Source organism: Ammospiza caudacuta, chromosome 24 (assembly GCF_027887145.1).
Source record: "Ammospiza caudacuta isolate bAmmCau1 chromosome 24, bAmmCau1.pri, whole genome shotgun sequence".
In the NCBI taxonomy this organism is placed as follows: domain Eukaryota; kingdom Metazoa; phylum Chordata; class Aves; order Passeriformes; family Passerellidae; genus Ammospiza; species Ammospiza caudacuta.
In genome coordinates, this window is record NC_080616.1 from 2,259,722 (window position 1) to 2,322,417 (window position 62,696).

At 58.7% G+C, this 62,696-nt stretch overlaps 4 protein-coding genes across 5 annotated transcripts; all 4 read right to left on the minus strand.

Moving 5' to 3' along the window:
* Positions 1-3,436: 3,436 nt before the first annotated feature.
* Positions 3,437-14,130, minus strand: LAD1 (ladinin 1). Of its 2 annotated transcripts, none has more exons than XM_058819515.1 (10): positions 13,839-14,130; positions 10,402-10,542; positions 8,742-9,219; positions 8,177-8,308; positions 7,448-7,497; positions 6,672-6,744; positions 6,161-6,292; positions 5,793-5,882; positions 4,697-4,774; positions 3,437-4,386 (listed from the first exon to the last, which is right to left on the minus strand). In XM_058819515.1, exons 1-10 carry the CDS (start codon positions 13,874-13,876, stop codon positions 4,378-4,380), a joined length of 1,221 nt encoding a protein of 406 aa, XP_058675498.1. In that variant the 5' UTR covers positions 13,877-14,130; the 3' UTR covers positions 3,437-4,377. The 2 variants fall into 2 exon arrangements, with proteins under 2 accessions (XP_058675498.1, XP_058675497.1); XM_058819514.1 differs by having other exon boundaries at positions 8,177-8,311.
* A 7,213-nt stretch (positions 14,131-21,343) lies between these two features.
* Positions 21,344-24,386, minus strand: TNNI1 (troponin I1, slow skeletal type). Its single transcript, XM_058819486.1, has 5 exons — positions 24,259-24,386; positions 24,087-24,176; positions 23,446-23,622; positions 22,031-22,141; positions 21,344-21,579 (listed from the first exon to the last, which is right to left on the minus strand). The coding sequence occupies exons 1-4, from the start codon at positions 24,382-24,384 to the stop codon at positions 22,034-22,036; spliced, it is 501 nt and encodes a 166-aa protein (XP_058675469.1). The 5' UTR covers positions 24,385-24,386; the 3' UTR covers positions 21,344-21,579; positions 22,031-22,033.
* Positions 24,387-37,128: 12,742 nt separating this feature from the next.
* Positions 37,129-38,364, minus strand: PHLDA3 (pleckstrin homology like domain family A member 3). Its single transcript, XM_058819566.1, has 2 exons — positions 38,013-38,364; positions 37,129-37,686 (listed from the first exon to the last, which is right to left on the minus strand). The coding sequence occupies exons 1-2, from the start codon at positions 38,362-38,364 to the stop codon at positions 37,565-37,567; spliced, it is 474 nt and encodes a 157-aa protein (XP_058675549.1). The 3' UTR covers positions 37,129-37,564.
* A 5,311-nt stretch (positions 38,365-43,675) lies between these two features.
* CSRP1 (cysteine and glycine rich protein 1) lies at positions 43,676-59,552 on the minus strand. The gene is made up of 6 exons (XM_058819383.1): positions 59,414-59,552; positions 52,375-52,487; positions 47,554-47,722; positions 46,436-46,562; positions 44,560-44,653; positions 43,676-44,071 (listed from the first exon to the last, which is right to left on the minus strand). Exons 2-6 carry the CDS (start codon positions 52,484-52,486, stop codon positions 43,995-43,997), a joined length of 579 nt encoding a protein of 192 aa, XP_058675366.1. The 5' UTR covers position 52,487; positions 59,414-59,552; the 3' UTR covers positions 43,676-43,994.
* Positions 59,553-62,696: the final 3,144 nt, after the last annotated feature.

A 62,696-nucleotide genomic window follows, 5' to 3' on the forward strand; every position in this document is an offset into this window, starting at 1 on the left:
CAGCCAGGCTGTGACAGCGTTATCTCAGCAGAGATAAGGTGCCTGCCCTCCCCATCCCGGGATCACAGCATGCCCCAAACAGGAGGCAGGAGGTTGGACACCACCTCTGTGAGACTGATAACTCTGTCAGGAGCATGTCCAGGGCACTCAGCCCCCTGGCCCAGCCCTCTCAGGGGCTATGTTTGCTCAGGGCACAGGAAAATCACCCCATTGCAGTGTTCGGCTTGTTTTGCTTCCTGACTATTCTTAGCCCAGGGATGACCCCTTCTCTCAGATTTCCAGCCCTGCACCAGGCACAGCACAAGCCCTCAGCAAAGCCTCCCAGCCCAGCCCTCCAAGTGCAGAACTGCTGGGAAAGGGGCAGCCTGGCCTCAGCAGGTGCATTTTCCCCCTGTTAGCTAAAAGGAATAATTAACAGCCTGGTTTAGTAACTTAGCCCTCATTTTAGGGCTAAAACATCTGCAGAAACAGCTTTTCATCCTCCTAGCACATCTGTCTCCCTCCCAGCTGTGCTCAGGAGGACTTTGCTCATTATCTCACCTTATCTGACCTTCACCCAGCACTGCACTGGGAGATCTGCACCCACCAGCCCCATCCCTGGACATCCTGGAGCAGCCCAGAGCCCCATCCAGAGCCCAGCCCAGCCCAGCCCAAGCCCAGTCCTGTTCCCTGCTCATGCCAACCCTCAGCAGGGCTGAGATGCCACAGGACGATGCAAGGCAGCTCAGAAATAACTTCCATGTGCTGAAGCACCTGTTCCCAGAGCAGCAAGACTTCCCTGCTGCTGCTACCCAGAGTCTGGGAGCAACTGCTCCTGTTTGCATCTGTCAGGCATTCATTACCCGGGATGGGGAGGCCAGGCCTCAGGAGTGCTTATTCAGGATGCTGGAGCCAGGGCTGGAATGCTCAGGCATGGCAAAGGGGCATTCCAGGAGGGGAACCTTGGCATACCCACGGCTCCAGAGGGTCTCTAATCTCACTGTTCCTCACAAGGAGCTTTTTGGAGACAAATAAAGGCAGAACTCAGCCCCCTCTGCCTCGGGGTCACTGCTCCTGCCACCACTGTTCCCCTTCCTGGGTTGGGTCTGGGGCTTGGCTCCAGCACCATCCCCAGGATCCCTGCTTCCCACCAACAGCAAGTCCCACTTTTCCCCCAGGCTCAGCATGGTCCTGATGCCCCAAGTTTGGCCAAATCTGAGCTCCACACAATCATTTCATGGCATGGGAGAAGAGGGTTCCCAGTCCCCAAGCCTCTTCCTACATCCTCACTGCCCTCCTCCCTCAGACACCGTTAGATCCCACAGAGCTGAGGGAACAGCAACCAGTCTGCCACTGTTAAGAGGATACACAAAAGAGAAAGTGGCTCAAGGAAGTATTTATGCATCCTCTGCACAGAAACACATAAACCTTTTCATTAAAGCTTGGAAATCTTGATTTGGTAGAATTAGGAGAACCCAGCAGATATTACAGAGATGAAGAGGAAACATTGCACTGGCTAGAAAAAAATCTCCCAGAATTTGCTGTGTATTAAACAATCCAGATATTCCTCACACTCCTTGAAATCCCCCTATCCTTTAACTCAGGGCTGGCTGCTCACAGCTCTGGGGCTCAGTTAATCCTCCACAGTTCTGAGTCTCTGCTTTCCTCCAGGCTGCCCAGACATGGAGCTCTCCTTTCCCAAGAATGGGTCATGTCCCTGCTCCAGGTCTGCTTGGCAGGGTCAGACCAGGCACAGCAGCATCCCATCCCATCCCTTCCCTTCCCTTCCCATCCCATCCCTTCCCTTCCCTTCCCATCCCATCCCTTCCCTTCCCTTCCCTTCCCATCCCTTCCCTTCCCTTCCCATCCCATCCCATCCCATCCCATCCCATCCCATCCCATCCCATCCCATCCCATCCCATCTCATCCCACCCCACCCCACCCCATCCCACCCCTGGGCTGCCACAGAGCCAGGGCCAGGCTGCCCATGGGCATCCCATCCCTGCTGTCACTGCAGACAAGGGAATGGGATTCGGGAGATTTCCCAGGGCAGCCAAAATCCCTCTGAGCCACCTGGGCACCCACCAGGGTGGTCCAAAAGAGAAACGGCAAACACAACCCACGGGAGAGGCTGCAGATGCTTTATGCATGGGAATGCCTGCATGGCATAAAACACCGGGGAGAGCGGCTGGGGCACCCCGAGCCTGGAGCCCGACCCGGAGCCGAGACCAGAGGCGAGACCGGAGCCGATCCCTGCGGAGGGGCAGCTGGGGATGCCCCGATCCGGGAGCCCATCCCAGAGCCCATTCCAGAGTCATCCTGGAGCCCATCCCTGAGCCCATCCCGGAGCCGATTCCCCCGAGGGGCGGCTGGGGACACTCCGATCCCAGAGCCCATCCCGAGCCCATCCCAGAGCCCATCCCGGGGCCCATCCCGGAGCCGATCCTGGACCCCATCCCGGACCAGATCCCCCGAGGGGCAGCCGGTGATGCCCCGAGCCCGGAGCCCATCCCGAGCCCATCCCGGAGCCCATCCCGGATCCCATCCTGGACCCCACCTCGGGGCCCATCCTGAGCCCATCCCGGACCCCATCCCGGACCCCATCCCGAGCCCATCCCAGAGCCATCCAGGATCCCATCCCGGGCCGATCCCGAGCCCATCCCGGGCCGATCCTGAGCCCATTCCGGACCCCATCCTGGATCCCATCCCGGAGCCCATCCCGGGCCGATCCTGAGCCCATCCCGGACCCCATCCTGGGGCCGATCCCCCGCGGGCCGGGCGCCGCCCCAGCCGTACCTGGGCGCCGGAGCTGCGGGAGTGCGGGGAGCCGCGGGGTCTGGGCAAGGCTCTTTGGGCCAGGAGGCTTTAAGGGGCTGCAGCGCCCACCCCGGGGCGGGCAGCGCCGCAGGAATGTGCCCGGCGCCCAGCGAGGAATGCAACACTTGTGAGCTGCTATTTCGGCAGCCGCGGCCCTGGCCCCCTCCGCCGCTCCCCCTTCCCCCCCAGGAGCCCATATAAGCCCAAGCTATTGTGTGGCCTCAGAGATTTGCTATTTTAAACCCTCCGGAGCGAGATACGTGAGTGCCCGAGGGGCTGACACAAGCCAGCCCAGCTGTCACCGCGGCCGGGACGCTGATAAGGCAGCGCTGTCACCAGCACAGGAGCAGCCCCTGCCCGCAGCTCCGGCCCGGCTCCCGCAGCCCTGCTCCCACCGCGGGATGCTGCAATGACAAGGGAAGAGTCTGCTTTTAACCCCCAGGACACATTGGATTCGGGGTTTTCCTTATTTTCCCCTTGTCGGGAGAAGGGAAGGGAACAGTTTCCAGTCCCAGACCAGCAGTAGGTGACCAGGAATGTTTTAGAAAGAGCAACTTTTATTAGAAAACAAAAAAAAGCAGAGTCCTTTCCCAAGCCTAACAAGCAGGATCAGCTCCAGGGGCAGCAGCAGATTCCCACACTGAATTTGTCACCACAGTGGTTGTTCAAGGCACAACCCAAACGCAAAGAATGGCCCCAATCAGAGAATTTGAGTCCTTTGCCCATGGCACCCTAAAGCCACCCTAAAGGCTGTGAGAGAGCATCCCCCATCCCTGCTGGGTGGGCTCAGCAGCCACGGGAATGCAGGATCAGGGGCTGCACAGCATAGGGCTCAGGAGGAAAGGCAAGAGGGAAATGGGGCCCAGCCCGGGGCACTCAGCTCCATGAAATCCCCCAACAGGGCTGTGGCCATGGCCAGGGCCAGCTCAGCTCCCCTGGGTCACTGGATGAAGGGTCAGTGCCTGCAGGGGCAGGGGATGGCAGGGACAAGGACAAGTCTCTGGTTCAGCTGTGTGTGGAGGGAAACACCAGGGCCAAGTCCCCCCTCATTCCATGGGACATCTCTGAGCACTCGTGTGGCTTCATGAGCCTCTGGTTGTGCCCCTGTGGCAGGGACAGCCTGGCAGGGTGACAGTGCCTGCCCCAGGCAGCAGGGACAGACGTGGTCCATGGATGTGCAGCAGGAGCTCCCTCAGGCAGGCAGGTTCTGACATCCTCCAGCTGCCAGGGAGCCCTGTGGGGATCCCTTGGCCAGGGCAGCTCTGGGGCATAGGCAGAGATCAGGAACAGAAGAGCAAAATGAGCTGGGCAAACAAGGCAGGAGTTTGCCTTCAGCATCTGTGGGGAGCCTGCAGGCCTGGACAGACCCACAGACAGGCAGTGATGGGGACTGGGGGCACAGGGAGACTCTTCCAGGCTTCTTCCTTCCCATCCCACAAGCAGAGGACCCCATGCCCTGGGCTGCACCCACACATGGCACAGGGGACTCGTGGCAGTGGCTGCTGGACGGTTGGGTAGGGCTGGGCTTTGATCTTTGGAGCAAACCAGTTTTTCCCAGATGGTCTGATAGCACAGCTGGTGTTACTGCAACTGCAAAACAAAGTGGGAACCACTGAGGCTGTGCCTGAGACTGCAACCCCCCCAGAGCAGCTGCTTTAACCAGGACGGTGGCTGAGCCCAGCAGGGGATGGGGCAGGCAGGGATCCCCTAAACCCCATGACAGCCCCTTCCCTTCTCCTCCCAGACCAGAGTCCTCCTCTCCCTCACAGATGCCTCCAGTTGTCCCCTACTGCTGACTTCCCAAAGTCACAGGGTCCTGATTCCCCCACGTCACCTCTCCCTGTATATCCTGCCTCTGCCTCAGATGATGCACCAGGTTCCAGAGCAGCTCCAAAATTACCTTGGTGTCTCCAGAGGTGTCTCCAGGCTGCTTTATCCAGACATCTCGCTTTGCCAGGCTGTTGATTCTCCGGATTTCCTGCAAACAGAAGAGTCAGAAGTATCAGGAGAAGTTTTCCCCAAGCATCATGTGCAGCATTGCCTTGGTGTGACTGTACCCAGACCTTGAAGCACACAGTGTCTAGGTGAAACCAGCCAGCTTTGGGATCCTTCCTGCACCTGGGAGACCCTCAGAGCCAAGGGCAGCTCCAGCCACAGAAGTGGAGCAGGTGCTTTTGAAGGAGAACTGACCAAGGAGCTGCAGGCCTTCCCCAGGAGTCACCCCAGGAGCAAACCCTTTGCTGGCACAGACACGTCTGGGCAGTGCTGATCTCCCAGCCCAGCCTGGACTCACCTTCCCTGGCTGCAGGGCTGGGCTGGAGCTGCCCCTCCTGGGCTGCCAGCAGGGGCCAAAGCCCTCCCTGCTGTGAGCAGTGAGCCCTGCCCAGGAGCTGCTGAGCCCCTCCTTTCCAGGAACACCAAACAACCAAAGGCTCTCTTGTCCCTCCCCTGCACGTGGCCAAGTGGTGACCTCTGAGTCCCCTTGGCTGAGCACTTGGCACCCACAGCCACGAGACCCCCTCATTTTAGGGGGCTGGTTTCAAGTGGGGGTGCAGATGACTCCAGACCCCTCAAGCCCCTCAGAGCTGCAGGGCTGAGCACACAGCTCCTGTCCCACTGGCCCCAGGCAGAGCTGTTCATCCAGACAGAGGAGATGGATGGCAGAGATGGGATCATGCTGGGGGCAGGGTCAGGTACCCCTGCATGTCCTGGGACATGCACCCAGCTGGCGCCTCTCCCTCCTCAAGGGCTGGAATCAGCTGTCCTGGGAATTCTGGGCTCACAGTCAGGATGCAGCAGCAAGGAGAGCCCTGATATCTCATTGTGGTGTTCCTGCAGCTCTGACACCTCCAAACCTGGCTAAACTGCTCCCAAACCCTTTAATAGGTTCAGCCAAGGGATCATCCACCCTTCAACACCACCCCAAGTCACAGCACCATGTCCTGTGAGCCTGCCTGCTCCCAGGGCTCTCACTTGAGGCTGACACAAGCTGCTACCTTGCCGTTCTCCTCCTTGGCAGGCTCCTGAGCTCGGCTGATCCACAGATTAATGCGGGATGTCACCGACCCTGGGATCTTGAGGCTGTCCTGTGGCACAGAGAGGGACACCGGGGTTACAGCAGCGGCTCTGCCTGCACGAATGTAACCCGGCCCGGTCCGCAGGGCCCAGCCCACACACTGGCTCCATCCCAGCTCCCCAAATTCCAGAGCTCGGCAAGAACCCACACAGCGCCGGGGCAGCCCTGGCACCGGCTCTCCCATCCCTGCCGCAGCCTGCCAGGCCAAGCCTGGATCGGGAGAGGGGAAATTCGCCCCAGAGCGGTGCCCACCCCGCACAGAGCGCTCCGGGCCCGCTCCGGCCTCACCTTCCTGGGAGCCGCCGGCTCGGCCTTGCCCGGAGCGCTGCGCTCGAAGAAGTTGCGCTTGCTCGCCACCCCCTCCGAGGAGAGCAGGCGGCTCTTCTGGGCCGGCATGGAGGATTTCACCCCCTCCGAGCGCTGCGAGAGACAGAGAGGGGCGTCAGCGGGGCTGTGCTGCATGCCGCGATGAAAAGGAAAAGTCCAGCTTCTGGCTCATACCCTGAGCCCTTGGGGTCCGGTCCCCCCTGCCCATCACTGCTCCCCTCAGCGGACCACAGCACCCCCAGAGCCTCTCCACAGGACCTCTCCTCCCTGCAGGGCCATGCAGCATCCCCGGACCCCTGCAAGGGTCCCTGCTCCTAAAACCCTGAAGCCAATCCCTTTTCCTGCCTTTCCACCTCCTTCACCCCCATCAGCTCTGTACTTGGTGCAGCTCAGGCCCCCCCTCCCCACTCGGCTCCAGGCCACCCCTCTCTGTCCCCCACTCCCTCCTGGCTCTGCTGAGGGCCCTCAGTACCTGCACAGCCGAGTTGTACTTTTCCAGCTTCTCCCCAATGGTGCTGTTGCTGCCTGGGATCCTCAGACTCGCACTGGGGAACAAGAGGGAAGAGTTGAAACAGGCCCCCCCCAGGATGTCCTGGGATCAGCCCATGGTCCTGGGGCAGCAGGAGAAGGCCCCATCCCACCCAGCACTCCTGTATCTCTGCCAGGTGCACCAGACAACCCAGTCCTGCTGGTGACTGAGCTCTCTGGGTGTCACTGCCTTTCTAGGGCCATACTCAACACCAAAACAGCTCAGAGCTCCTCAGCCTGCCCTGGGTTCAGCCCTGCCAGCCCTGAATGCATCACCCCCAATGTCAGTGTGGCTCTGCATACACCTGCCCCTGATCTGGTCACCAAAGCCAGGTCAGGCTGTCATGGAGCTGCTTTGATGTCCCCATGGATGGGACCTGTGCACACAAGCACCAACATGGAGCTCCATGACCCCAGAGAAGTGGGGGCTTGCTGGGGGATATTGGAGCAACCTGGGACAGTGGAGGATGTCCCTGCCCATGGCAGGGGCTGGAGTGAGATCTGCAGGGTCCCTTGGAGCCCAAACCATTCTGTGGTTCCAGGATCTCATTCAGATGCAAGCTGCACTTGGACATTGTTCTGTCCCCTGCCACTCCACAGGGCTGGGGACCAATGTCCAGCAGATCTGAGCCAGGCCCCAGCACCTTCTCCTGCCTTGGAAAACAGAGCATGGCCATTCCTGCCCAGCAGGACCAAAGCAACACGACGAGAGGTGCTGACCTCCTTGTGAGAGGGCTTTGGCTCTCTTCTTTCTGCTTCTTGGAGATGATCTGGAAGAGACAAGGAGAGGAGATCCTGCAGTGAACTTTGCTTATCCAAGATAAGCATGGGAGACACTATCTCACTGATCTCCCCCAGGAAAACTCCATTTGCACCCACACTAGAGCTTATCTCATATCAAAGCTCCCCAGACCATAGACACTTTATGGTGATAACCGTTTTATTTCCAGTCAAGCCTCATGGAAGTCAATCAAGTGTAGCCAGTCAGCCCTGACTCACAGCAGGGATGATCTTGACAGGTCTAGGCTTTCCCAGTCTCTCCAATCACTTCATTCCAGAGATCTCTTTTGAAATGAAATATATTCTCAGACTGTAACATGGATGCTATTTTTATCCTGTGCTTTCACATAAGACTGGAAAGGCTGGAAAGGGGATGGCAATTCCTGTGGCTCTGGAAATTCTGAGGACAATGAGTTCCCGGTTTTCTCATCACTTCCCATAAGTTTTCTGGCCAGCAAAAGGTGGATGAACTGGACAGGCTCATCCTCGTGGAGAAGGAAAACAGGGGGAAGAGGGAAGCAGGACTGCAGCGCCCAGACCAAGGGGAAGTTTTGAGCACACTTCTGGAAACAGGTTCTGCCCACATACTCCAGGGGCCACAGCAATCCTTCCTTCCCCCCATCCTCCTCCGGTCACTGGAATCCTTTCCCCACCTGCTTCAGCTCTTACCCTGAAGGAGACGGTTCTGGGGCTGGCCCTTCGGATGGAGGTGACGTGGGTTGGAGAAGGCTCTGGCTTTTCTTCAGCTTCATCTTGGGGAGGGGACAGCTGGATTACCTGCTTTGAGGGGTTCCTGAATGGCTGCTGAGGAAAAAGGAGACCTCAGATGCATCCCTGCAGAGCCTGCAGGGAGGACTGAGGTGCAGGAGTGGGACAGTCAGGGCAGGAACTGGGTTGGAGGCCAGAGTTTGAGAACAAAATCCTCCAAACCTTTCCTGTCTCCGTTGGACATACAGAGTCCCCAACAGCCCTTCAGTGTCCCCATGATGGCAATCAGCAGGACTTGCTGGAGAAGGTGATCAGGACAGCACAGACCAGGGAGGGGAAGGAGGTGGTGGGACCCTGTTCACCACCTCGTGCTTTGCAGCTCTCCAAAAATCCTTCCTCAAAATCCATCAGGTCCCATTTCTCTCCTGGTACTTTTGGGCTGTGTCTTTCTCTGGCTCTCCCAGCAGCCAGGAGAGGTGAGAACCTCTCCCCACCGAGGCCTGGTGCCCCATCCATTCCTGCTTACCTGCTGCTCTGGAGATGAGGTCACCGCTGAGGTTTTCTCTTCTGCGCTGCGGTTCCCCACCCTGGTGAGGATCTTCACCTCCCGGAGCCGGCAGCTCCCCACCTCTGGTGGCTCCTTTGCCTCCTTCCTCTTCTCCCCCCGAGCAGCCTGCACTCCCTGGTCTGTGTCCTGGAGCCGTGCCCTCAGCATCACCTTCCTCTCGGGGGCTGGCTCCGGGTTCCTGTCCCGGGCCGGGTCCCCCCTGCCCCCGGGCGCCTCCTCTGCAGCGCGGCCGCTCTGCTGCCTCCCGCGGGGCTGTGCCTCTGTCTGCGGGCAGCTCTCTGCCGCCCCCGCCTCCTTCTGCTCCTTCTCCTGTCGCAGCTTTTCGGACACGGCTGGGAGGCACCTCGTCCTTCTCCCCTCCTGTGTCTTCAGCACCTCTGAGAGCTTTCGCTCCTCCCCGTCCTCCGGGGACTGCGGCTTCACCAGGGACGAAGGTCTAAGGACAGGGACAACATGGGATGACAACCTCTGCACCTGGGCCTAGAGGGGTGCATTTCATGCTGCAAGTGAGGCAAAAGGCTCTGGAGAGGACATAAAAATCCCACAAACATCCTGGAGTCCTCCCTGCAGACCAGGCTTGCAGCCACTCTCATCCCCATCACCCCAGCTCGGCTGTCTGAGAAAAAGTTTGCATTAAAATTCTTTTTTATCCTTTCTGTCATAGAGATGAAGCATTTCTGCAGCCTCATTCCAGGACACCAGGACCCACCAATCCTGTGCCAAGGAGATCCAGGCTCAGGGCAGTGTGCTGGGTCTGCTGCTGGATAAGAAGTGTGGCTGTGACTCTTCACTGGACTAGGAAAAATCCCACCAACTTAAAGTGGGAAGTGTTGGCTGGAAGCCAATCTGCTCTGGCAGGTCCACCCACAGTGACAAGCTGTTTCCCTTCCTTCCCCCAGGCAAACAGGCACAAGGCCTGGGAAGGGGCAGGAGGACACCTGGCAGGCTGTGTCTGCACACTCCCAGCACTGGGGAGGAGAAGGGATAACATCTGCCCTCCTCCTGAATTGCAATCACCACATGGCCAGCCTGTGTCAGCACCTTGTCCTTCCCACCTGGTTCATTTTAGCCATTCCCCATATCCAGCCCAAGTGTCCCAACTGCATCCTGTGAAACACAGGAACACCTCTGGAGTGGGAGTGTCACTGTGGACACAAACCACATAAACACTGGACACTCCCAGGACCAATTTAGAGAGTAGGTCAGGTTGTGTAAGGGCAGCCTGGTCCCAGAGTACCTCCAAACCCCAGCTCCCTGCAGCCAGGGACTTTGGCAGCACCAGTGGAAAGCCCTTGGCTCAGATCCCCACTTCAGCAAAGGAGCCACAGCGTCACTGTGAGGTCCAGAGGGGCAGCACAGCCAGCCAGGCTCTGCCTGCTCTGCTGCCCTGCACAGCTGGGCACCCCTCACCTGCTGCAGATCCCCCTGCAGCCCCACCCTGAGCCTGGCCATGGCACCAGCCCTTCCCCAGTCCCTGTGCCATGGGGAGCCCACCTGAGGTGTCCCCCTTGTGCCCCCCTTGTGCCCATCCCTCCTCCCCAGGGCTGTGAGCTCTGCCCACAGCTCAGCCAGGGCCCAGGGTCAGGAGCCAGGCCAGTGCCAGCAGGGCCCCACAGACCTGCTGGAGGCTGGGCTGGTGTCCTTGGCAGGGCTGGCAGGTTCCTCCTCTGTGGAGGTGGATGACAGCAGGTTCCGGTGCCTTCGGCGGCGCTCTCTTTGCTGCTCTTCCTCATCCTCCAGGGTCCTCTGCCTGGCCAGGCTGTTTGGGAGGAAACACAAAGACATGGGGGGGCTGCATCCTGCATGGGCACCCTGAAGCTCTGGTGCCAGACAAGAAAGGAACCGCTACACCCTGGGCAAGGCCAAGGGCTGGCAGAAGTCACCTTGCTGGAGGAGAGCAGGGCCAGCACGAGCCAAGCACCCCAAAGGGCTCTCACTCCACCCAGCTGATGCAGGCCCTTCCCAAAACAAGCACTTGTATTCCCAGCTCCCATTTTCTCCTGCTGGAGGGAGCACTCATTTCAAAGGAGTCCCTACATTAAGCAAACCTTGCAGGGGAAGGATATTGAACCTGTAGCTCAGCCAGACCAGGACCCTTGAGCTACCACACAGACCTCAACCACACAAACTGGAAGGGTAACTACTATGGCACAAGATTTTAGGCCAAAACCAAGATGTGGTGATGGCAATTTAATTTTTATAGAGCAAAAAGCCTCAGATGAAAAGTCTCAGAGGCTGAAGGCAACTGCTAAGAGGCTCTGCCTGGGGATGGGGCTGGCAGGGCTCCACTCCCCTGCATGTGCCTGGACTGGGAATTGTTTATAATCACAGACTGAGACCAAAAGATGAGATTTGGAATCATCTTTGAGCATTTTATTTTGCACAATGTGGGTTGGGTTTTATTAGTTTTGGTTTTTGTTTTGTTTTAATAAAATGCCACTCGGAATAAAAAGTTGTCCAGAAAACACCAGCTCTGCCGTCCATTCTCTGTGCCAAAGCTGCCCACCCTCTGTGCTGGTGCATGAAATGTGCTGGAAAATATTTTTATTGGCTGATGGAGCTTTTCAGAGCCTGGTTCTCCCCCAGCACGAGCCCTCAATCGGCCACAAACAGTGCAGGGCACCCAGGGGAGCCTCCCTGCCCAGGTCCGTGCCAGGAGCTCAGCCCAGCTCAGCCTTTGCCACCAATTTGACTTTTAGTGAAAGTCAGAGGGGCAGGGCCGCATTGCGAGCGGGGACTCGCGGCTGGTTCTGAGTTACTCAGTAATCCCAGTCGGTCATAAATTAATCCGCTTTACCCCCCGCGAGTGCTCTGTGCGGCTTCTGCTCCTCCTGCCGGGGCGGGCGGGAGCGCCGGGGCAGCGGAGCGCGGAGGGGGCGAGGGCAGGGCTGGGGACAGGGCTGGGGACAGGGGCAGGACAGGGCTGGGGACAGGGCTGGGGACAGGGCTGGGGACAGGGACAGGGCAGGGCTGGGACAGGGCTGGGGACAGGACAGGGCTGGGGACAGGGCTGTGCCGGGCTGGGGACAGGGCTGGGGACAGGGCTGGGGACAGGGGCAGGACAGGGCAGGGCTGGGGACAGGGCTGGGGACAGGGACAGGGCAGGGCTGCGACAGGGCAGTGTGGGCTGGGGACAGGGCTGGGGACAGGGCTGTGCCGGGCTGGGGACAGGGCTGCCCTGCCCTGCCCTTCCCTCCACTGGCCCCGCAGCCGAACAGCCCCAGCAGCAATCGGACCCAGGCTGGGGAGCTCCGGGCGGGCTCTGATGCCTGCTCAGCACCGGGATGGACGGGGCTGGAGAAGGCTGGGACAGCCAGGGAGCATCCCCTGGATGGGACAGCCCAGGGAGCAGCCCCGGCTGGGACAGCCCGGCCGTGCTCGCACAGCCCCGGCGCTCCCGGGCACATCCCAGCCCGCACATCCCAGCCGCAGATTCCCGGGGAGGGGACACAGATCCTGGTGCTCTGCACTCCTGTCCCTCAAGCAGTGACCTCACGGAGCATTAATGCTGAGCTAAATCCTCACAACAACCAGGAACTTCTTTGATTTTACACAGCCTCCTTCCAAGTGAAAATGGGATTTTCCTGCCTTGAATTACCGTAGCTCCTTCTGAGGCAGCACAAAACCTGGCACTATCCACAGGCAGCTCCTCGTTATTTTAATTAAGTGATCCACCCATCAGGCTATGGATTCACTCTGCCAATCTTTCTCTCCTCTTTTCAAAGATGGATTTATTTTTTGCTGTCTTACCTTTTTTAGCTGAAAGAGATGAGTAAAAAACTTTGGCAAGCGTCCCTGCCTTGTCCTCTCCTGCCCTGTCAATAATTAGTGCAGAGGTTTCTGACATTTCTGCTGTTTCAGTGCTGCCTCATCTCAGGAGAGCTCAGGAAATGCCTCCTGGGCTTGGGAAGCACACGGGATGCAGGACCCAGCTGGGCTGGGGTTGGGGCAGGTCTGGCTCAGGGGAGATGGACCAGGACAGGGCTGGAGGGGCCTCTGGGTCTGTTCCACCCACACCACAGGCAGCTGAGAGCTGGTGGCCTCTGAGCAGAGGGGTCTCAACTAAGATAAGGAAGTTTTTCACAGTGAGAGTGAGCAGGCCCTGGCACCCAGGGCACTCACAGCAGCTGTGGCTGCCCCTGGATCCCTGGCAGTGCCCAAGGCCAGGCTGGACAGGGCTTGGAGCAGCCTGGGACAGTGGAAGGTGTCCCTGCCATGGCAGGGGTGGGACTGGATGAGCTTTAAGGTCCTTCCCACCCAAACCAGTCTGGGATTCTGTGGACTCCCCTTCTTACACCTGGTACTGAGGTTTGCAATTAAGTCTCAGAGCCATAGCATCCATTTGGGCCGGGGTTCCTGCTCTGATGGTGGCACAGCATGGCTCTGTTTGAGTTTCCATCCCCAGCCTAGGCTGCCCTGGGGTCTGCAGGGGGTCAGGGCTGATCCCACCTCGCCCCAGCCTCGTGTGAGAGCCTGACCCAGCCCAGGGTGCCCAGGAGCCTCCCCTGCTCTGGAGCACTCTTTGGGGAGCCGAGGGAGCTGGCAGTGCTGCGGGGATTGCTCAGGGATTGCTCAGGGGTTGCTCAGGGATTGCTCAGGGGTTGCTCAGTGCCGCTGAATCAGGGCTGGCTCAGCACAGGAGGGGCTGCAGACTCCGCAGGCAGAGCAGGACTCACACCCGGGGGCTGCATGGGCATGGAGGGAGGCAAACACCTCCAGGCAGCTCAGAGCAAGGCTGGAGGCACAGCCCAGATGGTCTGTTCCCCAAAGAAAGGCAAACCAGACCCAAAATGTATCCAGCATGGCACGAGAACACTTATCCAGGTAATTCTCCTGTGCCTGGCCCAGCTTCCCCAGGCAGCAGAAACAAAAACGCCTCTGATCTTGCCCAGCCACAAGGAACTCCAGCAGCGCCGAGCTCTCCGTGGGGCTGGCATTCACCTCTGCAAACAGCAAACACCCCCAGGGCAGCTGCCCCCTCCTCCCATCCTCCCCAAGCCCCTTGGCCACTCTCACCCCTCCTTAAAGGGTTAAGCACTGATCCCCAGCACTCACCTGGAGAGATCGGACCAGTTCCTCCTGCTGAAGGACATCGCTGCTGGCCGGGAGTTCAGAGAGGCCCCAGAAGCTGAGCGGGCATCCAGGCCCAGGGAGCCGGGGCTCGGCGCTGCCCGGAGACTCTGCTCTGAGGAGGGAGGGACGGAGGGAGGGAGGAACTCCCTGCAAGGTTATTTCCCTGTGCACCTTCACCCTGCCTGCCTGCTCCCACCAGCCGCATCACATGGTTCCTTATCTACCTGGCACAGGCAGGGCTGTGATTTGTGTGCTAGCGGCCAGGGCCGCCCTGCCCAGCAGTGCCCTCCTCGCTGCAGGCCCGGGACCCGCGGCTCGGGCCATGCACGGCTCCCGGCTTTCGGAGACAACTCCCTGCACAGAACCTGTTCTACCAGCCGCGATCCGCCCGTCAACAACCGCTGCAGCCCGCGGAGGAGGCGAATTACCCGGGCCGAGTGGGAGGAGGTTGGCTCCGGGGATCCAAAACAGTCATTAAAACACCTCCGGCTGGGCGCAGTGCGGCCTTAACAGAGCTTGGGAGGGTCCCCTGCTCCTTCCAACCTTTCTGGATTCTCAAATGGAGCTGTCAAGGTCTTCTCGTTCTTGGGCTTTGCTGCAGCAGTGAGCACTCAGTCTCAGAGGGGCCTGGGGCATGGGGGGATCCAGTTTTCGTGTGCTGGAGCCCTGTGCCAGAGAGCACCTGTGTGCCCAGGTTCATCCCTCACCCAGACCCAGCCCATCCATCCCATCCCTCTCTGGCTGTGCCCTGAGACCCCTACCCTTACACAGGGAAGCCCTTCCTGACAAGGGCAGGTGTGGAGCCATGGGGTCACTGCCTTTGGTGGGATTGTCTTAGGGGAGAATGGGGGGCCCAGGCACAGCAGAGCCAGGTCCCAGCCCGGATTTTCCCACAGCATGGCCTCGACCCCACTGCTCGGGCTGCCAGGCACTATTCCCTGCAGGAAATGTCATCCAGGACCCCTCGAGTACAAGCTCTGCTCTCAGTGAGATCCATCCCTGCACCAGCCCGAGGAACTGGTTGTGAGGCTGGGCTGGCCCTGCATGCCTCCAGCCCACAGGGGTGTGCCATGACCTGAGCAATGATTTTAATCAAAGGCTCCTGATTAAAATCCCATTTCTAGGAGATAGCCCTGTCAAATGAGCCGCCCGCTCCAAGCAGGGCTCACTCTCTGCTCTTCTTTCTTCTCGCAGTAATCGCTCGTCTTTCAAGTGTTTTCATATATACAGAGAATTCAGTTAGTTGTGGCATAAGGAAAAAAATTACTTAAATAACCTTGCAATCATCCTGCTAATTGCTGACAGACTATATATAGCAGTCCAGCATCAGCAGCTCCTCTAGAGCAATAAAAACTCTGTGATTAATGCACGGTGAGCACAGTGCTCACAAAACTCATTGCTAAAGGATAGCACTGGAGCACAGGACTTAGCGGGGTTTTCCAAAGGATTAGACTGAACGTGGCAGTGAAAGAACACCCCTAGCTAGGATCTACACAGCAAAGGAATATAAAACCTCCCAGTCTGCAATTCCTCTGGTTATTAAGTTGAAGAAATTCTAGATGGGCATTTAGTGCCTGGGGATTAGTCAGAGGATGAGCCTGGCTAACACTCGCCCCCTCACTGACACTTGCCCCTTCCTGGGGCTTTATTTGCAGCTCAGAAACCTTTGGAGCTGAACAGAGTTTCCTCTTTATTCAAGATTCCTCAGAGGCTTTCTCCTCCATGGGTTTGCCCCATTTCCCTCAAACCCATGAAAACGGTTAGAGGATAAAATCTCCTTCAGCAAGAAGTTCCCAAGGTCCAGATTTCCAGTGCTGGGAATCTGGAAATTCCCCAGATTCCCCAGTGCTGGGAATCTCCTCCTGTATCTTGGATGGGTCCTGCTGGGCTGTACAGCAGCACAGAGCATTGACCTCTCATGTCTGGAGATCTTTGCTGCCATGGAGCTCCTGTTGTCCCTGATGTTCCTCACGTCCTTTCATCTCCACCATAACCCCAAAATTTCACTGCCAAGGAGGTAAAGCCGAGGTCCAGAGTTCCTCATCTCATAGATGAAGTTGTGTTGGATTTTTCCCCTGTGTGTCACTTCATACCCCTCTAAACCTCCATCACCATTTTATCCCCAAACTCCAAGTGCTGCCAGATCTTTCTGAATGTCTGCATCACCAGTCTTCCCCTCTGCTGTGACAAAATCCCAGGAATTATCAGCAGTCTGTTATCTCACTACTGTTTCCTCTCTGCTGGTTGATTATTTAGCTCTGTTTGGACTTTCCCTCTGAGCTGTGCTTGACCTAAAGGTCTTTGCTTCTGGAATCCCAGGGAAATGCTTGTGTCCCAGGTCACCCTTATCCATAGGCTCATTGATGCCTTCAGCAAACAGCAGTCGCTTTGTCAGACCGGATTTCCCTCAGCAAAGTTATTTAGGCCACCCTGAGCTCATCCTCAAAGCACAGCCCAAGCTGCAGGTCCCAGAGCTGAGGGTGATGAAATCAGGCAGAGGGATGAGTCTGTGAGGGAAGGGATGCCTGGAGAACCAATGTGGTGTTTATCCAGACCCACTCCATTCTCCAGGCTGTCCCATCTGCTGTTCCAGACCCACAGCCCCCAGGGGAAGGCTCTGTGCTCGTGGCCCAGGGAGCAGAGCTGCAGGATGTGCCCCGAGCCTTCTCCCCTGCTCTGCCCAGGGGAGCTGCACCTGCCCGAGGAGGAGCCCAGAGCTTCCCCTGGTGTGATCAGCAGAGCTCATTAATACCCTCTAAGGAGCTAGACCAGTTTCAGCAGGGCTGTTTTTCCCTTGGGAACAGTGTCCTGTGTCTCATCACAGAGCAGAGCCTGTTTCTTTGGCTACAGGGTGGTGGAGAGCTCCCAGTTTGCACAACTGTGTGTAATTATGGCATTCCTCAGCTTCTCTGGGGCCCAGCTCTGAACCCTGCACCTCCGTCCCTTGTGCTGTGCTGGTCCCTCAGCCTCAACCATGGCTCAGCTCCTCTCTCTCTCCTGAGGCTCATCCCTGCTGCTCTGCCGTGGTGGAGCTGCATTTTCTTCCCAGGCTTCCCTCCTGAGCTGGGGCATGGGGCTCCATGGCCAGGCAAAGGGGTTTTCACTCCTGCTGGGCTCCATCCACCACAGCTCCCAGAGGTCCCACCAGCATTCAAAAGCTCGGGGAGGAGCTGGAGGTCTCCCTCCATCCCTGGGATGGTGCAAGGCTCTCCCTCCCCCTGAGATGTGTTCAGCTTTTGGAGAGATGTGTGTGATGATGCAGAGAGAGCACTGTGAAGGGTCTGGAATTGGTGCTTGCTCAGAAACCAAACCATGGCCTTTTCTAGGACAGGAAATATTCCTAGGAAAGGAAATATCTATTGCCCGAACTGCCTGGCACCAGCTACCAGAGGGCTTATTTTCCTTTAGAATTTAGCTTTTTATTTAAAAAAGACAAATCTTGCTTCAGAAATTCCACCATGGTGCCTTATTGTCCTTCAGGTTCCCTTTCTGCAGATTGGCTCCTCATCAGATGCCATCCCTGTGACACTCCAGATCTAACCATGGCAAACGAGGGGCATCCCCCAGAAGTGCCATCAGTGCAAACTCTCAGGTGCTGCACAGAACAGGCTCAGTGCCAGCAGCTCTGTGACAGCTGCACCCTCCCAGCACAGGCAGTGACAGAATCCCAGGGTGCCTGGGCTGCAAGGGACCTCTGGGATTCAGGCAGGGTCACCTGGAGCAGGGACCCAGGGGTATATCCAGCTGGGTTTGGGATGGCTCCAGAGAGAGACACTCCAGACCCTCCTTGGGCAGCTTTCCAGGGCTCTGCACCCTCCAAGGAGTGAAGTTCTTCCTCATGCTGAGGTTGAATTTCTTGTTGGGGTTTGTGGCCATTGCCCCTTGCTTGTGCTGTCCCTGGGCACCCCTGAGTTGGTTGTGATTCCTGAGGAGCCCCTGAGCAGTGAGGGACAGGGCTCAGGCCCAGCAAGGGCAGCTGGACAAGAGGGATGTGCCCTTCTCCCCCTGTGCCCTGCTCCTCCCTGGAGCTGCAGCACATGGGGGGCTCCAGGAGGGAAAAATCCCTTCCTGGTTTCTACCACAGGGGACACACAGGGCCAGGGGGCTGTGCCATGGCCCTGCCATGGGGTCTGACCCTGCTCCCAGAGCCCTCAGGGGTCCCAGGGTGGAGTCCCAGCCTCACCTCAGGGACTGATCCTGTGGCAGCCCTGTGCAGGGCAAGATGCTGCAGCCACCTGCAGAGGCCATGGAATAAACTCCACTCCCTTCCCATCACCACTGACCTTTCTCCCATCCTCCCTTTGCAGCACCACCTCCAGCTGAGCTGCAAATATTCAGGGAGATATTTGGGCACAGTTCAGGTGTCTCTGAGTGTGACTGGTCAGCAAGGAGGTCACACAGCCCCTGTGTGACTTGGAAGGGACCATGTTACAACCAACAAGGAGGGAAGTTTTTGGAAGTCCATACTGCCTTGATCATATTTTTTTTCCTTCTGTCCAAATTAATTTGAAATTTGTGTAATTTTAAGATTCCAGTGCATTGCTTTGCTTTCTTTTGGGAGTTTAGGCTGCAGTGGAGAAAAGTGCAGGACAGTGGGGACTGGGCTCTGCTCAGCTCAGGGAGTCAGGGCTGACTTGCAGTCCCTCTAGAAAGAGACACCAGTGACTCCTCCAGCATCAGCCCCTCTCCCTGAGAGCAGCCTTGTGAACTCCCCCATCTGGGCTGAATTTTCATTAAAAATGTACTGGAGGGTTCCTTTCTAATTCAGTGAGCAGAAACTGAGGTTGTTGTCACCTGGGAGGGAAAAACCACAGCACTGCAGAGCTGTGGCTGAGGGAAGGCAGCTGCAGCCCTGGTGGGAGGCTCAGCCTTCCCTTTGCCATGGGAGCACTGGCACCCAGCTGGTCCATGGCCACAGGGCAGCTCCAGGGCAGAGATGGAGAGGAAGACTTGGATCAGTCCCTGATCCAACCAGGAGAGCTCAGAGCTGACTGTCCCATCTTCCCCTGGAGATTCAGTCCCATTAAAAGAGACCTTTTTTGTGTTCCTAATAGAACTGCAATCTGTAGAACTTTGTTTTCCCATGGCAGCCAGTGTGGTTTTTCACCAGAGAGGAATGAAAATGGGACCCAGTGACTGGGGAACATTATACCTTGAAAAAGTGGGGAATCTTGTAGAGGGAAAAGTTTTGGGGTGGGTTTTTCTCTCCCCACTCAATCTAAAACACAAGGTAGCCTCATAAAGCCATCTGTAGCCCATGACAAGGGCCTGAGGGCCCTGGGACCTTGCTGAGCACACCTGGCTGCATTTGGGGCTGCAGATTCTCCCTGGGGAGCCCCTGGGTTGGCTCTGCAGCAGCTTGGGGTGAGCAGGATCTGAGGGCAGGCTGGGCACAGGGACAGACACAGGGACAGACACAGGGACAGACACAGGGACAGGGACAGCCTGAGTGCCCAGCACTGGCCAGGGCCTGCTGCACAGCACCCACCTTCCCTGTGGCCTTTCCTCTCCCTTCCAACCCTCCCCAGCCCCGCAAACCCCACCCTTGTTTTTTAATTACTAAATTAGCATAATTGTACTGAGCACAGAGAACTGTACTCAGCCCCTGCTGTGCCATTTTCTGCTTCTGTTCCAGGCCTGAAGAAGACTTTGTTTCCATGAAACTTCTCTTGCATTTTCCAGCTCAACCAGTTGGTCAGGTCACAGTTATTACCTCTCCCTGCACATCTTTCTTCCTCTGCCAGGACCTGTGTGAGCTCCCTCTGGGGATTCCTGGAGACATCCCAGGATCTCAGACCTGGGCCCTGCCCCTGCCTGGGCCCTGGGCTTGGAGGGGAGAGCTGCAATCCAGAACCTTTTGTCTCCAGAGTGGGCACCATGGCAGGCCCTGGGTCTCACCACACACCCCTGGGAGCTCAGCCACCCGTGCTGGCCACGACAGAGACATTTCCCAGGGCTGGGCCTGCCTGGAACCTGTCCTGGGGTACCTGGGATGAGGACAGGGGAGTCCTGGCACCCTGCTAGGCTGCAGCTGCTTGGCCAAATTAAGCTTGAAAAGATAAAAAATGGGTGGGAAAGGCTCTGTGTGCCATGCAACTGCTCCAGTCCTGCAGGGGATGCTGAGGGGCTGAAGGGCCAGGAGGAAGGACAAGGACTGAGCATCCCAAAGCCTGAGCCAAAGGAGCAGATAAAGGAGCAGATTTTTCAGTGGCAGCTTCCTCTGCTCCAATCCTGATTTGGGGAAGAGCTTGCATATGGGTATTGAATCTCCCTGAAGGAGCTGCAGAGTTCTGTGGCAGCCTTGAATGCTGGTGGCTGGGAGAGAGAGGTGTCCCCAGTAGTGTCCCCCTCACCCTCTGTGGCCAGGGACAGTGAGCAGAGTGGCTCAGGATCCCCAGATTGGCCAAAGGAAGAGATGTGAGGCCAGAGGAATTCAGCTGTCCTGGAGACAAACCCAAACCCACCTCCCAAAGCCTCTCCCTCACTGCCTCTGCCAGCCATGTCCTGCAGGAGCATCTGCATGGGGCCATCCTCTCCCATCCCCTGCTTTGGGAATGCAGTGTTTTCCTGGGAAGGTTGATCTCTCTGGACCCCACACACTGTTTGATGTTGTTTCCTTCCAGCCCTGTCTGGGACCTGTCCTTTGCTCTCAGTTTATGGCATTTTCTGCACATTACAGGCTCACTCCAAAGCGATGGGGGGTGCTGCAGCACACCCTGGTGTGGTGTGGGCTTCAATCTGGGGGTGCTGCAATTCTCTGGATGCCCTGGGAACACAGACAAGGCACTGCTGTAACTGCCAAGAGCAGCTCTGCCTGTGGGCTGAGCATCCCCTGCAGTGCCCCCAGCCAGGAGACCCCAGCAGTTTGAATTCTCACAAATTCACCCCTCCAGCCCTGCTCCAGAATGAGCTGGCACATTCCCAGCTGCCTTCACTGCCCAGCTGCAGGCTGGGGGCTGTGACACAGAAATGGTTGGGCTGGGGGGAAGCATAGGATGTTTGGCCTGAAATATGGATTCATCTCTGGAATTAACCCTTGAAATGCCCCAACTGCCACAGCTGCAGTGCTTGTGGTGGGCAGCTGGAGGGGAGCTGGTGTCTGGAGCTCTGAAGGCTTTTCCAGAAGCACAGGAGTGGGGATGGAGAGCAGGCAGCTCCACTCCCCCAGGCTGGTGCTTGGGGAGCTCTGCAGCCCTGAGCCCAGCAGGGCTGGCTCTGACCCAGGCCAGGGGGCTCAGCAGGGCTGTGGGATGTGAGGAACAACCCTGGAAGGGATGAGCCCAAAGCCTGTGTGAGCCCAGGGAGGGGGTCTGAGTGCCAGCATGGGGACACTGCAGGGTGGCCTGGCCCTGGGCAGAGTTCCCCAGTGAGGAGTGCACACAGCCTCGGCCCAGGACAGTCCTTTAATGCACATCCGGCTGCCAGGGACATCTCGGGGTGCCACGGGGCACAGGGGGCACGGGGGGCACAGGGGGCAGCTCTGCAGGGCTGGCAGGGGTGGGTGGCACTGGCCCTTGGGGACAGCACGGCCTGTGGCTGCTGAAGGGACGCTGTGCAGGAGCAGGGCTGAGGGCACTGCTGGAAGGAAGAAGCTCAGGTCTCCTTCCCACACCGCTGTCCTCGTGTTCCAGCTCAGGGGGAATTCAGGGAAGGGCACGAAGGGACAGGGAGCAGCAAGGGCAGGCTGGCAGCAGGGACGGGGACGGTCCTCCTCCCAGTGCTCCTGTGGGAAAGAAACAGCAGAGGGGCAGAGGGGCAGAGGGGCAGAGGGGCAGAGGGGAAGAAGGGCAGAAGGGCAGAGGGCCAGAAGGGTAGAGGGGCAGAGGGGCAGAGGGACAGAGGGACAGAGGGACAGAGGGACAGAGGGGCAGAGGGACAGAGGGGCAGAGGGACAGAGGGGCAGAGGGACAGAAGGGCAGAGGGGCAGCTTTGGCTGTGGCTGGTGCCAGCAGTGCCTGTGGGATGAGGGTGGCACAGGCAGCACACCCAAAGGGCAGCACCCAGCAGAAGAGGAGGGGGCTGGCAGGCACCCCGTGGCAGGGAGGTGTGGGACAGGCCCCAGCAAAGTGTGGGACATGGGGACAGGTGGCCTTTTTCTGTAGGGAGTGGGGACATTTCTGTGTCTCTCCAAGCACAGCCCAGGAGGTGAGGGAGCTCAGGGGGATCAGCCCTACCTGTCACTGCCCCGTGGGGGACTTGGCAGCGTCGAACATCTTCTTCCTGCCCTCCATGCCCGACATGGCCTCCACATTCTTGCGCCAGTCTCCCACTTCCACAGGGCGCTCCTGCCGGGCACAGGGCTGGGCATGAGGCTCTGGCAGCCCTGCCTGACCCTCCCCTGCCTGCACAGAGCCCCAGCTGGGACACAGCTGCCCCTGGCAAAGCCCCTGTCCCTCTGCCATGTGTCCTGGGGAGGTGGCAAACAGTGCCCTGATCTCCACAGGGAGCTCTGGATCCTTGTGGGCACTCCCCTCCCCAAAGCCTGGCCAAGCTGCTTTCATGCACCAGAAGGCTCAATAATCTCAGAAAGATTTCTTTAGGAGGAAGAAACCACGTGGGACTTTGGGTTTACAGCAGCACAGTGGGACAAATGTTTTTAATGAAGTAAAAACACTTCCTGCATTGCCCTCACCTTCCCTGAGCCTTTGGTGGTGACTGGGATTGTTGGTGTGACAGTGGGAGCCTGGCAAACACTTCCAGAGCCGCTCTGGCCAGGTGACAGCAGCTCTGGGAGCCCAGGTGTCTGCTCTGCCCCCCAGCATTCACAGATTACAAGCTGTGCCCCAACACCATCCCACCACACCTAGAACAAACCCAGATCTGTTCTCCACCTGGTGCCCAGGGCTGTAAGCACAGTTTTCTGTCCAAAGGGCTGGAAAAGTGCTATACCACAATGGGGGGACAAATGAAAAACTGCTGAAAATTGAGATTCTCATCCAATTCTGCTCATCCAATCCTCATTCACTCTGCTGAGCTGGAATGAGCTGGTGAAAGCCCTCTGGGGAGAGGGGATCCCCAGCTGTGCCTGGGGATGAGGCCAGCTCCTGCTGCTGGGGCACCTGCACACCCCAGGCAGGTTTGGGCATCGCTGGCATTGAGACTTTCCCTTCTCACCCCTCTGCCAAGCAGGTGGAGACTGGGCCATTTATCTCAGGCCAACTGCTGGGCTGCTCTGTCTTATCTAATCTGAGTCTGGGAGTTCCCTGGGAGATTTCTGGGTGTGATTGTGCCCAGCAGGAGCTCTCGTGGTTCCCTACAAGATCAAACTCTGCATGTGCAGCTCAGCCATGGTGCTGAGGGGCCCTGGTGAGAGACCCCCCCGTACTCTGGGAGGGAAGAGCAGCACAGACACTGCCCTAAATCTCACCAGTTACCATCCACCTGGCCCACTCAGATCCCTAAATCTCACCAGTCACCATCCACCTGGCCCAGTCAGACTGGTCCCACATGGTCCCACAAGATCCCACAGTGGGAATGGCCTCACAGGGCTCTTTCAAGACTGATGGGGGTGAGCACAGGGTGCCCTGGAGAAGGGCAAGGGCACCCCATGGAAGTGTGACCATTTCCAGCCTCCAGGGGAGTCACCCACCTTCTCCGTGTCCTCCTTCTTGACAGACTTCAGGTTGGCCCTGAGGTCCATGGACACCTTGTGCTTGGAGCCCAGCAGAGCCCTGAGCATGGCGTCGGCCGAGACGCGCACCCGGCGCAGGGGAGGCCGCTTGAACTTGCCCCGGAGATCGAGGACTTTGATTTTCAGATCTTTAATCTGCAGGGGCAGGGGAGGAGCCGGGGGGGAGGTCACTGCTTGGCTGCCTTGCACATAGAGCCCCTGTGGGAAGCAGGAGCTCTGGCAGCACCGAGCCCCAAGGGGATCTGTTCCTCTCCTATGGGACCATCCCCACCAGGGCTCTGCCCCACCAGGCTCAGAGCTGGGCCATGGGCTGGGCCCAGCCTGCTCAGGGGGCAGCTGTGCCACCAGAAGCTCCCAGACCCAAAGGCGTGACCAGGAGAGTGAGGAACCTCTCTGTGGACCCCGATTCCCTTGGGATTCCCTTGGGCAGCGATGAACCTTGCTCTGAGTGGTGCCTTGCAGAGCAAACACCAGCCCTGAGAAACCCTGGTGCCTGTCCCACATCCCAGCCCAGCCAGGTCCATGACACATCCCCATTCAGGCCAGAGCTGCCACTGGGAGGGAGCTTACAGAAGGAACCAGCCCGTCCTCCCTCCTACCTCCCGGGTGTTATGGTTGCATTTCGCTTCAATGTCGTATCTCTCCTCATCCACAATTTCCACCTTCTCGTGCAGCTCCCTGCACAGGTCCTGGGCCAAGAAAACAGGAGAGGGGTGAGTGAGGCCCCTCACGCACCCAGGGAGCCCAGTGCACCCTCAGGCTGAGCAGTACCTGGAGCTGGCTCAGGGAGAGCCCGCTGGTGTGCAGTGGGGTCACCCTCTCAGACAGGTACCTCTCCTTCTCTGCCTGCTTGTCCACAATCTCCTGATCCCACTCCTCCTTGGCCTTGGCCAGCATCAAACTCTGTGAGCACAGCAAATGGCACAAGTGTGAACAGGCCCCTGTTTGCCCTGAGCCACTCACACCACATCTGTAGGATGGGACAGACCCGTGTGTCACCCCCTCCCTGCTGTCCCCAAACACATCAGAGCCTCCCCACAGCTGGGTGGGTCTGTGGGGCCATGGGGATGTGAGTCTGTGGGGCTGTGGGGCTGTAGGGCTGTAGGGCTGTAGGGCTGTAGGGCCTGTGGGGCTGTGGGGATGTGGGGATGTGGGGCGGCCATGGAGCTGTGGGCCTGTGAGGCCGTGGGTCTGTGGGTCTGTGGGGCTGTGGCACTGTGGGGCTCTGGGGCCGTGGGTCTGTAGGGCCGTGGGTCTGTGGGGGCTCTGGGGCTATGGGGCTGTGGGGCTGTAGGACTGTGGGGCTCTGGACCTGTGGGGCTGTGGGATGAGGGACCATGGATTTGTGGGGCTGTGGGGCTGTGGGACCATGGGGCTGTGGGGCCGTGGCACCGTGGGTCTGTGAGGCTCTGGGGCCATGGGGCTGAGGGTCTGTGGGGCTGTGGGGCCGTGGGGCTGTGGGGCCATGGGGCTGAGGGATGAGGGGCTGTGAGGCCGTGGGGCCATGGGGCTGTGGAGCCATGGGGCCATGTGGCTGTGGGCTATGAGGCTGTGGGGCCATGGGGCTGTGGGGCCATGGGGCTGTGGGGCTGTGGGGGCTGTGGGACGAGGGGCCATGGGTCTGTGGAGCCGTAGCACTGTGGGTCTGTGAGGCTCTGGGGCCGTGGGGTTGTGGGGCCATGGGTCTGTGGGGCCGTAGGACAAGGGGCCATGGGTCTATGGGTCCCTGTTCCCGCTGGCTGCTGCCATTGGCCCTGCTGGGGCAGGCAATGTTTATCCCAAGCAGAGCCCGGGGAGCTCCCAGGCCTGTGCAGGAGCACAGTCGGGCTGAGGCCTCAGAGCTGAAGGTGTGGGGGTCTCTCCCCACCCCAGTGCAGGGGAGGTTTGTTTGGACCACAAATCCCACATGAGTGAGAAGAGAGAGGTGGGTGGGAGCTGCTCCCCACAGCCCATCCCTGAGCTTTCCTCGCCCCTGTCCCACCAATGTGCTGCAACCTGGCTCCTTTCCCCCAGCAAGACAAACCCCAGGGAGTTTCCAGCCCTCGGGACTCACCTTCAACAAGAGTTTGCGTGAGGCTGTGATCTTGGATTTTCTCTGGGGGAAAGGGAAGGGAAGGAAAACACCCTTTGAAAACAAACGCGCAGCAAAGGCAGAGCAGCACCAAGGGCTCTCCCAGGGAAAGGCACTTACCTCCCTGCAGGCAGGGCAGCAGCCAGGGAGAAGCAGAAAGAGCAAGAGAAGAGAACAGGGCATCAAGGAATGAGAGTAAAAAAAGAGGGGACAGTCAAGGAATGCATCCTGTGTGGTTGCAGTTGGTTCCTTTTTTCTGTATCTCACAGCTGCCACCGGCACGTGAGCCAGGCCTGAGGGGAAGGTGCCCTCTGGAAATGCAGTGGGAGCTCAGGGCCACAGCTTAGAAAGCCAAAATGTCACTCAGGTGTGACAGGTGAGCTGGCACTGTGCCCATCGTGCCAATCCCAGTTCACTCCCTGTGGTTCAGACACCCTCATTGCCCCAGTCCCACTTCAGCTGGGCCGGGATGCTTGGATGCTGCTGAGGTTCACAGGGTTGGGACATCCCCAGGTCGCTGCTCCAGGAAAGATTTACAGGGAGTTCCTCCCTTCTCTGCTCACCAGGGAATGTGTTGGATTTGTGCAATGTGCTACAGAGAGCCTCACGGCAAATCCAGAGGTGCTCCCTCCCCTCCAATCTGCATTTGGGGATCTGGGAAAGCCCCGAGGTCTGAACTGGGACATTGAAAGGGCAAACAATTTGCATTTAAAGCCGGTTTTTGCAAGGGGAATGGCACAGAGGTGTGGGGCAGGGCAGGGTCTCCCAGCGGACCCTCCCCAAAGGGACAAGCGCAGCCGGGCGAGGCTTTGGGGATCCCGGGGCGCAGCTACTCACGGCTCCGGCATCGCGGCGGGGCTGCTCCTGCCGAGAGAGGAAAGCGGCTGAACCCAAGAGCAAATCTCATTTCACAGAGGCACAGGCAGCAGGAGCGATGCCGAGGCGCTGCTGCCCCGCGCTGTCGGCGTTGGGAAGCGGCCCCGCGGCTCCATCCCGCTCCGGGACACCCCGCCCGCATCCCGGGCAAGCTGCGGCGGGCACAGCCGGCCCTGCAGGGCTCGGCCCGCGGCTCCTCGGGGCTGTTCCCAAGCTCCGAGCTGCTCCCCCGCCCGCCCCAGCTCTGGAAACACCGGGAGAAATGGGGGTGCCTCGGGGGTTCCCCACTGGGTCGGCTCCTGTCCTGCAGCTGCCGTGGGCAAGGCAGGGATGGGAGAGCCAAAACCAACCGGGGAACGCCAGAGCAACGGGCAACAACTCTGCTCTGAACCGGGCTGAGGGCTGGGGGTGCCCAGCCTGGAGAAATGAGGGATCCAGGGAGACCTGAGAGCCCCTTCCAGAACCCAAAGGGGCTCCAGGAGAGAAGGAGAGGAACTCTGGGACAAAGGATGGAGGGACAGGACAAGGGGAATGGCTTCCCACTGCCAGAGGGCAGGAATGGATGGGATATTGGGAAGGAATTCTTGGCTGTGAGACCTGGCACAGGCACCCAGAGCAGCTGTGGCTGCCCCTGGATCCCTGGCAGTGTCCAAGGCCAGGCTGGACAGGGCTGGGAGCAACCTGGGACAGTGGAAGGTGTCCCTGCCATGGCAGGGGTGGGACTGGATGGGCTCTAAGGTCCCTCCCAACTCAAACCATTCAGGGATTCTCTAAGTCAGATCCCACAGCTGAGCAGGGTCCTTTAGCAGTCACATTCCAGGTGAAACACTCAGGGTTTCCTGTTTTACATTTGCCTGGTGATCCCAAGCCCTGGCAGCTGCTCCAGCCCACGCTGCTCCCCTGGCCCTGCTCTGACCCCTCCTGTGCTGAGCAGCCAGGGCACCCTGTGAGCCCAAGCAGCAGAAAAACGTGGGGGGGAAATTTTAATATTTTTTCCCCCTCAAACAGCATTTTCCAGGCATGGGTTTAGTGCTTTTCCTTGGGAGTGAAATGGACAATCTGGGATTTTTTTGCCTTGATCCTTTTGCATCCCCTGATATTTTGAAACTGTTTTAGACCCCAAGGATTCTTGCTGGGGGAAATGAAAAGCTGGTCTGAAACAGCTGCTCACAGGTTTGTGTGGAGCCTGTGCCAAGCAAATCTCAGGGCATATCCTGGCTCTGTTCCCTTGTCCCCGTTCCCTCCCCATACCCCCACAGCTCAGCCAGATATGTCCTGAATAAATGAAGTTCAGGGGATGGGGGGAATGTGATAAAATCCCATCAGGAATCCTCTTCCCTAGTGCCTCCTGATCCAGATCCCAGGATTTACAAGGAGAAATCCCAAGAACAGGAATTTCTTTGTCCTCAAACCACATCAAACATTCAGTTTCCTGCTTTTGTGGAGGTTTTTGGTGCTGTGACAAACATCCCAGAGGACAGCAGGCAGCACTGGTGCCTTGAGCAGCCTGGGTTTATTCCTGCTCCCAGGTTTATTCTGGGGGTGGCAGAGGAGCCTTTCTTTCCCTGGAGCTGAGGGGGCTGGGAGCAGCCTCAGCCTTTCCTTTGTCCCCTGCTGGAGCAGAGCCCAGCATTCCTTGGGGTGGGATCCACACCACACCTCGAGCTCACGACCTCTACCAAGGTCAGTCACATTTTAGGGCCAAATGGTCCTAAATTGGCTTCCCAAACAACTGCGGGGACTCAATTGTGCCAGTGAGACATCCCCAGCAATCCCCAGTGCCAGAACTTTTGGACTCCAGCTGGATCTGGAGCATCCAAGAGAGACTTTGGTCCCTGATGGGGATGAGAAGATCTGGGCAAGCTAATTCTGTAATATTTGCACTGTCCCAGCTGTGAAAAGCTTGTAAAGCTTATTGAACCACTGGATCATGGAAATCTTTAAAAGAAATAATCCCATAAACGCAGCTACAGTCAATTCCTCCATCCCAGGAGGCTGGAGACAAAGCACAAGCACTCTCCCACTACCAGGAGGGAGCTCTGTTCCCTTTGTTCCCACCCTGAACCTCCCACCAGTGAGCCAGGCTGGAACACACAGCAAGTGCTCCTCAAACAGTCCTGTTTGCCGTGGTTTGGGAAAAAACAGGCAAATATCAGCTCAAAGTCTTTGTCCCCATTGCAGCCTCACCAATCCTCTCTCCCAGAGCAGAGGAAATGTCTGAGCCCCTCAGAGAGGGGCAGAAATTCAGGCAGATCCTCGTGCTGGGGGTTCCTCTGTGTCCCGTGCCAGTGCTGGGGGTCTCGTGCCCATCTCAGCCCCAGCAAACCCAGGGGGACAGGGCAGTGGCAGTGCCTTACCTGGCTGTGCAGGAGGGAGGTGACGCCTGGCTGGGGCAGCCGCGCTCTGCCGGGACTGGGGCTGAGGGGGGATATTGAATCCCAGCCCTGCCTGCAAGTGGTCGGTAAAAATAGCACAAATCCCCTCCTCTGCAGGCATCTGCTGCAACCCCAGGCGTGCTGAGACTGCTGCTCACACCTGGGGCCCTGCCTGGCGCACAGGGGCACACACAGGTCACCCCTGTGTCACTGCACTTGGCTCCCAGGGCACCCACAACCCCCCTTTGGTTCCAGGGCTGTTTGCACGGGAATCATCCCAGACTGGTTTGGGTGGGAAAAGACCATAAAAATCATCCAGTCCCAGCCCTGCCATGGCAGGGACACCTTCTACTATCTACTATCTACTATCTACTATCTACTATCTACTATCTACTATCTACTATCTACTATCTACTATCTACTATCTACTATCTACTATCATGGCAGGGTGCTCCAAGCCCTGTCCAGCCTGGCCTTGGACACTGCCAGGCATGGGGCAGTCCTGTGCATGGTGGGCACCCTGTGCCAGGGCCTCCCCACCCTCACAGGGAAGAATTTCTCCCCAGTCTCCCCTCTATCCCTGTCTCTGGCAGTGGAAGTCATTCCCCTTGTCCTGTGCCTCCATCCCTTGTCCAGTCCCTCCCCAGCTCTCCTGGAGCCCCTTTGGGCACTGGGATGTCCCCAGGACAGCCCCTGCTCACATGGGAGCTCTGGGGGTCACACACACAGGCTCAGGCTGCCCAGTGCTGGGGATGCCCTGGGCATGGGCTGCATCCTCCTGGCACCTCTGCCTTGTGTCTCTCTGGTGTGACAGAGCTCCAGAGAGGCTGCAGAAGGCAGGGGAGGGGGAGTGAACAGCCTGGGAGCTGCTGCCCTGCACGGTGGGGCACACACAGGACAGTGCTGGCCAAGGGGACTCCTGGGAGCCACCAGAGGCACCAGAGCAGGACAGGGAACCCCAGCAGGCCAGGCTGCACTGCTGAGGGGTGATGGTGAAAACCAGCAAATGTGGGGTCACACCTCAGGCCAGGTGGGGTGGGGACCAAGAGGGCACTGTCCCCTCTCTAAGGAGAAGGAGCAGCCCCACTCCCCCAGCACAGCACTGCAGCTTGGCATGCTCAGCCAGCTCCCGGCCCCTCACAGGCCCTGAGGTTTTCCCCAAGAAAAGCAGTGAAGAAGCAGTGGAAAAGCTGCTGTCTGTGCCCACTGCTCCCCACAAAGCCCCTTGCCCGATGTCCTTTTGCATGACAAGGGCTGCAGGGCAGGCAGCACCTGTTCCCCAGGATATTTTCAGGGACAAATTTAGGAGCAAACAATTCCCAACGTGGGGCCCAGCAGGGACAATGCCTGGCATGTTAATCCTGGGGCTTTTATGGTCAGGAGGGACAGAGGGACACACAGCTGCAGGAGTGGGGCAGCTCCCATGGTGGGGAGCACAGACAGCCCCATCCTGCAGAGCCTTCCCGGCTCCTTCCCCCTGCCTGGCAGATGGGTGGCAGCAGCACTGGCAGTGGCAGTGCCATCCTCGTGGGAATTGCACCCAGCAAGTCCCAGTGGGCAGGGGAGAAAACCCTCCCCTGCATCCAACCCACCCGGGACTCTGCAAGCACCCTTCCCTGGCCAGCACAGAGGATCTGCTCTCCCCTCGAGCAGGAGGAGCAGGAGGAGGAGGCTTTTAGCAGCCCCGTCAGACCTTTATAAGGAAAAGCCCCCTCGGGGCCAGGCCTCCAGCATCTTTCCTCCCGGATGCCTTGGAATTGTTTTCGGAGCACAGAGCAGCCAAAATTAGCCCGTGACAACGGCGCTGCATTCCCGCAGCTCCGGGGATGGGGCGGGGGCTGCTCCGGATGCCATCTGCTCCAGGCTCGGGTTTCACCCTCTGCTGGGACCCGGGGACAGGAGGAGGGAGCGGGATGGGGCAATGGGACCCACAGATTTGGGGTTTTTCCTTGGGGTTCAAAACCCCGGCTCTGCCATGGGGGCTGCACAGAGGGACTGGCAGGGGACCGGGATGTCCCATCCCTCCTCCCCAAGTGACACAGAGGGGACGTTCTGAGTGCCCATCCCTGGCTCACACAGCACAGGGAGCTGTCTCCAGGTGAGGGGTTGTTTTATCAGGTGCCACCAGAGCCTTGGACACCACTCTGAGCTGCTTGGGGTGGGAAGGATCAGGCTGGAAATCTACAGGGTAAAGCAGTGCTGAAGGCAAATTCAGAGCAAAATAATAAAAATATATATCTGGGATTGGCTCAGGTGGTCAGAGCTGGGTGCTGATAACACCCAGGTCATGGGTTTGATTCCCATTCACTTTAGAGCTGGGCTCAATGATCCTTGTGGGTCCCTTCCAACTCAGACTATTCCATCCTTCTGAGATTTGTCGACATGCTGCTGCTGCTACAAATCAAATATTCCTCTGTTACTGGGAGCCACTGGTTGAAGGGAAGGGCTCCCCATGGGCTGCTACCAAGGGGATGGATGCCAGCAGAAATTTCCCAGAGAGCTGTATGGGAGCTCAGAGCCAGGCAGGAGCAGGTCCCCAGGGACAGCTGCTTGTCCCTGAATGTCCCTGGGATCCACAGGTCACTTGTGTTTAGTCTCTTACACGTGGACCCCCTGGCATGTGTTTAGAAGGATGGGGCATTTCCCCCTCTGGACTTTCCAAGTCCCTGGAGAGTGTTGGTGGATCCCCCACACCCATGGCAGGGGCTGCCAGAGCTGCCCAGTGGCTCCTCAAGGTCTGGAGACTCCACATGCAGAGGTACCTGACTCCTGTGAGCAGTTCAGCTGCCCCACATGAAGCCAATCTCCCTGAGGAAATGGACTTGAAGCAATGCTGGAGGGATCTCTCCCCCTCCTCTGGAACCTTCCCACCAATCCTGTCCTCACCCTCTCCCAACCACCATCCTCGTTCCATCAACCCCGATGGAATTCACAAAGCCAACAGCTCCCAGAGCATCCAGGAGAGACTTAGAAATGACAGCTGAGCCCCTGGTGTCCTTTGGGACAAAGCCCTTGGTGTCCTTTGGGACAAAGCCCTTGGTGTCCTTTGGGACTGAGCCCCTGGTGTCCTTTGGTTCAAAGCCCTTGGTGTCCTTTGGGACTGAGTCCCTGCTGTCCTTTGGGACAAAGCCCTTGGTGTCCTTTGGGACTGAGCCCCTGGTGTCCTTTGGGACTCATCCTCGCTGCCACACTCAGAGTCCAGCACTGGGGGGTGACAGGAGAGCCCCCAGCTGCACCAGGCTTGTCACAGGACTGGGACAGATGATGCCCCACAGACTCACCACGGAGTGGGAGAAGGTTTTCCTTCTGGTGTGCTGGTGTGGGACAGCTCAGGGACCAGGGGACAGCGAGGTCACCCCCTAAGCTGGGTGATTGCGAGGCTGCAGGGTCAGGCGGCAGTGAAGCGGTGAAGGGCCATGTCCTGAGGAATGTCTCCCATGGTGTTCCTCCTGCAGACCATCCAGCAGGAACCAGCCAGTCCCACCTGCTCTGTGGATTGGTGACAGTGCAGTTGAAGCTCCTGGGATGCTTCTCTAAGAGCTGATGCCTCCTGCAGCCCTGGGGGGAATTTCCTCCCCCTGCTGCATCTGTGAACAGATCCCACCAAACCTGAGGGATGCCCCGAGATGGAAAGGGGGCAGAATTTGGATAATCATCACAGCCCAGCCTGGGAACCAGCACAGCCCCAGGCCAGATCCCAAATATTCCCTAGGGACTGAGAGACCTCTCTCAGCTCATCTGCCCCACAGATCTTCACTCCATTGCATCAGCCCCACCAGGGCATCCCCATTTCCCACTGCCTGGCAGGGCAGAGGCTCCTCATCCCTTTGGGATGTGCTGCTCCATGTCCTGCTCCTATCCCAGCCCCATTCTGGGACCCCCAAGCTCTGGAGCCCCTCTGGGCTGGTGCAGCTCAGGAGGGTGCCCATGCCAGACCCTCCATCCTGGGCACAGGACTCACCCTCCCCACTTGGCTACGGAGGGCAAATCCATTGCAGGCAGCTCTGGGGCTGGATGCCAAAGCAGGACAATGTCCCAAAATGCAAGAAACACCTTTCACTTCTAGAAATACCATGGCCAGTTTGTTTTTCTCTGCTTGAATACTTTGTGGAGACCTGAAATGTTTGCACAAGGTGCCAAAGCTGGGGAGGGTCCCCCAAAAGCCAAGGGGCCCTTTAGGAACAGCACAGGCTCCAGCCTTGTGCCTCTGGCACATGGAAAAGGCTTTGTTAAATGAGGAGGAATTACCTACTTCGGGATAGTGGAAGGACATTATTGAAATGGAGCCACCCACTGAGGACTTGAAGCTTTCAATGGCTTTGCCAGTGACACATGAAACCTTCCCAGTGCTGATCCTGTGGGCTCTTCTCACCAGGAGGGGGATTTGGGCTGTTCTGTGCCAGTGCAGCCACGGCTCAGCAGTGACATCAGTTTGAGTATCACAAACTCCAGGCTGGTTTCCAGCCTAAGGCAAAATATTCTATATGAGCAAAAAAAGCCTGTTCCAAATAATTCAAAATTTCTCTGGCCTGGCAGGGACCCTGACAGCGTTTTTGGACATTTTCAGGGTATTTGCATGTAGGGGGATACAGTATGAAGGTGGTATAGAAAGTAATCTTACCCCCTAAAGAGTTGCAGCTGAACCAATAACTAAAGATTAGGAGCAGGCCTGATGATAACAGGCCACACCTGTAGCAAATAAGAACAGGGGTATAAAAGAGTGGATTGGTGGGAGTCAAAGGAGTTAGATGGCTACTGTGAGGGCCAGGAACAGTCAGTGCTTGGAGGAGCTGCCTACAAGAAAAGAAACATTGAGGAGGTATGAAACTCTGGTAACATGGAATCCTTACACTATAATGATAAGAGAACTCTTGATATATAAGACAACACTTGCAGACCTTTGCATCTGTCTCTGAGACACATCTCAGTATCCTTACTTTGGGTTGGCTGTGCCACCCTTGCCTCCAGAGCCACTCAGTGGCTCCTGCTTGGGGACGTACAGGTGCTGGCATGTGCTGGTCGTTCCCCCTGCAGCTCCAGCAATGTCTGGGCCCTTGTTTTGTTTCTTCCTGGGCTCCCACAGCCTCTGCTCTACTGCTGGGAATGTCACAGGCACAGCTCTGAACCCCCTGGGACACAGAGTCCCTCCAGCAGGACCCTGTGGCTGGGGAGTGAAGGTGTGACCCTGCAGTCCCTGCCCTGCCCCCTGAGCACCCCAGGGGCTGTGCTGCAAGCACAGGCACTTCTTCCTACACACCAGTGCAGGAGGATTCAGTGGGGATGGCCAAGCCCCCACAGCAGTGCTGGGGACATCCCAGGCTCTGCTCCCTGCAGCATGGACACACAGACAGCAGAGCTCTGGGTGGGTGCCGTGTCCCAAACCAAAATCCAGTGATTTAGGAATTGTCATTAAGGATGGCCAACAATGAAATCATTTTAGGAGCATCTGGAGGAAGCTGGACAGTTGACCTAAGCCAAAAAGCAGAATGCGACTTGGTACAGCTGGGGTTTCTTTTTTTTTCTTTTTTTTTTTTTTCATTTTTATCTGAAGAGGAGCCACCCACAAGCTCAGGGATGATCCCAGGAGAAGCAGGGCAGTGCCAGGCTCTCCACAGGGCACTCGGTGATGGAGGAGCTCCCACGTGACAAAAGCATTGGCACCATCAGGCTGCACCTCCCTGTCTCAGCGCTGTGACCCCAGTGCCCTCCCTGGCATTCAGGGTGTCCAGCCAGCCCCAAACTGACCCCAGAGCCAGACCTGGCATGTGCTCAGGTGGGAAAAACTCCTGTCCTGTGCACCCACTGCACCCCCGTGGGGCTGCAGGGAAGGTGCCAGTCCCTGTGGGTGCCCCTGCCCAGGGTGGGGGGGCACAGGGCAGCCCCCCAGAGCAGCCTCAGCACTGGGGCACCCTCACAGAAGTGTGGGGAGGGATGCTGGAACAGGGCACCGTGGGCTGGGAGCAGCAGAGCCAGATTTTCAGGCTCCTGCCTTTGAACTCTGGGTGCCCCGGGGCACCTCTCTCCTCTCCCTGGAGCCCCAGGGGGGTCTGGCCATGGGAGCCCTTGTGCTGGAGGGGCTGAGGGGCCACAAACCCACCCTGCATCCCCTGTTGTGCCTCCGTTTCCCCACCTCTAGGGGCATAAGAAATGCTTCCCATGGGTCCTCTCCTGCTTTGCAGGCTGCCTGGGAGGGCGCTGGCTCCACGTCCCTGGTGCTGGGCATGCTCCAGCCTCTGGCCCTGGCCCCTCTCCACTCCCTGGCTGGCTCTCTGGGCTGTTTATTTGTTTTTCAGTCTCGGGGTGATTTTTCCTCTGCAGAGACATTCAGGCCTCCCAGGGGAGATGAAGCCAGCACACCTTCCACCCCCACAGGATCAGCCTGGGCTCTGACCCAGCCCCTGCTCCAGGGTCAGCCTGGAAATCCACCCCCAGAGGATGAGGCAGGTGTGGGTGTCTGCTCAGAAGGAAATCCCAAACCTGGAGGCCTGGGGAGCTCTAAAGTCCCTGGGGGATATGGGGTCCAGGCAGGGAGCCTGGATGTGTGTTGGACTGGATGAAGGCTCAGGATGAGGATGGAGAAGCTTGACTTGGCCTGGACCTGAAACACTGACACAGGGATTTGTGTTTCCTTATTGTCCCCTCCCTGCATTGACTGCCTGAAGTTCTCCCCAGCTCTGGGGTACCGTGGCCTCTCTGCTGCCTCATCATCAGTGCCCAGCGATGTACCACAGCCACGGCTGGTGCTTACATGCTCTCCTTGATAATTTTCTCTGACAGTTCCTTGCTGGCAGTTGGAAAACAGAAAATATCTGTTTACAGGGGGCAAGAGAGCAGAAAAAATTGAAAAAAAGGAGTCACACTGAATAAAACTAGTAACTTTGGGAACACTCTGGCATTGGGTGCTCCTCACTCTGGCACTGGGTGCTCCTCACCCTGGCACCCACCATGGCACAGGCTTGGGATGCTCACATGGCTTTCATTGAGCCTCACTGAATCCCCTGGCTCTGGAAGCTGGAGATTTGGGGGAAAGCCCAGGACAGGGATCCTTGCCCTGGAAATGCTCCAGCAGCACCTTCCTGGCCACCCCATTCCCCCCTGACACATGTGCAGGGACCTGCTCTGGGGCTTGTCCACACAGGGCACCACTCCTGAAGCATGTCCTGTGGAGGGTCCCACCACCCCTGGAGCCCCCCTGTCCCTGTCATGACTCTGGGGTGGTGCAGAGCCCCATCTGTGCAATGCTTGGGTGTGGCTCCATCTGCAGCCCCAGCCTGGCCCCTGCCCCTCTGCACCCCAGCTGGGGGGGGGTCTCGGTAAATGCGGCTCTGAGCCCCCCTGGCCAAGGAGGCTCTGCTGGGTGGAACACCCAGGGCCTGTTCCTGCAGAGCCAGCAGGAGCCTGGCCCTGCACAGAGAGCCCTGCCACTGTCCCCAAAGCCACCGGTGCTGCCTCTGCATGGGGATGGGACCCCTCAGGCTCTGGGGTACAGGGTGGGGTTCAGGTGCAGGTACAGACTGGGGTGTAGGATGGGGTACAGGTGTACGGGGGGGGGGTTCAGGCTGGGGTACAGGTACAGGCTGGTATACAGGGGTGCAGGGTGGTGTTCAGGCTGTGGGGTACAGGATGGGGTACAGGTGCAGGCTGGGGTACAGATTGGGGCTCAGGCTGGGTGCAGGCTGAGGTTCAGGCTGGACTACAGATTGGGGTTCAGGCTGGGGTACAAGTACAGATTGGCATGCAGGCTGGGGTAAAGATAGGGGTTGAGGATGGGGCGCAGGCTGCCTGGCCCGGGCAATAAGGACACCGCGCTCCGTGGTTCCCACGCAGCCGGGAAATCTCCGGCAGGATCCGCAGCGCCTCCGGCCCCGGGCTGGGCTCAGGCTCCGGCTTGCGGAGCGCTGCTGGCTCCAGGCGCTGCTGTCTGCGCTGCCTGTCGGGGCAGGGCCATCCCTCCCTGCTGCGGAGCCACAGCGCTGCTCCCGCGTCACCGGCGCACAAACCACCGTGGGAATCCCTGGGGACACGGGCGCAGCGGGACTGGTGACCGGGGAGCCTCGGGGTGCTGCTGGGGGGCTCTGGAGCCCGACTAGGGGATGCTGGTTTAGGGGTCATGACTGGCAAAGCTCTGCACAGGATTTGTGCTCTCCCGTGCCCTGTAGGTCCCACAAATCAAAGCAACACCACAGTAAGAAGCTGAAAGTCCTGTTAAGGGACAGTTTTGGTACAGGGAATTGGGGTCCCGACCATTCCCCCACAGCGCAAGGACACCCCAGGGTGAGACAATGTCCAGCAGCACGGCTGTGTCACCACAGCATCGTTTCAGTGCCCTGCTGAGGGGTCCCTGCTGCAGCAGCAGCTTTCCAGCCCCTTTTTAAAATTGGGGCCCAGCCACATCCATCTGTCCCAGTGTCACTGTCACACAGGCAGAGCTCCCTGTGGCACAGATCCTTCGGGCACAGCCTCATCCATCCCCTGTCCTGCAGGAGAGGCCTGGGGTCCCCAGCAGTGCATCGGGTCCTGCACACAGCTGAATGAAGGGCGGTGGGGCCCCAGGCAGGGATGTCACCTCCTGCCTTGTCTGAAGTGCCAGGTGGTGGCTCTGCCTGTGTCCTGTGCCCCGCTGTGCCGACGGGAGGTGGCTGTGCCAGCCCAGCTCCTGCGGTGCCTCTGTCCTGCCCCGGCAAGGGGGGAGCCAGCGCCAGCACCGGCCTCCCCGGGGCCACTGTCCTCGTCCCCGGGCTGCACAGCGGCGACCTCACTTGCCCGCAGGGATCCCGTTCTCCCCAGCGCCTGCCGAGCCGAGCGCCATCTCCATCCGGCTCCTGGGAAGCTGCGATTCCCGGGGCTGCCTCACCGGGGCTGTGTCCAGCTGCACTACTGCAGAGAGAAGGCTCCTGTCACCTGCTGGGGCATCCTGAGGGCACTGGGGAGTGGGGCCAGACAACTTCCCCACCCCATCCCACGTGCAGGATAGCAAAGGGCCCTGTATCCCCCAGGCCACCCCAGACAGAGGGAGGATGTTAGAAAGTCCCTGTCCAGGGATACAGAGAGGCCAAATCCACGAGGACATTCCAGCCAGTGCAGGGGGACATGGGAACATCTACCTGCAGACCCACCCTGCTCCACGGGACCCCCTCTGTGGTTCCCCAAACCACTCAGGGATGGGAACCTGCGGCCAGGGACCTCATGCTGGGCTGCGGTACCTGCTCGGCAGCTGTGCCGGGCGCGCACCTCCTGCATCGCCTGCTGGTTCTTGAAGCGCACCAGCCCCATGGTGATCTCGGCGTTCCAGCCCGGGTCCTCCTGGGCGCAGCGGAAATCGATCTCCAGGCTGTCGTCCATCACCACCGTGAAGTAAATGTGCCGCTCCTTCCACTCCACGCACTCCACGGCCTTCATGCGGGCAAAGCTCAGCTCCTTGCGCCGCGAGCCCTTGGGCTCGAAGAGCTGCAGCCCCTTCTCGGTCAGCAGGCACCGCTTCTTCTTCCAGAGCTGCAGCAGCCCCCCGCTCCGCTTCTCCAGCACCCCCTCCCTCAGCACTTTCTCGGGGGTCATCGCGGCTGCTGGGCCCCGGGCTCCTCAGCACCCTGCGCCGGCCCAGCCGGGCATTACCCGCCGGGGGAATCCCAGCCGAGCTCCCGGGGCCGGGATCCGCGGTGGCCGTGCTGCCCCGGGCCTGGCCGCTCCCGCCGCGGCTCTCAGAGGGGCCGAGGCTCGGGGAGCCCCGTCCGGCCCGTGCCGGGCTCCGCTCCCTGCCCGAGCCGCGTGTGGGATCCGCGCTCGCAGGAGCTGTCGCTACTTGCCCGGCCGCTCTCCCACTCGCATTCCTGCGCCTCGCCTGGCCCCTCCTGCTCTCAGGCTCCCTTCACGCCCAGGCGAAGCCCGACCATGCCCGGCGCAGCCCCGCTTCACCCGGGAGGAGCTTCTGGGGTGCCCGAGGGCAGGCGCGGCCTCGGGGCCTTCATGTGAACAGGCGGGGTGAGGGACGGGGCTGCATGGCAGCGGTGCAGGGTGTGTGAGGGATGGGGATGCATGGCAGCGGTGCAGGGATGGGATGGGGCTGCATGGTGGCAATGCAGGGTGTGTGAGGGACGGGGCTGCATGGCAACGCTGCAGGAATGGGATGGGGCTGCATGGCAGCTGTGCAGGGTGTGTGAGGGACAGGGCTGCATGGCAACGCTGCAGGGATGGGATGGGGCTGCATGGCAGCTGTGCAGGGATGGGATGGAGCAGGGCTCGGGGACTTGTGCACGACCGCTCGGGGTGCAGGCACAGATGTTGGAGGGGCAGGAGCAGCTCTTGGGGGTGCAGCACCGGGTGTTGGGTGTGCGGCCCCACGGGCACAGGGCTGTAGGGTGCAGGGGGCTCTGCGTAGCCAGGCAGGGGTACAGAGTGCAGTGCTACCGGCCAAGGGGGGCTGGGGTGCAGTGCCAGCCAAGAAGGCACAATGGGCTGCAGTGCCAGGGCAAGGACTGCTGGGTGCAGTGCCAGCTGGGACAGTAGGCCGTGCCTGCAGCACCAACCAGGCAGGGGCTCTGGGGACCCCGAGTGCAGCCCAGGAGGAGACAAAAGCAGAGAACAGCAGCAATGGGGACAACCCCTGACAGCCACCCACCCCCCAGTCAGTCACTCGAGGGTGCCGGGCCACCACTCAGCTCACAGAGCTCCCATCCCTCAAAGCCCTGAGACGGGGGTTTGAAGCGCCCAGGCTGTCCGACAGCGAGGAGCAGCATCCCCAGCCCTGTGACCTGTGCAGGAGCCGCGGAGCGGGGCCGGGGCAGCGCAGCCCGGTCCTCCTGCCTGATCCTCCCCGCCCTGCAGGCAAGCACCGTCTCCTTTCCAGCCCGTCTCATTCCCGGCCACCGCAGCACCGTCTGTTCCTGTGCCAGCGCCTGGCACCGAGGGTTCCCCTGGCCAGGCCGGGCTGGGCTGCCGGGGGCACACCTGGGGACTTATGCGGGCTGCCACGGAGGGTGACGGTCACAGCTGGCTGGGCAGCTGAATGTGCCCCTGCATGTGAGAGTGGGTCCTTCACCCGGATGAGGTCTGCAATGGGAAGAAATCCTCCCGGGGTCACTAACGGGGGCTGGATCAGCCGCTGTCTCCCTGGCACACAGCGCCCACCCTGCTCCTGCAGCCCTCGCAGAGCCCCGGCCGGAGTCCCCTCCTGCCCCAGCCCCTCCATCGCTCCGCTCCCTGCCGGGGGCTTTGCCGGCAGCCGCCGTGGCCAGCGGGCAAGTCTGCAGCGCTGATGAGATGCACCTCATTATCCCTCATTAAGAGGGCGGGGCGGCTGGCGGAGCCAGGAACTGGTTCGTGCTCCCTGAGGCCAACCTCGCCACGCTGGCAGAGATCCCGGCTGTCCCACGAGACCCGGGCTCCTGACGTGGGGCGGCCACGGAGGTCACCCCGAGCACCCCGGTGCTTCGGAAGGGGCAGAGCAGGGTGGGTTCCCCTGGCAGAGCAAGGCTGTTTTCCCACACACAGCTAACACTCAGCTTCAGGGATGCTGAGCCCTGGGAGCTCAGGGGGAGCAGTATTGGGACTGTCACTGTTCTGGTAAGCTGGGATGTCCGTGGGCAGTTCTGGCTCACCATCCAGCTCCAGCTCCATCCTCACAGCTCGGGGGAGAGCCAAGGGCTGCCAGTCCCTGCCGGAGACCCCTGCCCCTCTGCTCACCACAGTCACTGCTCCTCCAGGCACCAGCCACCAAGGGAGGGAGCTGGTCCTGCAGCCCTGGGTGTGAAGGAGCTTTGGGAACGTCCTTCTCCACTCCCGTCTCCCCAGACACAGCAGGGGCAGGGCTCTCACCCTGCCAGGCTGCCCGGGGGCACATGGCACCTCCTGCCCTGCAGCAAACCCTGCAGCACCCGCTGTGCCAGGCTGTGGGTGAGCCAAGGGCTCTGCTCTGCTCCATGGGCTGCCCACGGCTCATCCCATCCACACGGGCCCTCAGGGCAGGTGACATCCCCTCTCACGGTGCTGTGGGGCTCAGCCCCGCCCCGAGGTGACATCCCCACAGGGCTGGGTGACAGGGTGACATCCCCCCTCACAGTGGGGCTTGGGGGCTCCACTCTGACCCCTCAAGCGGTGCCATCACCTCGAGGCTCCAGGGTGCTGGTTTCTCCCTTGGGGGCAGGTGTGGGTGCCACAGCCCCTTCCCCAGGCTGCAGCCCCCCAAGGGTGGGAGCTGCCGGGCTCAGCGCGGCTCTGCTGCCTCGAGGGGGAGCTGGACAGCACCTGGCACAGGTGAGCAGACTCGGCTGGGCCCTGCCGTGCTGCTGGCCAGCAGAGGGTAGCATGGTCAGAGCTGTCCCACTCCAGCTCGGGCAGGAGGTGCCCAAAAAGCACCTCTAGTCCCACCCTGCTTCTCCTGGGCCATGTCCCACCACCTCCTCCCGCCCCCCTCATGCCTCTGTCGGGATGTGATCCCATCCTGGCGTCCCCACGGTGGGCTCTGTCACTCCCTGAGCCACCCTGAGTGACCAGTGCAGGGTCAGCAGGAGTGTGGCACCCAGGGCAAACCCCCAGGACATGATCCCTGTCCTGGGACATGGTTTATCCGGGACCTTTGGGGCTGGGAGCACAGCAGGGACCCACCAGGCAGGAGAAAAGAGGACCTGGGGAGGCTGAACTTCAGTTTTCCACTGTCTATAGAAAGGTTGTGGAGACATGGCCCTGCCTGGCAAAAGGATACAAGACACCAGGCACAGGGGCACAACAGGACAAGCAGGGATTCAAAGAATCATTAATGTTAGAAAATCCCTCCCAGGTCACAAGATCATCCATTCCAATCACTCCCCCAGCACTGCCACAATCCCATGTCCCCATGTGCCACATCCCACAGGGCTTCGGAACACCCCAGGGGTGGTGACTCCAGCACTGCCCTGGGCAGCTGTGCCAGGGCCTGACCATCCTTTCAGTGATGAAACAACCCTTCCAAGGCTTGTGTGGCTCAATGCTGTGACAGGATCCCCAGTGGTGGGACCTCCATCCTCAGAGGGTTCCTGTACCTGAGTGGACACCAAAGGCTCTGACCAACCTGACCTTTGGAACCCTGCCTTAAGCAGTTAAGGTTTCTGCTGGTCCCTTCCAACCTACATCTATCCATGGCCCTCCAAAACCAAATCCAGCATTTTCTCCTGGCTTTGACCAGGCCTCCAAGTGGAATTGGCCTCTCTGGGGTCCATCACATGTGAAATGTCACTATCTCATAGAACCATCCACTGGTTTGGGTTGAAAGGTTAAGAACCATCCTGTTCCACCCCCTGCCATGGCAGGGACACCTTCCACTGTCCCAGATTCCTCCAAGCCCTGTCCAGCCTGGCCTTGGACACTTCCAGGGATCCAGGAGCAGCCACAGCTGCTCTGGGCACCCTGTGCCAGGGCCTGCCCACCCTCACAGCCAAGAATTCCTTCCCAATATCCCATCTATCTCTGCCCTATGGAGTGGGAAGCCATTTCCCCTTGTCCTGCCACTCCAGGCCCTTGTCCCCAGTCCCTCTCCAGCACCCCTGGAGCCCCTGTAGGCACTGGAAGGGGCTCTGAGCTCTCCCTGGAGATTTTTCCAGGTGACATCCCCAGCTCTCCCAGCCTGGCTCCGGAGCAGAGGGGCTCCCTCTCCTCCCCTCTCTCTGACATAACCCCTACAGCTGCATGAGGAAGGGACAAAATACTCATTGTAGCTTTACTGACCAACCAGCACTGCCTGGGCACGATCCCACCTGGGGCACATCCAGCTGAGATGCCAGAGCAGCAGCAGCACAGCATCCCCTGCATGCTCACAGAGAAGGCAGCAGCTTCCTGACCCCCCATCGCTGCAGCAGCTTCCAGAACAGGCCCCCTCACCTCTGTGGTGGAGCAGCAGGGCCTCTGCCAAGCAAGGGAGGCAGGTTTGGGTCTCCCCACCAGGCTGGTACCTGAGCCCTCTGTGCTGCAGCTCCCAGCCCTTCCTGAGCCTGGGCTGTCTGCCCCCCACACCAGACCCCTCATCCCAGCCACCCCACAGCCCAGAGCAGTGGGTCCTGCTGGAATCTAGAGGGGGAAGGTTTTGGAGATGGTAAAGGTTTTGCAGATGGCAACTCCCCATCTGCATTTCATAAACATCATGTAAAGCTGAGGGTGTGATGAACAGGAGAAAGCACTGAGGTTGATAGAGGAGCCCCAGTCCTGCCCCCAAAAAAGATTTCTGCCTCTGTTGTGCTTCTCAGAACACTCCCCATCTCACTTGCTCAATCACAATATTTATAACTTTAAAAACCCAGAACTCAATTGCCTGTGGAGTCCCTAAGCTGCAGCGAGGCTGATCCGAGTCTGTCCCACCAGTCCAACAGAAGAATCACAGAAAGGGAGTGAAGAGTTTAGATGAAAACCAATTAGACCTGGGCAGCTGCCAAACTGGAGGCTTAATGATCCACAAGCTGTAAAAAAGCAGGGAGTAGGTGAAAAGCTGTTAATTACTTGGCACTGCTGGGCACATCTCTTGGAGAGGTGCCACCTAAAGCACTGATAGGGGTTTTGAGAGCCTGAGCACACCTGTGGTGCTACCAACACACCCAGGAGAGCTGTCCTGGCCTCCCAGCATCAACCTCTGCTTTTGGAACAGATATCCACATTCCTGGAAGTCTTCACCAGGGCTTGGAGCAGCCTGGGCTAGCGAGAGGTGGAACAAGATGAGCTTTAAGGTCTCCTCCAATCCAAACCATTCCATGCTGATTCTTGGTGGGAGCAGAGGGGGAGCCGATCCCGTGTCAGACTGCACCCACACATTGCTGCCATTGGGCTTTCATTCCAGTCCAGGGCTGCAAACAAACCCCTCCCCAGCCCGGGCCCTCAGCCCCAGGCGCAGTCAGAGGCAGGGCCAGGCTCTGATGTCGCTGATGTTTTATTGCTTGCTCGGTGTCACGGCTGAGCACGGGACGGGCGGGACTCGGGCACCGGGGCCTCTCTGCAGAGCCAGGGAGTGCCCCCCCCGTGCCCCCTGCCCCAGCAGGACCCCACGGGGACAAGGCTGGGACCCCCCGGCTGTGGGGAGCGCCGGGGCAGGGCAGGAGGGGCTGGTGCTGCCAAGCAGCGGTGGCAGGGGGTGACAGGGGGTGACAGGGGGTGGCAGGGGGGCACTCACTGCGGCGTGGGGCGGGCAGCGCAGGACAGCCCTGGGCGAGGGCAGGGCTCAGCCCTGGGGCTCACTGCGAGTGGATCAGTGCCCCGGCGCCCTGCCCGAAGCCAAAGCCCTTGGGACCGAAGTTCTTGGCGTAACAACCTGCACAGGATGGAAGGGAGACACGGGTGAGGCTGGCACAGGAGCGGGTCCCTCCAAGGGGCACACCCTGCCTGGCCACGACAAGGTTTGCCAGATTTGTTGGGCAAACAGAGGCCCTGGCTCAGCAGGAAATTCCCCAGCTCTGTGGCTGGCACAGTCTGTCCTGAAAGCAGCTGCTGGGCCACCCCTTCCCAGCCTCCATCCATCCCCCTGGGGCCTTTCACCCCCACCCCTTCCGAACCTCCATCCATCCCCCTGGGTCCTTTCACCCCCATCCCATCCCCAACCTCCATCCATCCCCCTGGGTCCTTTCACCCCTTCCCAACCTCCATCCATCCCCCTGGGTCCTTTCACCCCCATCCCATCCCCAACCTCCATCCATTCCCCTGGGGCCTTTCACCCCTTCCCAACCTCCATCCATCCCCCCTGGGTCCTGTCCCCCCAGCCCTCAGAGCCCAGGAGAAGCCAGCAGGGAAGGTGGGGCTCACCTTTGCAGTAGATCTCCCCATCTTTGTCTGCCAGGGTGGTGGACTCCAGGCTTTTGCCACACTTGGCACAGCGGAAGCAGGACTTGTGCCAGGACTGTGGGACAGGAGCAGAGCCCAGTCAGAGCCCAGGGACAGCACAGCCAGGCTCTGGTACCAGCCAGGCTCCCTGCCCTGCTGCTGATCCAAAGGGGGTGGCAAAGAGCTCTGAACAGGATCAAAGCTTTTCCCTGGAAAGCACTCCCAGTCCCACAGGGAAAATACAGAGAGGAAACATCAGGTGTGGGCACTGCTCCTGTGCTGATCTGGCTGTGGAGACCTTTTTGCCAACACTAAGAAGTCACTTGTGCAGTAATTTCTACAATAATTTCTCCCCTCTTTGGGGACTGCCCTCTCTTAACCAGTGAGATAAATCCCCCCATTGTCCAGCTGAAACCCATGACTGGGGTGGCAGCAGGGATGGGACAACTGCCCCACACAACCACAGCTCCAAGGAAGGCAGAAAACAGAGAGGAAAAATGCCAAAACCAGACAGTGTTTAAAAATAACCCCCCATGGTTCCAGCAGTCCCCTGGAGATAAATGAGCTCACAGCCTTCAGGCAGACCTTAAGTAGCCAGAGCTGCTCACCGAGGAATTTAAACAAACACTTGGGAAAACATGAAACCTTTTTTGGAAGAAAATGTGAAATTCATGGGCTGGAGGAGGAGGTATGGGATGCAGTCATCCAGCAAACATTAGCACATGAAATACATGCTCTGGAATCCTCTGTGGGTCTACTTTGATGTAATTGCTTCACCAACTTTGGTTCTCAGTAAACATTGGGGCCAGAAGCTGACCAGGAAGCCCAGATCATGGTTTTAAGGGTAAATTCAGCTCCTGACCCTGGGCTGACCCCCAACGTGTCCATCACAAGCCAGCTGGGGGGTGATGATGCTGAGGGGCCCCTTCCTTCTGTTGACCCCCTCCTTGTTCTGGGGACACAGGAAAAGCACAAAGCCCCAGGGAGTGAAGCCTCATCACAAGGGAGGCTGTCCCAGCATGGCCACCCTGTCCCCATGGCACAAAGCCTGGCAGCCTGGCCTAGTGTCCCTGACAGGCCCTGCATGTGCCTGACCTTGTGGGGAGGGCAGCTCCAGGCAGGGGCCTCATCTGGGGTCCCAGGGCTGACAGGGCAGAAGGGATCCCCAGGCCTTGCAGAGGAGCTGGGCTGGCACCAGGTCACAGCTCAGGGTGCAAAGAACCCTGGTGAAGGGATGAGCTTGGCACAGGGGTGCCAGGGCTGTGACAGAGACCTTCACACCAAACCTGAGCTGACCCAGCCCCACCAGAACAGCCCCAGGACCATCCACCAAACCCATGGCCACACTCCAGCACCCTGCCCGAGCTGTGGGCAGTGCTGACCACTGGAATTCACTGCCTGCCCCAAAGCCTGGCCACAGCATCCTGGCCTGTGGCACAGAGGGGAGAAAGAGGCACCTTTGAGTGACCAGGGACACTGGCCATGGCACATGTCACTGCTCACCCTCCCAGCACATCACACAGGATGTCCACTGTGGCCTCTCCTGAGCAGGGCCAGAAATATTTAACATAAAATGTATTTGTCCCCCATCTACCAGTCTGTGAGAGCTGCAGCCTGGACAGCCTGGCTTCCAGGCATGCCAACATCTCCTCTTGGTGCCAGGCTTCCAGGTGAACATGGCATTAGAGCCAAGCTCAGCCCTGGAGGGCAGGTCCAGACCCCCTCTGAAGTGTCCTTGCCATGCAGCACACTGTGCCCCATGCCAACCATCCCTGTGCCCCATACCCACCATCCCTGTGCCCCCATCCCCGTGCCCCCCATCCCTATTTCCCCATCCCTGTGCCCCCATCCCCGTTACCTTCCCAGCTCCGATGACCTTCTCGGCTGCGTACACGGCCTGCCCACAGCGGGGGCACCCGTCAGATCCTCCCACCTTCTGGGCCATCCTGGCTGCGTTGGGGTTCATGGGTCGGTGGGGCTGGCCCCTGTGGGTGGCAGGGAGCTCATGATCAGGGATGCAAGGTGGATCCCAAATCCCAGCCCAGTTTGTAAGGGGACTTCCAGAACAGTGAGCCCCATGGAAAGTTCAGCCTGGGGGAGGGAGTGGGCAGTGTGCTCAGGCAATGGGGACATGTCCCATCCCATCCCAGCCACCAAACAGGGTCCAGTGGGATTCCCTGGAGCAGCAGAGGGGCCAGGCAGCCCATGGACACTGCTGGGAGCTCAGCACAGGCTGCACCACAGCCAAGCACCACGGGACAGGTGTAGGGAGAAGGTGCCCACAGCCCCAGTGTTGAAAACTGTAGCCATGCTATTTTCTGAAAAATCCTTTCCTTAGGATTTTTTCTCCTGAGAAGCTGAGAGGCATCAGGAACAACACGTAAACAATGATTATCTGCTGCTGTGGAATCCAACAGGCAGATCTGTGATTGGTCTCATGTGGTTGTTTCTAATTAATGGCCAATCACAGTCCAGCTGTATGGACTGTCTCAGTCAGCCTTTGTTATTCATTCTTCTTCTATTCTTAGCCAGCCTTCTTGTGAAATCCTTTCTTCTATTCTTTTAGTATAGTTTTAATATAATATATATCATAAAATAATAAATCAAGCCTTCTGAAACATGGAGTCAGATCCTCATCTCTTCCCTCATCCTGGGACCCCTGTGAACACGGTCACAGGGAACTTCCAGAACAGTGAGCCCCATGGAAAGTTCAGCCTGGGGGCTGTGTGCTGGGAGGGCTGGGCAGCGTGCTCAGGCAATGGGGACATGTCCCATCCCATCCCATCCCATCCCATCCCATCCCATCCCACACACCAAACAGGGCTCAGTGGGATTCCCTGGAGCAGCAGAGGGGCCAGGCAGCCCATGGACACTGCTGGGAGCTCAGCAAAGGCTGTACCACAGCCAAGCACCACGGGACAGGTGTGGGGAGAAGGTGCCCACAGCCCCAGTGTGGAAAACAAGGCTCCAACTCACTCTTCATATTTGATTCCCAGGGACTCTCCCCTGTCCGTGCTCAGGGTCCCAGCTCCCTGCCCGTAGCCGTAGCCCTTGGGGCCGTACTTCTTCCCGTAGCAGGATTTGCAGTAGATCTCCTCACCGTGCACGGCCACGGTGGTGCTGTCCAAGTTCTTCTTACAGACCACTGGAACAGAGGGGAGGGAGTGGCATCAGCCTGCTCCTGCAGAGCTCCTAATGAGCTGCGGAAAACAAGCCCTCACAGGGACAGCAGAGCTCTCAAGGAGCAGGGAGAGCCTCGCCAGGATCCAGCTGCAGGGAGCACATGCAAACCAGGCAGATAAGGATCACAACAAGAGCGGTGTCTGGCTTTAAAAGGAAGCAACCATCAAAGCCAACAGGGTGATACCAAGGGAAGGAAAGCTCCCTTAACCCTCTGGGCGCTGCTCTCCTGCAGCTGCATTGAAACCATGGGGGTGAATTTTCCCTAGGAATCACTGGGGATGGATGTCCTAGCCCCACGCCTTATCCACTGCAAATCCACAGCAGGAAGCACTTGGGGCAGAGAAATGTGAGCAAATGTGGTTTTGATGGTGTTTGGATGGACCAAGAGCCATCCCAGAGCAGCCCTGTGGCCATTGCCACACCCGAGGCACTGCAAGGGCTTCACACATTGGGCACAGTCACCTGTCCAGAGCTGAAAGGCTCCCCTGACACCTCAGCCCTGGGTCTGGGGTGGGCATGGGGGGTCTCAGGTGAGGAACACTAACCCAGCCGGGTGTTTGAGCCCTGGGGGTCCATGTGGGATGCAAGATGGGACTGGAGGAGATGGCAGCCAGGCTCAGGGGCCCTGCTAAGCCCACCCAGAGCTTGAGCTTGAGCTTGGTGCTGGGCTCAGGCCTTCTCTTGATTTTTAGGTTTCCATAGAATCAGAGACTGGTTTGGGTTGGAAGGGATCTTCAATTCGGATTATCTGATTCCAACCCCCTGCCATGGACACTTTCCACTATCCCAGGTTGCTGCAAGCCCTATCCAAGCTGGTCTTGAACACTTCCAAGGATGGAGCAGCCACAGCTGCTCTGGGAAGCAATGTTCCACCACCCTGAGTAAAGAATTACTTCCTTATATCTAATCTAAACTTTCTCCCTTATATCTAGATTGTTCCTCTTTCAGTTTTAAAACATCCCCCATTACCCAGTCATTATCTGCCTGCGTTTAAAGTCACTCTGCCTCTCTTTTATAACCCCCATAAGGTCCTGGAGTACCAGCTCCTGTCCCAGCTCTGCCCACAGCTGCCCTGTTCCTTCCCAGCCCTTCTGAAACCCTCTGTGTTGTGAGTAGAACAGCTGCCCATTTTTTAAGAGTTCATAGGTTGGGATAGTTGCTGCCAGGGTGGAGTTCTAACTGTTTGTTGTTGTAATCACCTTTTTCGTTAACTACCTGTCGTTGATGGTTAAGAATTCCCCCTTTTGTCGGGTGGCACCTGCTGCTTCCAGGAGGATGGCACTGGATGGTGAAGAGCAGGGGACATTGGGGCTGGCATGCAAATGAAGAAACCCTTCACCAAACCTAGCAAAAACCCCTAAAAACAACGAGCCAACATGGAATTGATGGATCAAAGTGATGTCTACACGTGAGGAACACAATCCAGTATCCACTAAGACCCTTTTTACCTCTCACCCAACCCGAAAGATGTTGGCTGGACAGAGGACCTCAAATGTCAAACCCAAAAATTGGGACTCTCCTGATGCTCTGGTGAGGATGGAAACCCAGCTCTGCCTGCAGACACAGCTGCACTCTTCCTCCTCTTCCATGCCCCTCCCGGGAGCAGCAGCGGCGGCATAAGCGTGACCTGTCGGTTCATCCCACGGGAGCTGATTTTTAACAAAGGCATTAAAAAGAAGAAGGATCTCCTGCCCTGTTTATTTCACTCTGCCAGGCAGAGCAGGCCCCAGCACCCAGGCTGCAGGTGCTGCCCCGTGTCCCTGTGCCCTGTGCAGGGTGGCACCCCGGGGGCAGAGTCTGCAGCGCTGGCAGCCAGCCCCACACACATCCAGCTGCAGCTGCCACAGCTCCCCCAGCCTGCTCTCCACGCCTTAAATGTCGAGGCTTCCAGAAGCTTCTGGGCCAGCAGAGCAGCTCCTGGGCCTTTCCCAATATCACAGGAATGCAAACAGAGCAGAGTTCTCCCCTTGGAGCCGCACAAACTGAGCGGGGGCAGAAGGCAGCCCTCGCATGACTAAATACAGCCAGGAGAACCCTGTGTGCCTCTGCTGGGCCAAGGAGGAGGAAAGGGAAGCATCTCCTGCCATCTAAGGAGGCTCTGGCAGAGTCCTCCCCTGGCTACATGCCCTGACCACAGCAGGAGCTGGGATGGAGAACAGATCCCTGCTGGGAGAGACCAGAGCAGGGAACTGACTGCAAAGCTGCTCCTGGGCTGCTCCTGGGCTCCCTGCATTGCCCTGCAGCGACACTGCTCAGCCACACCATCGGGAAGGAATTTGGGCACTTTCGGTGGCATTTCAAAGGGTTTTGTGTGAGCTTTGCCCGGGGGCAGCAGTGAATGGTCTCGGTGGGATCTGGATGGATTTGGAGCTTCGGCCCAACCTTTCACAGTCCCTCATCTGTACTCTCAGAGCTTTGAGAGGCAACAGAAAAATTTCTTACCCAGCCCCCGGGTTTGTGCATTGCAGAAATTCCAGGGCACTGCACTCAGGAGTTAAGGACCCTTTGTTTTTCTAAGAGCAGCTGAGCTGCTCCCAAAACAATTAAACAAGAGCTGCCTCTGCTTTCCAAGGCCATGGGGCTCATTCCAGCTCGTTTCTGCTGCACTACCCAGGCAGCTGGACCACGGCCAGGAGTCAATCACCAAGCTGCTCCCTGAGCTCTAATGCACTGTGGTAGGCTTGGCTCCTTTTAGATGATGTTTTTGGCAGATCTGGTTGAAGTATTTGTTATTCTCCCCTAAAGATAATGGTTTTAAGTTCCTTGATGGGGCCCAAATGCAGCACTGGGGAACAGGCTGGGAATGCAGGAGCTCAGGAGCACCATCCACAGCCTGGGAACAGATTGGGAACAGTGGGCAGCAGGGTGGGCTGGCACACGAGGCACAGCCTGGCAGGGGAGCCACAGCCAGGACAGGCAGAGCTGCTGGGTACATGTGGAATGGCAAAACAAATGCCTGCAAAGCACAGGGACAGCAGCCCTGAGCCCAGGACCCCTCCCTGGGCATTTGCTTCCACGATCACACACAGGGCACCTTCCTCCCCTCTCTGGCTGTGTATTCCCTCCTGGAAGAAATGCCTTGGACCTCATTCCATGGCTCTGGAGGCCTGCCCAGCGTCCCATGGCATTTCCCTGACAAACAGCTGTGTGCACAAGGGGTGAGGGCAGCACTCCCACCCTCCTTATCTGAGGCTAAAACACAAACAGGATTTCCTTCTGCAGAGCAGCTGCCATACTGTCGCCCTCATCCTGCCCAGGAAACGCCTCAACAATTCCCTCTGAGCCCTTCCAGCCAAAGCAGGTTTGCAGCCTGGAAACTGCCCCAGATGGGAGCTCGTGGCCATGCTGCAGGGAGCACAGGCACAGCAGCAGCTCCTGTGCCAGCTGTGCCCAGCCAGGCTGGACAGGTCCTGAAGCCAGGCTGGGTGGGCACAGGGGCACCACAGGCGTCATCCCATGAGGGCCCTGGAGTTTCCTGCTGGAAGGGATCAGCTCCAGAGTGTGCCTTGTTTCCAGATGCCACCTCTGCTTGCTGCCCCCATGGCAAAGACCCCAGCTGTGCTCCCTGCTGTGATGGGATGCTGAGGGGCACTGGGAGCAGCTGAGGGGACTTTAAACCTCAGTGGGGCCCTGCTGCAAGGCCAGCCTGGAGATGCACTTCTGCTGCTCAGTGACAGATCAATGTCTCAAGGAGCCATCGCAGACACAGACAACGTGTGTGCTCCTGTCCACAGGATTCCAGAGAGGTTTGGGTGGGAAGGGACCTTAAAACTCATCTTGTCCTACCCCTGCCATGGGCAGGGACACCTTCCACCAGCCCAGGCTGCTCCATGCCCCATCTCCTGTAGGCACAGGAGAACCACTGGTTCTGATAGGTGACAGCCACCAGGGACAGAGGACAGTGATCTGGTACCACACAGGCTGAGGACACTGCTCACTTTTGAATCGAACCTCTTGTGGCCCCTCTGGATTCCCCAGGTTTAAGGAGCTGCTCTCAGCACTGCAACACCACCAGCTATGGGATCCCCAAAGGCAGGGAGGGGGTCTGGGGATTGCAGCAGGACCCCAGCAGCATCTGTAGGATCCTGCAGAGGGGGCAGAGGAAGGGGCTCAGCACTGCACCACCTGCGGCCAGGTCCTGCCCTGCTGCCCCTCCCCAGAGGTGGCACTTGGGTCCAAACACAGCCCAGAGACACCCTCAGTGACAGGGGATCTGCAGACAGGCTGGGGTGATGCTCCAGCACTGCTCAGGACGCTTTCCATCAGCACCAGGGCCAGGACAGGATCTCCTCCCCATTATCCCCTCAGACATGAGGAGATTCCATGGCAGCTCCCCAGGCTCAGCCACCTTTAGTGTGGCACAGGCACGGAGCAGGCCAGAGGCAGCCCCTCCTGCAGCACTGCATGGCATGTGCCACCTCCTGCCCTGCCCTGCCACCACTGCTGGGACCCTCCTGCCACCCCCTGGCTCCTGCTGCAGTCCTGAACATCTGGACACAGAGCAGGGGACCCAGCCTGGCCCTTCCCTGGGGGAAGGGAAGGGAAGGGAAGGGAAGGGAAGGGAAGGGAAGGGAAGGGAAGGGAAGGGAAGGGAAGGGAAGGGAAGGTACTCACTGCACAAGAAGCAGGACTTGTGGAAGCTGTTGCCTTCACACTGCACCTCCTCAGCGAAGTACACGGCCTTCTGGCACACCCCACACTTCTTCCCTCCTCCCCAGTTTGGCATCCTGCAGGGGAAAGCAGAGTCAGGAGCAGGGCCAGGGCTCTGTGGGGCCGGGATGGGGCAGCCAGAGGAGGCCTGGAGCTCCAGCACCTTCCCACAGGTGCAGAGAGCGCCCACAGTGTCTGCAGGGGCACACAGTGCAGGGAATGAGATCCCCAAAGGCAGGGAAGGGCAGAAGCATTGGAACTCAGGGCCCCAGCAGTGCCAGCTGCAGCCCAGGGAGCACTGGTCCTGTCTGCCAGGGGCAGCAGAAATCCTGCCTTGGAGCTGTGGGACCTCACAGCTCCTGGCAGTGGCAGGAAAAGGGGGGAGCAGCACAATGCTGGGACAGAGCACCCACAGAGCCACCCAGGTCACAGCCCTGCTGCCACCCCTGCCATGGCCAGGGTGACTGTCACCTTGGTGCTGCAGTGACAGAGCTGCTGCTGCCCTGGACAGTCCCAGCTCCTCCTCCCTGACCAAGCTCAGGCACTGCAGGGCAGGGCACAGCCGGGGCTGCCCCTGGCACCACCAAAGCCCAGCTCTGGCACAGCTCCCACAGCACCACCAGCTCCTGCCTGACCAGAGCCTCCCTCCCAGGCACTCCCTGCACTCTCAGTCTCCCCCAGGTCTGCAGGCAGAGTCACAGCCTGGAAAACCTGAAAGCAAGAAGATAGAGCAGAGCAAAGACCTGAGCTCCAGCCTAAAGCACCATCCAGCTCCTCAGCAGGCTGTAAATGCTTCTATTTCTCTTCTCATTCCTAAACTGTGTCTGATGAGACACCATCAAGAGGCCCCTGGATCTGCAGATAACCCCAAAATACTGTCAGCTGCTTACAGGAGCAGCAGAGCTCCAGCCCAGAGGGGCCCTGACACTTGTCAAGACCATAAACCTTGAAATATTCACACAACAAAGTCCTGCAAGGAGATTCTGAGGGAGCCAGGCTCACTGAGCGTGGCCAAGAGGAAGCCAAGAAGGATCAAACACCAGGGGTTGCTACAAAGACAATAAAACACTTTTTGGAGGGGCCCATGACACAAGCAAGGTCAATAGGCACAAGCTACAGCCTGAGAGGTCTCCAGGGGCCTCTTTCCATCAACACCTCTGGAATTCCATCCTGCTCCCCTCTGGGGACAGGCAGCACAAGTCACCATGTGCTTCCTGACCCCTGAACAGCTAAAGCAGGGCAGGGGTCTCCAAAACCAAACCCCACTTTCACAGTACAAGATTTGCCAGTCCACCATGAGGGTTGGATCTCATCAGCCCCCTCAGCTCAGCTGTGTGGAGATGAGGGAGGGAGCAGGGTCTGCAGGGACACCAGGAGCCCCCATTGCAGCAGATCCTGGGTCACCTCCAGCCCCCAGTCCCTGTGGCTGTCCCAGCTGGGGCGGTGGGAGCTGAGCCCTGCAGGGCTGGGGCTGTGCAAGCCCCAAGCAGAGATGGGGAGCACCAAGGGCTCACAGGCACAGCAGGATCCCTGCACCTCCCAGGCCAGGGGGAGTGAAGATCTGCCCTGTGTGAGAGCATTTTGTCAGGAAAAGGGAAACTGATCCCAGCCTGGCTACCAGGGCAGGGTCAGAACCGACCCCACTGTACCCTGGGCACAGCTCCCAGGTGCCCAGAGGGTCTCAGGGCAGGACAGACAGACAGAGGAGGGGAGGGCAGGGCTGGGGAGGCTGTGCTGGTCCCCGGGATGTTGGAGCGTGTCTGGGCTGTGCTCACAGCAGCTGGGAAGTCTCCTCTCCACAGGCTGGGCTCCCCACCGTGCCAAACCCCTCCCTTCCAGCCTGATCCTCCCAGTCCCAGCCTTTGGATTGCCTTAAAAGGACACAGGCTGCTCTCTGCTGCTGTTTCCCCTCCATCAGGACAGCCTGACCTGGCTCGGGAGTTTCCTTGGAGAGCAGAAACATCCAGCAGCACCCTGAGCCCTGCATGGGCTGGGAGCTCACAGCCCCTGTGTCAGATCCCAGTCAGGAATGACAGACACATCGCTGGCAGACCCCATCTCTGGGATTGCCAGCCCTGCTTTTGGGGCAGCCCAGAGCCAGGACATCCACAGCTGCACCCCATGGTGTGGGAGCAGCTGCTCCCTTTGCCTCCACAGCACGTTTGTTCCCCTCAGAGCAGCAGCACTGAAGGAAGATGTGGTATTCAAACTCTCTGAACTTGGTTTGTCCTGAACACCAAGGCTACCCTGAGATCAGCAGTGGGGACACCTTCCCCTGAGCTGCCTGGAAGCCTAAAGGAGGAGAAAATCTGATTGTGAGTGAAGCTCACCTGATATTTGCCACAACAGGAGCCCCAGCCCTTTTGCTGCTGCTGATTTTCCTCAATCCACCACGGGAAGGCTGCAGGTGCCTCCACTCAGTTTAAATGATGTGATTAAACGTGATTTGAGCAGGTGACTCTCACCATGCAGCACAAACAGAGCCCCAGCAAAGTCACATCCCAGCAAAACCTCCTGGCACACACCAGGATGGATTTTCTGAGGGCAGAGACCATGGAAATCAATCCTGGGGATCCCTGTGAGGGCTCACAGCCAGACACAGAGAAAACATGAGATAAGATTTAAGTTGCTGAGAATTCCCTGTTAATCCACAATAAACCACCCCCATGTGCTGTGAGCCCAGCAGGCCACACACAGCCCAAATCTGTGCTACAGGCTTTCAGCAGCAGCAAAAAAAGGGATAGGAAATCCCTGCTCTGGGTGCCTGAACCTGACCAGCCACGTCCTCACAACTGCCATCCAGACAGATCCTCCCTCCCAATTCCCTGAGGAATGGCCACTCAAGATATGTCAGAGTGTTTACATCCCTTCAACATTATTTTCAGAATGCTTTGCATATTTTGCCCAATTGCAACACTTGGTCACCACAGTCACACTTCTCCAAGTCACTCTGTGCCCCGTGCAAAATAAGGAACAGGAGGTGACAATCCCAGAGCCAATGACCTCACTGAGCACAGGCAAGGGGCTGCCAAAACAAACCAAGATTATTCCCCTTCCTCCTGCAGCTCCACAACTCCCAGCAAACACACCCAGAGCTCTACAAACACCACTCTCAGTGCCAAGCAGGGCTTGGCCATGGAGCCACTCCATTATCCACCACAGATAAGGGAAGAGGCCCCAAACCAAGATCCCATCCTTCAGCAGCAGCTGCACCGTGGGGAGCACAGACAAGGGAGGCTTGTGCAGAACCAGCCAAGGCTGACCCCAGTTCCAGAGTGTGATGTTGCAGCAGTCCAGCTCTCCAGCAAAGACCAGCTTGGATGGAGCCTGGAGCAACCTGAGATGGTGGAAGGTGTTCCTGCCTATGGCAGGGGTGGCACTGGGTACCCTTTGAGGTCCTTCCAACCCAAACCTGGCTGTGGCTCTATGAAATCCAGGCTCAGGCTCACACACGTTTCAGAGGTGCTGTGTCACAGACAACTTTTATGGAAAATCCTTTCCTTAGGATTTTTCCTCCTGAGAAGCTGAGAGGCCTCAGGAACAAAATGTAAACATTGATTATCTGCCGCTGTGGAATGCAACAGGTGCATCTGGGATTGGCCCATGTTGGATGTTTGTAATTAATGGTCAATCACAGTCAGCTGGATTGGACAGAGAGCCGAGCCACAAACCTTTGTTATCATTCTCTGCTATTCTATTCTGAGCTAGCCTTCTTGTGAAATCCTTTCTTCTATTCTTTTAGTATAGTTTTAATATAATATATATCATAAAATAATAAATCAAGCCTTTTGAAACATGGAGTCAGATCCTCATCTCTTCCCTCATCCTCAGACCCCTGTGAACACGGTCACAGTGCTGTGCTGCACCAGCCTGGGAGGCAGGGTAAGCCACACTGAACACCCAGGCATAAACCAGCATGGATCCAGGATGTCCTGGTGCTCTGGGATGTCAGCACTGGCTGTAAGAGGAAGCAGTGAGCTGCTGCAGCCATCAGGCAGCACAAACACACTCATCCTCTTTTTCAGTGTGCTCCTGTCACTGCCCCCAGAGCTGACACCTCAGCCCTGCCATCCTGAGGGCAGCTGGGTGGGAGCTGCTGGAGCTGAGCAGGGCCTGTGGCTGTGGGGATGCAGCTCCATGGGAGCACTCAGGGCAGGGCAGGACCTCCTGTCACTCCAGGAACATCCCTGCAGCCACCAGGATGTCAGCTCAACCATCCAACCTTCTGCTATAGCTGGACAATCTCCCTGTGTCTGTGCCCTACTAAAATCCTACAATAAATAATGGCAGAACAATCACTTTGTGCTTGGAGATCACTGAGGAACAGCAGACTTGTACTGACCCATATAAAAAGTTCTTTTTTTCCAAATGAGAGCATTAAAACAAGTGAATGACAGAAGAGCACCATCAGTGATACACAAAATTCACTCCTAAGCATGTTCATAGCAGTCCAGGCAGAATTAATCCATGCCCTGGGCAAGGGAGAAGTCAAAGGGGAGAAAGCCACAGCAGGAGCCCCAAGCCCAGAGGTCTGAGTAGAGCCTTCCAGTTTAGAGAGCAGCTGGCATGGCCATAAAATGGGCAGAAATTTGAAGCAAGAGGGACCCAGACAGATGAGACGTGGGCAGAGCAGAGAGGAAGCAGCTCCCAGGGACAGAGCAGGGAACATCCCCTGGGAAAGCCCCAGGACAGAGCAGGGAACATCCCCTGCTCTGGGGATGTGGCACCAGGGGCTCAGCATGGGCACCTGCAGTCAGAGCCATGGGGACCCTGCCCCAGGCAGCCAGGAACTGTCCCAGGGCAGCTTCCCCATCACCTGGGCACAGCTGGGGACAGCTCTACAAGGGGCAAGATAGAGCTGTCCCCTTGTCCCTGCCGTGTCATGGGCTGGGAGGAGCAGCAATGTGAGCAGACTCTGGGCCACCCACAGCATAAACAAGGATAAGTGAAGGTCATGTGTGACCTAGTGATGTTGAACTGGTGAGCAAGAGAACGGGGACCTGAGGCTGCTGAGCTCAGAGACATGGAAAACCACTGGGAATTACCAGGGAGAAATCACAGAACTGCCCCAGGAGATGCAGCTGGATCACATCATGCCCCTGATGCCTCTGAGGGCTTTGCTGGGATAGGAGGGAAGAAGTCAAGAGACTCTGAGCTCGAGAGTGATGCTCACACGTGGCTCATCTGCTCTATGACTCCAAGAGCAGTCAGGCCTGACTCCAGCAGCAATCAAATGATTCTGCCACCAAGGCAGCCTCAGGTTGTGCAGAGCAGGGGCCTGAGAGAGGCCAGCACAGAGCTGAGCCCCCGGCCAGACACAGCTCTCACAGCCACGGGCCCCTGCCTGCACACACAGCTCCCAGGCTTGGCTTACAGAGAACTCACAGAACTCACAGAATCACCAGGCTGGAAGAGACCTTCAGATCATCCAGTCTAACCCTTGCCCTAACACCTCAACTAACCCTGGCACTGAGTGCCACATCCAGGCTTTGTTAACACACCCAGGGATGGTGACTGCACCACCTCCCCGGGCAGGCTTTATCACTCTCTTCAGAACTTCACCAGAACTTTATCACTCTCTCATAAAAAACTTTTTCCTGATATCCAACCTATATTTCCCTTGGCGCAGCTTGAGATTGTGTCTCTTTAGAAGCAGGGTTCTCCATGAAATCCCAACTTGATCCAGAACAAAAGCAACAGCATTTTCAGGGGTGCTAACAAAAGCTCCTGACTCCCACAGGGATCAAGATCCATCACTGGACTGAGCCCACTTGAGCTTCCCCAAAGCCCTGAAATGCCCCAGTTGGTCGCATCCTCCCCTTCCAGGAGCAGGGGGCTGAGCTCAGACGCTCTCAGGCACTGCCAACCTGCCTGGAGAGCCCCTGATCCAGGGGACAGCAGAGGCTGGCACAGAGCCCGTGCCCCACTGGAGCAGCACAGCCCTGGGCTCTTGGGAAGGGGTGAATCCTCCCCAGGGCCCAGTGCACCCTGCGAGCCTCACCCCAGCAGAACAACTGAACATCCTGAGCTGGAACAGATCCACAAAGATCACACCCAACCCCTGCCCTGCACAGACATCCCCAAATCCCACCCTGGGCATCCCTGGCAGCGCTGCCCAAACACTCCTGGAGCTCTGGCAGCCTCGGGGCTGTGCCCATTCCCTGGGGAGCCTGGGCAGTGCCAGCACCCTCTGGGGGAAGAACCTTCCCTGATACCCAGCCTGACCCTCCCCTGACACAGCTCCAGTCCTGTCCCATCTCACAGAGAGCAGAGATCAGAGCTGTCCCTCCGCTGCCCCTCAGGGGGAAGCTGCAGACCCCGGGGAGCTCTGATCTCAGGCTGCTCTGCTCTAGCAGGATCAGACCAAATGAGCACAGTTGCTCCTTGCAGGGCTTCTCCTCTCACCCTTCCCCAAGCTCCAGAGCCAGGAGGAGCAGCCTGGCTCAAACCCAGTCTCACCCTTTACACTATTTTAACACTGGCCCTTTCTCATGCAGGCAAAGACAGAAGATCTGACACAGGAACTTGGCAGAACCCGAGGCTTTACCCAGTGCTCCTGAACCCCCTCCCACGGGCTGAGGGCTCTGAGGCTGAAAAGCAGCGTCTGGAGCTGTGCTGGAGCCTGTGCCCAGCCCGGTGCCCAGCAGTGCAAATCTCCTCTGCGAGCCGACCCGAGCCCCCAGCAGAGCTGCCCAGGCTCCCTGGCAGTGAGCGGTACCGAGCACCGATCTGATGCAAGAGCTTTGGCTTCCGCATCCCGCCATGTGCGCGGCAGCGCGGGCAGCTCGGGGGGCTCCGTGCCCACCCCGCGGGCACACGGGGGGCTGAGCCCCTCCCAGCCCCGCACCCCCCTGCGGCCCGCGGGGATGGGGCACCCTCGGGACAGGGACAGGGATGGGCAGGGATGGGCAGGGATGGAGGCAGCCCCGGGCACGGCAGGGGAGGCGGAGGCGGCTCCGCTGCGCTCGGCGGGACCCGGCGGCCGCCTCGGCCCCGCACCCACCTGCGGCCGGGCCGGGCTCGGTGTCGGGCTCGGTGTCAGATCCGGGCTCGGTGCCGGTCTCGGTGCTGGGATTCGGTGTCGGTGCCGCTGCCGGTGTCGGAGCCGCCGGGGCCGGCGCCGCTCGGCGCTTTTGTCGCTGGCGGGGCAGGGCGGGCCCGGAGGGCGGCACTGATGTCACGGACCGGGGGGGACGGCACGGCCCGAGCGGCCCCGGCAGCTCCTGAGGCTGCCCGGGAGCCCCATCCCAGCACCCGGGCCGGGATCCTCCGGGTCAGAGCCCCAGGCTGGCTCCGGGCGGCGGGAGCGCTGCCCCATGTTTCGGCGCTGGTTTGTTCTGCTGGGCGGTTTCCTCTAAGTTAAAAGAGTTGCAAGATTGGAGAATGGACAGAGAGCAGCCCTGGGGGGAAGGAATGGGGATGTTGGTGGATCAGAAGGACATGGGGTGTTGGTGGATCAGAAGCTCAGCCCCAGCCCCGTGCTCTGGCCCCCCAGACCCCCCTGTGCTGGGCTGATCCCCCAGGGGGCAGCAGGGCAGGGGGGATTCTGCCCCTGTGCCCTGCTCAGGTGAGGCCCCACCTGCAGAGCTGCCCCAGCCCTGGGGCCCAGCACAGGAAGGAGCTGGAGCTGCTGGAGAGAGCCCAGAGGAGGCCACGGAGCCGCCCCAAGGCCTGGAGCCCCTCTGGGGGTGTTCACCTGGAGAAGAGGATTCTCCAGGGAAGTCTTACTGCAGCTTCTCCACAGATAAAAAGGAGTTCATAGGACTTCAGCAAGAATTGTTGTACAATATGGGTAGGTAGACCGTGGCACAGGGTGCCCAGAGAAGCTGTGGCTGTCCCATCCCTGGAAGTGTCCAAGGCCAGGTTTGACAGGGCTTTGAGTAACCTGGGGTAGGGGAAGGTGTCCCTGGCAGGACAGGTGGGACAAGATGGGCTTTGAGGTCCCTTCCAACCAGCCCAGGCTGGGATTATGAGTCTCTCATAACAAATTGCGGAGCAGGGGATGAGGAGAGACTCTCTGGCAATGGCTCCCATGGGAACCCACCACAACAGTGCTGCTCTGGGTGCAGACAGATGGGCTGGAGAAATATGCACAGCCCCAAATTGCACAGGAAAGGCTGCAGAGGTGTTGGGAAAGCACTCCCAGCACAGCTGGAGGACAGGTGGGAGCCTGGCTCCCTGTGAAGGGAGAGCTCTGAGAAGCAAAGAGGCCAAAGCAGTGCAGGAGCAGAGACTCTGCTGCCCTTCCCTGATGTCCCACACACCCCCTGTACCCTCACACGTGTCCCTCTGAGCCCGAACATTCCCAGAGCAGCCTACAGAAAGTGTGGCTGCAGGGCTGCAAAGCTGCTTTTCCCTTTTCCTGCATGTTTTATGCCAGGGCAGTACAGGAGCCCAGGAAGGCCCAGGACCTTATGACAGACAAACAATTCCAAGGCTCCAGGGGATGCTGTTTGCACCCTGAAAGGCTGAGGGTGATCCATGTGTGGCCCTGCAGCCTGACCCCACCCTGAGTGCTCTGTCCGTGCTCAGAGCCCTGGCAGGACCCCAGTCCCAGCTGGAGTTTGGCTGTGCCCTCATGTGCTCATCCCTGCTGGATCTGCAGCTTGCCAGGGTGCAAACTCCCATTCTCCATCTTCTCCATCTCCCTGGGAAGCAGTGTCCTGGTTCTGTCCCCCTCTGGCACTCACCTGTGCCTGTGGAGGAGGGCGGGGATGGCAGTGGGACACCCTCCCTGATCCAGCAAAGCCCACACAGCATCAGGAACCAGGTGGCACCAGAAATGGAAAGGATCTCCCCTTTCTTAGGCATTTTTAGTGCTCTGGAAGATTCCAAGAAGATTCCATCCATCAATGTTCTGCTCCCTGGACCTGGAGGTCACCAAAAGGCTCCCACTTCCAGGAGCAGCTGCACAGGAAGCCCCTGCAGGGGAAATCAGGAGAATGGAACAGTTCTGCTGATTAAATGGCTTCCCACCCTGAGCTGCTGCCCTGGCAGCCCTGGGGCTCTGTGCTCCAGGAGGATCTGCCAGCCCTTGCAGCAGGTGAGGCTGGAGAGGAGCTGGATGATGCTCCAGAGCTCCTGATGGCAGTGGCCACGGGCAGGATTGCCAAGGGAGGCCAGGATACCATTGCCAAAGGCTCCCATTGAATTCCTCTCCCTGGGCTGGCCTTTTCTCCTTGACAAAGGGAAGAGGGAACTGAGGAGCAGGCAGCTGACACGAGGAGCTGATGGCCACTCTCTGGGGCTCAGGGACCCTTCCCCACCCCTCTTCTGAGGCACCACAGCTCGCTGGGGCAGGAGCCGGGGAGCCCAGTCTGCTGGAGCTGCTGGGATTGTGCAACTGAAACTGGCAGGAAGGGAGGAGGACTGGGAGGGCAACAAGGAGCTGCTTCCTTTGGACCTGGAAAGCTTTTGGCACCAGATCCCACAGGAATTTTACTGTGAACTCTGGGTGAAGAAATTCCTGGCACAATTGGGGCTATTTCCTCTTGTCCTGTTGCCTCCCACTTGGGAGAAGAGCCAGATCTCCACCTGGCTCCAACCGCCTGTCAGTAGTTGTAGAAAATGAGAAGGTTCTGCCTGAGCCTCCTTCTCTCCAGGCTGAGCCCCCCCAGCAGCTCCCCCAGTCACTCCTGGTGCTCCAGAGCCCTCCCCAGCTCCATTCCCTGGACAAACTCCAGCCCCTCAGTGTCTCTCTCGCCGTAAGGGCCCCAAACTGCCCCCAGGGCTGGAGGTGCCCCAGCAGTGCCAGCACAGAGGGACAGGCATAGCTCCTGCTGGCTGCACCATGGCTGGCACAAGCCAACATGCCACTGGCCTCCTTGCCCACTTGGGCACACTGACCACTCATGTTGAGCAGCTGTCAACCAAAACATCTCCCCCTGCAGCTGCTCCTGGTGGCCATGGATCTCCCACAGGGATCCCAAGGCCGAGTAGAGCATTAGACACATCCCAGAGCTGATGCCACTGCAGCATTTGGGAATAAGCATCCTTTCCCTGGGGTTGGGAAGCCTCTGCAGATGGCTCAGAGGCTGTGTCTAAGGCAGGCTGGAGGAGGTGGTGCTGCAGATGCCAACCTTGGGCAGACCTGCCTCCTCCAGCCTCCATCCCACAGGAGCAAGGCAGGGGCTGCCAGGTTTCAGAGTTTCTCCTACTCCTATTTCTTTTCTCCAGAGGAGGCAGAGCAAGTGGATTAAAAGCTGCCTGTCAGCTTCAGAAAGGTTCCCTGTATCCCCAATTTTACTGTGGAAATGCCATCTCTGGTCTTTGCTCTGAAGATGCCT

What these genes read in the sequence shown, in the direction of transcription:
- LAD1 (XM_058819514.1), bottom strand. Translation starts at nt 13,876, where the DNA reads ATGTCCTTCAGCAGGAGGAACTGGTCCGATCTCTCCAG. An exon ending in AACTGGTCCGATCTCTCCAG is followed by an intron (nt 10,543 to 13,838) that starts GTGAGTGCTGGG and finishes CCTCCCAAACAG; the next exon opens with CCTGGCCAGGCAGAGGACCC. An exon ending in CCAAGGAGGAGAACGGCAAG is followed by an intron (nt 4,775 to 5,792) that starts GTAGCAGCTTGT and finishes TTCTGTTTGCAG; the next exon opens with GAAATCCGGAGAATCAACAG.
- TNNI1 (XM_058819486.1), bottom strand. Translation starts at nt 24,384, where the DNA reads ATGCTGGCCAAGGCCAAGGAGGAGTGGGATCAGGAGATTGTGGACAAG. An exon ending in GCAACCATAACACCCGGGAG is followed by an intron (nt 23,623 to 24,086) that starts GTAGGAGGGAGG and finishes CTGCCCCTGCAG; the next exon opens with ATTAAAGATCTGAAAATCAA. An exon ending in AGAAGGAGGACACGGAGAAG is followed by an intron (nt 22,142 to 23,445) that starts GTGGGTGACTCC and finishes TGTGCCCGGCAG; the next exon opens with GAGCGCCCTGTGGAAGTGGG.
- PHLDA3 (XM_058819566.1), bottom strand. Translation starts at nt 38,364, where the DNA reads ATGACCCCCGAGAAAGTGCTGAGGGAGGGGGTGCTGGAGAAGCGGAGC. An exon ending in CCGGCACAGCTGCCGAGCAG is followed by an intron (nt 37,687 to 38,012) that starts GTACCGCAGCCC and finishes TTCTCTCTGCAG; the next exon opens with TAGTGCAGCTGGACACAGCC.
- CSRP1 (XM_058819383.1), bottom strand. Translation starts at nt 52,486, where the DNA reads ATGCCAAACTGGGGAGGAGGGAAGAAGTGTGGGGTGTGCCAGAAGGCC. An exon ending in CTGGGAATCAAATATGAAGA is followed by an intron (nt 46,563 to 47,553) that starts GTGAGTTGGAGC and finishes TGCCACCCACAG; the next exon opens with GGGCCAGCCCCACCGACCCA. An exon ending in AGGTCATCGGAGCTGGGAAG is followed by an intron (nt 44,654 to 46,435) that starts GTAACGGGGATG and finishes CCTGTCCCACAG; the next exon opens with TCCTGGCACAAGTCCTGCTT.